General features: G+C 36.4%; 2 protein-coding genes across 5 annotated transcripts in view; both read right to left on the bottom strand.

Moving 5' to 3' along the window:
• Positions 1 to 1,538, bottom strand: part of arl4ca (ADP-ribosylation factor-like 4Ca) — a 2,155-nt gene extending 617 nt beyond the window's left edge. The window contains exon 1 of the mRNA XM_052590670.1: positions 1 to 1,538. This exon is cut by the window's left edge and continues 617 nt beyond it. Coding sequence (XP_052446630.1) covers positions 377 to 955 — 579 coding nt within the window. The 5' untranslated portion in view covers positions 956 to 1,538 and the 3' untranslated portion in view covers positions 1 to 376.
• Positions 1,539 to 15,831: 14,293 nt separating this feature from the next.
• LOC127988119 (SH3 domain-binding protein 4-A) lies at positions 15,832 to 48,869 on the bottom strand. Of its 4 annotated transcripts, none has more exons than XM_052590669.1 (6): positions 48,752 to 48,821; positions 36,748 to 36,820; positions 34,413 to 34,605; positions 31,951 to 34,313; positions 17,450 to 17,638; positions 15,832 to 17,244 (listed from the first exon to the last, which is right to left on the bottom strand). In XM_052590669.1, the coding sequence occupies exons 3-6, from the start codon at positions 34,531 to 34,533 to the stop codon at positions 17,020 to 17,022; spliced, it is 2,898 nt and encodes a 965-aa protein (XP_052446629.1). In that variant the 5' UTR covers positions 34,534 to 34,605; positions 36,748 to 36,820; positions 48,752 to 48,821; the 3' UTR covers positions 15,832 to 17,019. The 4 variants fall into 4 exon arrangements, with proteins under 4 accessions (XP_052446629.1, XP_052446626.1, XP_052446627.1 ...); XM_052590666.1 differs by having other exon boundaries at positions 34,413 to 34,608; positions 48,752 to 48,818; XM_052590667.1 differs by lacking the exon at positions 36,748 to 36,820 and having other exon boundaries at positions 48,752 to 48,869.
• Between the last annotated feature and the right edge of the window lie 23,220 nt (positions 48,870 to 72,089).

The raw sequence follows: 72,089 nt of genomic DNA, 5'->3' as shown, positions 1-72,089 counted from the left end.
TATCCTTGAAAGTTACTGTAAAGTGTTACCAAATCCTGCACACCCTAGGGCAAACCCCATCATGTCTTTAATGGCAACATTTAGTTTACCCAAAAATGGCAATTCTGTCATCATCCACTCAGCTTCATGTCATCCCAAACCTGTACACCTTTCTTTTTCTACAATACACAAAAAGAGGATTTTATTGTATTTTTTCCCCTGATTTCGTTCAGTGAAAGTCAGTGGTGTCCACACAGTTCTGGACCCCACTGACCTTCATTGTACGGACAAAAACAGAAGAAGGTGAGTCGCACAGGTTTGAGACAACATGAGGTGAGTAAACGATGACGGAGTTGGGTGAACCATCCCTTTAAAGTCTCTGCAAATCCGTAATTGTCTATCGCTTCTTCTTCTGTTTAAGAGATTTCCTTCGTTTGACGATCATCTCATATAGTTTGTCCATCCCTTCATGGAGACCCTCGCCGATGATGGCGCAGGCCGGCTGGACGTGGTACGTGGTGGAGGGACTCAGTTCATGGAGGGCCAGGTGTTTCTCGATCTCGGTGACCGTCAGGGATTTAGGGAGGTCCTGCTTGTTGGCGATCACCAGCAGAGGAGTTCCTTGATTCTCCGCGAATTTGGTGACTTTATGCAGCTCCGTCTTGGCTTCCTCGAGTCGGTCGACGTCTACGGAGTCCACCACGTAAATAATACCGTCCGTACAGCGGCTGTAGGATTTCCACAGGGGTCTCAGCTTCTCCTGGCCACCGACGTCCCAGAAGTGACAGCTGATGCCTTTGGCGGTGCCATTGCTGAGTCTGATCTTCTCGGTGTTGAAGCCGATGGTTGGGACGGTGTTGACGAATTCGTTGAACTTTAACCGATACAGTACAGTGGTTTTACCGGCCGAATCCAATCCCAGCATCACAATGTGCAGGGACTGGAACGCAGCAATGTTGGAGAAACCGTTCCCCATTTTATGACGAATGTATGACGATCAATAAATCACATAGCAACCTTGATTCTACAAGCATGTGAAGACCAGCTCGAGGCTTCCAGGCTCCCGATTCATTGGTTATTTAGCTTTCAAACTCGATGGCTTGGAGACTGAAGGAAAACCACCAGGTTATGATCCCGTAAAGCGATCCAAAAAACATGCACAGGAGAGGCACCTCAATGTGTCAATGGTCCATACTTATCCACGCGAAACCATACCAGCATTCTTTGATCTCCATTACACATCATCCCATGCATGGTCGGTCTGGGAAGGGCGTTGGGTTCTCCTCCGGTTTTCAGATGATATGTTGTGCTGCAGACTGCAGACCAGCGTTTGTCTCCTCTGTATGTTTTCCGAAGAGCCCGATCAGATTTCGTCCCCACGCAGCATAAATCAGAGACACTAAGGTCAAGGAGCGAGGCGTTTCCTCAGTGGTGATAAAAACAAGCCGTCAGTGAGAGTAGATGGAGGTTTCCCCGCTGTGCTCTGCCTCAAACTGAAGCGCTGCCGCTGCTTCTGCTGCTGTCTGTGCGTGTGCATGAGGAATACAAATCTGTGTGAACTCCTCCCACACAGGGAAGAAGAAGCATGGAGACACCAGTTCATAAACTCACTTCACAACACCTCATGCAAAGCCACCGCGAGCACATCATGAGACTAAAAAACAAACAAAAAAACTTAAATGCTTAAGCTTTTATATATTTAAACTAATATATATATATATATATATATATATATATATATATATATATATATATATATATATATATATATAAAATACTAGTTTGCATTTTAGAAAATTACTAATATTTAATTTTAAGTTTCAGATTCATATGTTTGTAATTATGATTTAAAAAATTGTGACGTATTATTTATTTATATTTATTTTACATTTACATTTAGTCATTTAGCAGACGCTTTTATCCAAAGTGACTTACAAATGAGGACAATAGAAGCAATCAAAAACAACAAGAGAGCAATGATATATAAGTGCTGTAACAAGTCTCAGTTAGGTTAACACAGTACACGTAACATGGGATTTTAAATAATATAATAAATAAAAAGATATATAAAAACAGATATAATATAAAAAAAAAGAATAGAGCAAGCTAGTGTTAGGTCTTTTTTATAATTGAATAATAAATGAAGAGAAAATAGAATACAAAAAGATTAGAAAGGTAGTTAGAATTTTTTTTTCTTAGAATATAATATAATAGTGTAAAATAGTGAGTGCTAACATTTTAAAGTAACATTTATTAAAATATTTGAATGAGTATTAGGTTGAAACATTTTAACCCATTAGACTCAAAACATTGTTTAAGAGTCTGCTGACACCTAGTGTAAAAATACATTTATAACAACCTCTTTCCAGTCCTGATGGTTAATGGTAAAACGCACTTGGCTTGCTGTCCTCATTGGAGGCTCGAACCAGAGGGTTTGCTTGAGCTCCAAGTTCAGCCTCCTCATTGTGGTACCACACTGAGGGAGAAAATAACAGAAATAGAGGATGAGATGAGGAAGTGCAGGAATGCTGGAATAATTTGTGTATGTAACTTAATTTAAAATAATCTTGTAAAAGTGTGTGTGTGTGTGTGTCCGTGTGTGTGTGTGTGTGTGTGTTACATGTAGCTACTGTTGTACAGTTGTCAGCATATTACTAAAAACCAGTCAGGATTCAGGAAGTTGTTAAAGAGATGTAGTTGTAAAAAAATAAAAAAAAATAAAAAAAACCTTGAAAATGACTTAACTGCATGCTATGTTATTTATTCCAAGTTGTTTATTGTTGTTGTTGTTGCTGTTGTTATTCTGTGTGGAAAAATGTATCATATCCACACGGATATATGTATAAAACTATGAATGATTACAATATTTTTAAGAATTGTATTTATCTTTGGGGAATTATTACATAATCTAAATGTTTACTTGGGATTGTTGACTGCCAAGACTGTAGTATTACTTTTCTGCCAGTAGATGTCAGGATTGCAGAAGTAAAAAAAAAAAAAAGAGGATCCTTCCCAGAACAAGTGAACATCAATTTACTTACTACATAATGTTTTGACCGAAAACCTTTTCATCCACATCAGTTTAAAATGTAAGACTATTGTATCTGTGTAATAACAACAACAACAGAAAAATTACTTGGTGCTCACGTTTAGATAAAAGGTCACTTTCACCATAATTACTAACGCCTGATGTTCATAACGTTAATTCGTTTAGTCATTTCTGACATTATTTTTAGATGCCGGTTTACAAAGTCTCACACAATGTACCCTACAGCCCACACGCAAAGGTTTTAAGCCGACTGAAGCCAGTCTGTCTGGATGTGTGCACACGTGTATGTGTGTGTGTAAGGATGTCAATACAAAAAGGATTTAGGGAAGAAAACAAAATAGTGAGTTCCTGCCATTCTGACAGTCCTCTAAAAGGAAGGAAAGGGCTCAGGAAGGACTATGTGGGTCTTACAGAGAGGCTGGAATGGTTTATTGTGGCTGAACAATTCAATCCAGATCAAAGCTGGCTTCACATTTATATGGTCCTCAAAGAAGAGCGAGACTTCAAAATAAAATGCTACATACAAGCAAATATGTTCCAAAATTAAACACGCTGCCTAACTAAACAGCATTTTGAGGAAATTAAGATATTTCTAAGTTAGGCCCTGTCCAAAATGGCACACTTGATTTGCATTTTCGGTCTTAAAAACAGTCCTTTAAGTCCAAAACACTGCAGGATGTCCCATTTGTCATTTTAGTGTTCGGAAGGGTGCCTGCGAGATACAAACTTCTGCTGAGCCCTTAAACCTGCGATTAATTTTAAAGAAAGACTTTGTGCAATATTGCTGTGTGCTATGTATTTTTATGTTAAGAGTACCACATTGTTAGCTAAGCTACATGCTAACATGTATTAGTAAGTGATTGTAATAGGCTTTATCAACCCGATCTCAAGGCAATTCGTACATTTTTCACAAGGTGGCTTATTCGAACGAATTCGTACGAACACACTCGTACGTATTTTACGAGTTGCACAATTCGTATGAATTTGTCAGAATGACCTACACCTAACCCGCCCCTAAACCTAACCATCACTGGGGTTTAGACAAATCGTATAAAATCGTTCGAGTGAGGTTGTACAAATTCGTAAAAATAAGCCACCTCGTAAAGTACGTACGAATTGGAAGTGAGATAGCGTTGGCTTTATATCTTTATATGATAGAGTCAGTATATGCTTTTTGTAAACTTTAAATAGACAGATTTTAGATGCAATTAGTCAAGACCACTTACAATACAAATGTTAACAATTAACCTACAGTACGTTTAGTTAAATGTCGGGTGACATTTTATTATTAGCTTAATAATATAATGATTCGAAGAGTCCTTCAATATTTTGATTATATGGTATCTGTCATAAAAGCTGTAAGGTACATAAGGTGTGCTAATACAGTGTGCACCACATATAATACAATATAGTATAGTCTTTAATTCCTTAAGTGTGGCATGTCACATTCCAGTAAGTGTTATTCATTCAGAAGTTATTGACTCGTACAGCAAGTGAAGTAAATTGAGGAAGTGTTTTAAGACAGAGGACACTGGGACTCTAACTGCCCGAGGTTGCACCTTGTTATAAATGAGCTCAAACAGGTCCATGCCCTTAAGTCCTTCCTGTCCACTTCAACAGCTGCTTCAACAGCCAGCAGCGGGGGAGAGAGACAAGGGGAATAGAACGCAGACACACACACACACACACACACCACTTTTTCTATCCCTCGCTCTGGCACATACATATACAAATGTACCAAGGCGAACTATCTTATCTGTCTCTGTCACAAATCTATCTATCTATCTATCTATCTATCTATCTATCTATCTATCTATCTATCTATCTATCTATCTACTATCTATCTATCTATCTTCACTTAACGTGAGTTGAGTGTTTGAAATACATTCTTCTATGAGATGATGTGGCTATTTACACAGAATAAGGCACGCAACATATTTCATAGTATGATAATGATAAAGTGTCGATTAGCATTGCATTATTATATACTTTATGTAATTAGACAAACTCAGATAAACCATATAATACCATAGTCGTGTGTTTATGAGTCGCGTTGAATTAATGAAAGCAGTTAAATATTCGGATTATTCAGCAACCACTATAGGCATTTCCTGGGTTTCTTCTGTGGGGTGAATTTGAGTTTTCAGCGTGAGAGCGCCCCCTGGCCTTCGGATGGAGATTTACTGCTGATCACAGAATCATGCTTCACTGAAAGGTATGCATGACAATTGCAGCTTATGTCTAATATATATATATATATATATATATATATATATATATATATATATATATATATATTTACATTAGAATATTGTATTTGAGGATTTCATTTGAAAGTGTTAAATATAAATAAGTTTTATGGTGCTAAACATGCAACTAAATCCCAAAACTTTAACTCTAACTTTGGCCCTGTTTTTCCACATTCTTCAATAAAGCGAATTTTTCCATGGTAGACTAAAACAGCGGAGGATTTTGGATCTTACAAACATTTCAAGCTGAATATTTCAGAGCTCTATAGATGCCAAGGGGACATAATCCTCGGGGGTTAATGTAACTCCTGCTGCTCCAGAACGTCTTGTGTTCTTTACTCGCTATGGAAACTAGGACCTCCTCAGGGAGTTCCTTTGAGGTTCCTCAAAAAACTGCAAGCGAACAAACCCTACCATTTCATATTTCTCTCCTTTTAAACATCCTCTCACCCTTTCAAATGTGAAGCGGCCTCTTACAGTAATGTGTTTTGACGTACAAATTTGCTGTCAGCAGATTCTTCTCATCTCCTTTCTGTTTTACCAACAAGAGCTCCTGCGTGAGTAACAGGTAGATGAGGAGCCGCATTAACATGCAGAGAGGGTGCGTAACTGAGCAACAGGCCTAAATGGGATGTGCTAATTGGTTTCTGCTCCTGTGAGGCTCATCGATTTCGTATTTGATGATGCTGTAAGATCAACCAAAACACGATAAGCGTTCTTACATTAGATCAGGGTGATCAACCCTCTGAAACCAACGCTGAATCAAATTAGATTTATATTGTATGATAGTAATGCTAATGAAGCTATTTTGAGGCTACTTAAATTTGAACCCTTTTAAAGTTGTAGTATATTTGATACATAGTTTTCTATCACTGCCATGATCAACCCCTAATCTTTATACGATCTTAATACAAAATCTCTTATTATTTGTTATTATATTCATATTATATTATTTTCAAAATGTCCACCTCCTTGTCTTCTCCTCATATTTGATTATTTTAATAAAGGCAAAAGGAATATTTTATATTAATTCTGATATGTCAAAAATAATAGTTTGTGAATCTTTCACCAACTTACGCTTACTGCAGGGTTGCCAGGTTTTCACAACAAAACCTTCCCAATTGCTACTCAAAACTAGCTCAAAACGAGCTCAATTGCATTTCGAAGGGGGGTCCCCTTTAAAAATCACATTACGGGGGTAAAATACGCTGTTTTGGGTGAGGTTCCCCAGAAATATCGCGTAAATATCGCGTTATCGGGGTTGCTTCAACCTACGGACATGAAAAACAAACCATGGGAACTGTAAACTAGCAATTTATATACATACTTAAACATGTTTTTGACTACTACAAAACAAAAATAATTTATTTTGTTTTGAAAAAAACATACTCTAATAACCTAACATGCGCTGTAGTGTAATTTTAAAGCTCTTATTTGTGTTTCCAGTTCAATGATTTTCAGGAGCAACATCTGAGACAAAACCCCTTACTGCTTGTCGTGTTTACAATCCTTTCCTTCATGTTTATCTCTTTCCCAGCATCTCCCACACCATGATAATCTCTATCATTCTGTCTTTCACTCAGGTGTAATACAGTCCACTTGTTATCCACAAGTTCGGCCAAGCAGGAAACTCATGTTTTTCACAACAGATGCAAGCGCACACTAGAGACGCTGTCTTCCCCTCACTGCTCCGAAACTCATTATTCTGCTTTTGAAACAGATGGAATCAAGTTTGTTTGTGACGTGCTGAAAGTTATTAAGTGCTTCATACTTGACTCAGTGCTTTTGTAACAAGGCCTTTGTAGTCGTCCATGTTGAGAATACAGATACGCGGCTTTGAAAGACATGATGTGGAAAAGGAAGTTAAAGAACCTACATAATGTATTTTAGCACACCAATCCTTGGTGTCTTGGGTCTTAGCTTGCTAATTTCCCCTCTGTTTCATGATTAACTTCATAATTAATTTTCTGCATGCACAGTGCTTATTGTCTTGGCACCCACCTCCAAGACAGAATAAGAGTTTGGTTGAAGTAACATGTTTAATTGCTGGTGCCAAATTGTAATGAATTAAGCCCAAAACTGGAATGAGACCCTCAGCAATAATTGCTACTTTTCTCTATGGTGCAGCACTAATCTGAGGCAGGTTGATTCTCAGGAAACAATGCCATGTTCCTCTGCCTTTGTAACATTTTAGTGTACTTGGAGTACTTAATATTGAAAGAATATACTTAACTGAATGTATTGTTTTCAGAAACTTAATTGCATATTAATGGAATAATTCAACCAAGAATTAAAATTTGCTGAAAATGTACTCACCCTCAGCACATCCAACTGAATAAGACAGTATAAGTAATAGTTTGTTTCTTTATCAGAACAGATTTGGAGACATTTTGTATTATATGACTTGCCACAATGGATCCTCTGCAGTGAATGGGTGCCGTCAGAATGAGAGTCCAAACAGCTGATAGAAAAATCATATACATCATATAAATATAACGCTTCCTCCAATAAAAAAAACGCCCAAGCCCTGTTGCCCCCTGACATATTTGTTTAGAACCATTTTGGACTGTTTTTGCTGGTAATCAGTGCTCGATCTGTGCATATTTATTTCTCTCCTAATTCAGACAATTACTTTCCAGACTTTACTGGAGAAAGCAATATTATGGATAAAGGACTCATATTTTAGCAGAAAGCGACAGTTTGAAGTGAAAAATATTTGTGGATTATAGTGATGTTTTTATCAGCTGTTTGGTTCTGATGGCACCCATTCATTGCAATGAATCCATAGGTGATTGATTGATTGATTGATTGATTGATTGATTATTACGGAAAAAAAATAAATAATTTTTATACTAATCTTTAAATCTATCAGGTTTATATCAGGTTATTGTAATGTATCAGGTTTGACATAAAAAAAAAAAAAAAACACTGTGAAAGGAAACATTATTTTCATTATAATGTTCATTATAATGTGTGAAGAGTATGAATTTTAAATTACTGCAACAAGGTTAAAATAATTTTGCTTTTCATATTTAGTAATGAATAATTTACTTTGCAAACTATGACTACATAATAGGTTTAGAGATGGGGTCCAAACTTCAATGTGACCTCATTTTCAAGTCGACTTTTGTTCAGAATCCATTTCCATGTGATCAAAGACAAATATCGGTTTGTTTATCTGTTTTTTTATCTGACACAGGCAGGCTTCAGACCTCAGTGAAACATCATTCCTACACTCAAAGTCACAACTACATATCCCCTGAAGGACAGGACACTCTACATGCCACATCTCCACAGTGTCTAACAAATCAAAGTATGTCACATCAGTTCAAAACCCATCGGGAGCCAAACTCAGCATGGAATACATATTTAATCAGCTGATATGTGAGTGGCCTAAAGGGATGTCCCAGTGACAGACTGTGGGCAGAAGAGAGCTCATTTCTCTCACACAGATTGAGGAAATTGAAAGAAATACTGGAGTCCATCACAGATCATTTTTTTTACACCAGTACGCCGGCCTTATGACCTGACCTTGTGGAGTATTTCTCAAATTAAAAGCAATTGAAATCAAAAAGAATGACAAGACTGAGTACTTTTACCCTACAACCTGATTGCATCATTCTTAAGGCGTGGAAAAATTATCTTTCTCCAACTCAAAAGGATGTTTTCCCATCCTGAAATGATGCAGTTTTCCAGATGCATTTCTTTTCACACTATTGTCACCGAGCGTTTGCATGTGCTGTGTAATTATGGAAATAAGCTCTGTTGAGCCATCACAGCGAGCACGATCTGGACACCTTGTGAAATTGGAAATGAGTTAGCGTCGCTTGCCTGCCACAGATTTAGAAGATAGGAGTTCAGATTCAAAAGGATGCCAGAAGAGTGAGGGGAGATGCTTGTTGGGTTTTACTGCACTGAAATACGTTTGTGATTATGAAAAGGTTAAAGCTGTTAAATGTGAACAGTTTCTCCTGAAGTGAAAGCTCTTAAAGACAACAACAAATCGAAATTAGCCCCATCTATTTGCTTAAACATCCCTGGTCTTATTGTGAATAATCACTCATTGGTGTTAAATTAGAGGAGGCATATTAATTGTTTTGGTCTGAGGATCCCTGCCAATTATTATTATTATTATTTGCTTAACCACTTTAAAATGGCTTTTTGGTGCTTTTAGTCAGAACACGCAAAGAAAACGACACATACAGCAAGATGATATAACGTGACTTACCTGTCTTATCACTTGAAACAAACATCCATCCCTTTTTAAAAGTCTGTTGTAAAAGACTTTTCAGGTGTCCCCAGAATTTGCCTGTGAAGCTTCAGCTCAAAATACCCCACAAAAAAATGTATTATATCATTTTGAAAATGCCTGTTTTGAGTAGAAACAAGAACATGCTATATAAAAGCATGTCTCTTTAAATGCAAATGAGCTGTTGCTCCCCGCCCTCTTTTCCTGGATAGGGAAGTGCCTTTACAGCACGTAACTGCTAGAAAAACATCTGTTTGGTTTTGATTATCATGTCTATCGCTCTTAGCTCATATTTCTTAGCTCAAACATGTGTAGCTAGTGTATAGGAAGTGGCTGTGTTCTGATGATTTGTGCTGCCCGTTCAGATTGTGCTACCTCCCATTAAAGGTACAGGTTGTTGGACCTGCCACTAGAGGGCTCACTACCTAAACAATAACAATCGCATGGTTTGATGACGCCAAGAAGGAGCGTGGAATGATGGGATTTGTTGTCTTCTACCCAACCGCTGACGGCCATCAATCAGACGGAAAGATAAATCATGGATTTAACGCGAGTTCAATGATTAGCGCGAGTAGATTACATACAAAGTCAATGCAAAGACGCGGTCAGAATATGGATCAGACGCGTCCTCGCGCAGGTCTAGAGACGCGATGCCTGCGTTTGGCTTATATGCCACATTATGCTAATCTTGTTGATCGTTATAATAGCATACGTTTTCTGTAAAGATACAAATCAAAACAACTCACCTGTCGAGTAAAACACAAGCGAGATCAGCATCTCTTTCTAGTTAAAGTTTGTCGTGAAGCTACTTCCGCATTAGTCCATGACACTGTTGTCATGTGGTTTCTACATCAGTGAAGGAGGTAACAAAGGGTGACTAACGTCATTGACATGCGACTGCACTGCCCCGTGTCACTGTTTACAATGGGAATTTTCTCATGATTTACAAGTAGTTGAAAACATTAGAGATATTGTTAGTAATCAGCTGGACAAAATATATAACACTAGCCTAGTGGTTTTTGGATATTTTACTGCAAATATCTTACAAATTGTACCTTTAAACAGATAGGGAGCAAAAATCAATAGCGATATCATAGCTACCCTTTACCTAAATTTAACCTTAAATTGATGCAAATATATTTTTGGTAGCAAAATCTGCTGGATAGCATTTTTTTGTCGGTACACCTGCGTATGAGTACGAAGTTCCCTTTCACACAGGAGTTTATGTTAAAACACGCATAAGTTACAAATACACATTCGGTTATGTTTGTGAAGTAAACATCTGGAAAAGTGTATTAGATCTGTGTATTAAGTGACATCAGCACAATATACTGTACCTAGACAGCAGTCTATGCTGTTAACATGACCCAAAGAATAAAATAAAAGCAGAGAATCGCTTTCTGCTCTGGACTGAATAATGTCTATGGCCTTAATAAGAAGACATTTCTTACTTGAATGCTGCTTTTAAATGCTCAAACTTAGCGTGCAGATAAACGTGGTGATAAGATTATGGCAGTGGGGCTGGTGAATTGTTATGTCACACAAAAGTGAAATACAATTTTACATAAATACATACTATATTATAGGTTGTGTAGCTACACACACTGCCAACTCCAAAGTGAATTTTGCATAATAGGTGCCCTTTAATTCAGCTGTATCGTTAATGTTTTCAGCTTTCACTGAGAGGATGGATTCATCCCCACAAAGAGGAGCAGAAGGAGCTATTGATTTATTCTTCTAACTGTTATCCGTCCACTGCACTCTGCGGGATGAGGAGATGTTAATTAAAGGGCTTTACTTCAACAGCAAGGGCAAGTCAAGCTCTCCCCTCTCTCTCTCTCTCTTTCATATTAACTTTCCATTCCGGGTCCGTTTCTTCCACCTGCACATCATTTACCTTCAGCTCTTCCTCACAGGACTTAACCGTCCAAACAGGAATATGAATAAGACAGACCCGGCTCACGTCAGCTGCTCCCTCAGGAGACGTTTATGCTGTTTTACTGCTAGATTGGGTACTTATATAGGCTGTTTACTCACCTTTTATTGCTGCTATGAGACAAACGGGTGTTAATGACTCACAGGATGCTGGGTATTCAACTCAGAGAAAGGAAATTTAAATTTGTCCCCTACCTCAGGCTGTGTGTAAATGTGTTCGCGCGCGCTTTTGTCCAATAAAAGGAAACGTTACTCCTCACTGACAAGCAGCTGTGTGTATGTGTATTATAGGGTTGTCATAGAGACAGCGCATTATTAAAGGTTTAGAAAGCGATTACCGGGTAAACATATGCTTCAGGTTTCTTACATGTGGAAATGATGAGCCAAACATGCATAAACACAGTTTAAAGTTTGAAAAGCTTGTTTTTAGTATATTAGCGTTAATGCTAATTTTAAGGTACACTCTGTAATTTTCTCCCCAATGAAACATTATAATACATTAAACATGTCACTTTTGTTTAGATTTTTTTAATCACATTTTAACATTTCATATAGCCTAAACTCACATGCACACACACACACACACACATATATATATATATATATAAAATTATATATATATATATATATATATATATATATATATATATATATATATATATATATATATATATATATATATATATATATATAATTATATATATAATTTTTTTTTTTAAGTACCATTTGTTTCTTGAGTAAAACGTGAAAAAATCGTAATGAAATTGTGTTAAACAAACAAAAAAAAAAATAGTCGTGGTTGTTTAACGCAATCTTATATTTACATTTACAGTAGGCTAATATTTTCCAAGAAAGCATTGAAAATCTACAGCAGCACACTGTATACAGTGTATACAGTAGGAAACTGCTGAGAATACATACTGTGAAACAACCACTAAATTCTCAGTAACATACTGTATGCAAATTGTACAGCAGGGAACTGTTGAGAATACAGAAATATACTGTAAAAACAACAATTATTTACGGTGTACACAGTGTACTCCAATCAATCACACGCCACATTCACCAAATTATGTTGCATTGATACAAAAAAAAAATGTTTTAAAGATTTGCGTAAATGTTTTTAAAATCATACTCCATGTGTAATTCCAAGATAGTAGGTATAATAGTATAGTATTACAGGATAATAAGTTATCTACTGTATAGAAGGCATAAAAATCACTTTACAATTCCATGAGGCCCAATGACCAATCAATTTCAGTGAAAAAAAAGTTTGACTAGCGGTTGCTACAAAACTGATCCCAGTAGGTATTGTATTGCACACCATTTAAACGACAAATCTAATCAAGTCCACATTATTTTGAGACCTTCACTGTGTCGTAGTTTTTTGTTCAGCTTCTTTAGAAAACCAAGTCCTCTTTAGCCAATCAGCCTCAAGCATTCATCGGTATCCTAGCAACTATTTGGAATGTTTCCCTGCATCCCACTGTGTGGCCTTGCCACATCGGTGTGAATATGCACAAGCTCTCAGTGTCAGCTGCCCGTTGTGATGTGTAATGCATTGCCGGAATGCTTAATTAACCTAATTTTGCAATGGATGCCTGTGACAGATGATTATTTCATCAGAATGATGTATGTGTTTGATCATTAGCAGGAATGCGAGCTTATAAAACGGATGGGAGCGCGTGACTGGAATATATTTCAGAAAGAGCAAATTAAACCCTCATGATGGGTTATTTTGGGTGAAAGAAAATAAGAATTTGCAGTGTTTATGTGGATGGTTGGTTGATCCATTTCCATTGAATCGGCAGTTTATCATTTCTACAACTTGTTTTGCATCTGCGCTTGAATTTCAGTCACAGTCTGAGGTCTGTGAGAAGCGAAGGGTATGAAATAAACAGAAAAGTAAAAGAAGAACTTTGGAGGCTCATCCTCCTTTGCATCTCGAGAAGTTTTACTCCTTAGAGAGTCCCCATGCTTTGAAGCCACCAACATGAAAAGACTCCATTAGATGATAAAGAAAACAGATCAAACGCCTTTTTTCTAAACTTAAAGCCTGATGTTTCAATAGAAGTCACCTTTAAAATCACTCCTCAGTTCATTTATTCATTAAAGGAGAGCCATTTCATTCTTTCTTATAGAAGTTAGGCTTTTGGTTAATCTCTCAAAAACATGTCCTCCTCACATTTTTATGCCAATTAAGGACAATTTGCCAGGTGTCCTGACATTTTCATTTTGAGGTTTGTTTATTTATTTATTTTGTATGAAAATACAATGGATTTATAATAAATAAAATACTAGCATCAATCAGTGTATAAATACATATTTACAAATAAAATGGATTTATAGGGAAAATGTGTGTAATTGTCACACATCTCAAGGAACTTGAGATGAAGATGAAAGAAAAATGTTAAAAGGACCCAAGAAAATATTTGTCAGTTTGCTCTGTTTCTAGTTATAACAAATCTAGTCACTGACACTTGACATAATAACTGTAGACATCGCAAACAATGAAATCAAACACTTCAGAGCCCTCAACACCTGTGCAAGACCTAAATATTTAATACAGGGACGCCAGTTGTTCTCTTAATTTTTTTTCATTTTAGTCATTTAAAACACTTGACTAGCGTTTACTTCATTCATCAGTATTCTGTTTGATTATTAAGTATGTCACTATTGCATGTGAGTGCTTATTTATTTGTATCATAACTAAAACTGTTCTAAAAAATGTATTAAGGGCACAAATGTACATAAATATATTAAGCAAATTAAGTGTCAGCTGCAAAATACTGTGTATATTTAAGCAATTTTTAGACCAAAAGTACAATAAATTACTTTTTTACCAAAAATAAAATACATTTCTGTATGACATCCCTGTTCTTCCACTAAGAACTTCAAACTTCAAAAGTACACAAAAGCACTTAAAAAGTATCATACAATAATGCCATGTGACCTGTATATTATTAATAAATATCTTCTGAAGCCATGTGATAGCTTTATGTGAGGAACAGACTGAAATTTTCCTCTTTGCACTTACAGACATTATTTTGAACAGGTGTTTTGCATCATAGCTGTAAATGTATTGTGCTATTTAGCACAGCTGGAACGCTCTATCGACCAATCAGCATCCAGGACTGGACCTACCATTTATTCATAAAGGATACAGCATTTGCTGCTGTGGTTTGATGCGTTTGCTCTGCATTTACAGTATGTCTTCATTGACTCTAGTCGTCATGCTTTTCTTCTTTAATTATGATTGTAATAAAACGGTCTTGATTTTATATTGCCCATTCGACTTTCTGCAAGCTTGTAATTAATTTAGCAATTTAAATATAGTGTAAATTGATTTTTCACAGTCAGCTTTATTGAAGTGCTTAGGGATGCAGAAAGCTGCTTGCAGACTGGGCGGAGGTCAGAAACAAAGACTGCAGCACTGTCAAAGGACAGAGTCTTTAAATGCACAGAACTCAAACAATCCAAGTTATACACTACAAGTTGGTCATAATATTGTAGGGGTGGGTGGTATAAGTAAAAATGTATATCGCAATTTATGAAAGCTTGACAGAGCAACATGTTATATTGGGATGTGACATTGGTGTAATATAATGTAATAGAATAGAATAAAGTCCCAATTGTCAGACAGTTATAAGAACACACTGATGTTGCAATTGTGAGATATGACACAATAAGTCACAGTTGTGAGATTTAAATTCACAATTATCAATCATATTTACAATAACAACAAATGAAGTCACAATTGTGAGAAATACTTGCATTTTTGAACAAAAGCTGCAGTAATGAGAAATAAAGTGAAAGTGAAAAAGTGACGTGTGGTATTCCATAATTAGAATTTGTGTTCGTGCATGTAGGCCTACTGATATTCATTAAAGTACATTGCTTGTGCAATGAATATAAAAACATAAAAACTCATACATGGGTATTTTTTTCTTTTTAATTTCTTGAATTATAAGGTTATTTTACCAAGTTCTGATTGGCCAATCGCCGTTATTCTTTAATTATGTTAAGTTGACAATTTTAACATTTGATTTGCATGATACATTTTTAATAATACACATTATTAATCCAAAGGGGATGGTAAAGGAGAATTGTGGTTTTACTGAGGTGATGCCTTTTGTAATTTTGCATCTTCCCTTAATTCGAGCCCTGGATGCAAATGCAATAACAATAAAATTATTTGCAATTGTGACATCAGAATCATGAGAAATCACAATTTTCGGATATAACGTTGCACTTTTGAGAAAGTTGCAATAATTAGAAATAGTTCCTAGTTGCAATAAGAATGGAGTGAAAATGGAGACAAATAGTCGAGAAACAGTCAAAATAAAAGACAGAACGGAAATCTAACAAGGAACTTTAAATTTACAGCTGCTTTATTGAATCCATGGGAACAACATGGGGACAGCATGTTTAATTTGTTTTCTTGCTAAACATTTGGCTGCAACTAAGACAATGTGTGAATTAGAACTTTTCAAACAGCTACTTCAAACATCTCAAAGAGCTAACACAAAAACATTTTATGAATGTGACAGAACTCTATATCACAGAATATATATTTTAAATACATTCACTTTTTCCCTACATGCTGTTCCAAAAAACAGCACAAAATCTCCTCGACAATTACGGGATGTAAAATAAATGATTATTATTATTAAAAAAAAAAGCTCTTTTAAAAGAACATAAGTCTAAAAGTGGAGAAACTGTAGGTACAAAAAATGCAAATGTAGAACAAAAAAAAATCATCATAGACATAAACAAAATCTATGCTATGATCTGTTCATTTATTAATCTGACTACATTTGTTTTTTACTTGACAAAAACACAATGAATGACTCACAATTGAAACAAATGCAACACTGCAATTTAATACCTAGTACATGGTGTGATATCTGGTCTCACAAATGCAAATTTTGCAAAAGCTTGAAGGGATAACACACATGGGCCACAGAACTTACCATCTCATTAACAAGCCATATGCTCCTTCCTCTCATGTAATCAGTTTGTAGTGTTTCACGTTTCTAGTAATCCATCTTCTTGTGCAAAGCAACTGAAGCAACAAATCAGTGGAATAAAATCACAAATGTGGAAGGCGTGAGTGTTTGGCAACGAAATATAGAACATCCAGAACAAGATAAACATGGGTAAATGTGACGTCACAAAATAGACCTTCGTTTTTAGTAACGAACAAAGATGTAATCTGCTTTTTTCTGAAAAAAAACTGTTCTTGAAAAATGCCAAAGTGATCATAAAAATTTCCTTTGTGCCATCCGGTATAAAAAAATATAGATATTGCAATGAAGAAAACTGATAAAAATGCCTTCGGAAATCTCGAAAAATAGCTACACTTAAAACACTCTGTGTTTTGGCTTTACTGGCTTTCCGTATGCCCTTATATGGACGTAGGCGGGTACAGGAAGTGCTCAGGGCTTTTGGATTGAGGTAAACTCACAGCTGATGGTGACGTAGAAAAGAGTAAATCCATTAAAAGTTTAGTACAGTTTTCTGTGGTGATGTTGAAACTGATTTGTGAGGAGGTGGAGCTAAATGGCGAAGTCATCGTGGGGGGTGGGGCTAAAGGCGGAGCTTCGAAGCAATTCAAGGCAATTGACAAGGATAAGCGTGCCGGTAAGGTGTTTCCAGCGTTTGGTGATTGGATTTTTCATCCGGTCCAGGCCCATGTGTAGTTCGTGGATGACGTCGCGGTAACTGTCGCCAATCTGAGCGGCCCACGTCAACAGGAAGTCATAGGCTGGTTTCCACATGGCCTAAAATAGAGATACAATAAATGGAGATTATATAATCTCATCGTATTCACAAATATGAACTGCAGGGTTGTGCATATATATGCATATATTACTACTAATTACAGAAGCACCTTTACTAACGAGATGCGCATGGAAATCACATTCAATTTTTTTTGCACAGCCATAAACTGTTCTCCTCTATACTGAAAGGAGGTTGTGTCCTCACCTCACTGTCCACCATCCCGGTTTTGTCTCTGTGTGGAGCCTCGTAGGCATCCATTTGTTGCTTGGAAACACGGGCGAGTTTTTCGGCGAGTTCCCTCCAACGAGGCGCCACTTCCACTGCCGTAGTCAGCAACACAAAGTCCATTATGAGTCGGGCCACTAATCCCTGACAATCGATCTTCAAAAGAGCCTGAGTAAGAGACGAAAGAGGGACATTTTTTAAGTATCTACAAACACACAAGAAAAACAAGAAAAGGCCAAACATGTACATTTGCTTGACTTAAATTGTATCTTTATCAGCCTCACACGAAGTAAAAAATGAAAATGCACTGCAATTTCACTAATATTTTAAGTCACACTTGACCTTAAACGTTTGTCTTTTAATTTATATTTCACAAGCAACACAATTAACATTACTGCTGCCCTCTGGCCCTGCATAAAGTGTTCATTATATCTCATAATGACACCATTAAAGAGATTCATTATAACGGTTATTAGGATGAAGATTGTTTCTATAGGGTGGTATATTGAGGTCTTCAAAACATGATTGGAGATCATTATAGCACCATGATAGACAATAGTGTATTGACACAAATAGGCCTTATGGGGTATTCACCATGATGTAACTGAATTTCTATATAACTTGAAGCAGTTTTTACATGTATGCCAGGCTTGCCATTCATTAATTGTATATTTTCATTCATGTCCTACAAATTCACTTTAGACAGTGAAATTGAGATTAAAAATTGTAATTAATTTTATATACATTTAATATTCCAAAATAGACAATGGAATAATAGATAATATAATGTGAAAATACTATTTTTTCCATATAAGACTTACAATAAACACATACAATATTTTTCTAAAGTTTAGGATCAGTAAGATTTAGTGAAGTGACATTCAGCCAAGTATGGTGACCCATACTCAGAATTTGTTCTGCTCTGCATTTAACCCATCCGAAGTGCACACACAGCAGTGAAAACACACACACTGTGAACACACACCCAGAGCAGTGGGCAGCCATTTATATGCTGCGGCTCCCGGGGAGCAGTTTGGGGTTCGGTGCCTTGCTCAAGGGCACCTAAGTCATGGAATTGCCAGCCCAAGTTTGTGCGAACCCACAACCCTGGGGTTAGGAGTCAAACTCTCTAACCACTAGTTTACGATCTTTCCCCATTTATCTTAGATTCACAAGGGCAGCATTTATTGGATCATCCTACTTTTCTGATTTGCTGCTCAAGAATTATGATCAACTTTGAAAACAGTTACGCTGATTAAAATATTTCTGTGGAAACTGCTTCTTTTTTTTTTGGATTTTGAGATAAGTCCAAAATAAATACTTTCTAACATTATTGATTTCTTTTGATCTGTCGCTTTTGATCAATTCACAACTTCTGTGTAAATTATTAATTTCATAAATATTTTATAATAGATTATAAATGTATATTGATTTTATTTTTCTAAGTAATATAAACTGTGAAACATTTTCTTCAGGATTCTTTGATGAATAGAAAGCTCAAAATAAACATTCTGTAACATTATAAATGTCTTTTGATCTGTCACTTTTGATCAATTTAATGTATCCTCTATACTTAAAAATAGTTAATACTGTTTAAAAGTTTGGGTCAGTAAATCTTTTTTTTTCTGTGTAAATAATAAATATATTAATTTTGTATAATGATGTATTAATAATGTATTATAATATTTTATACTTTAAATATTCCTAAACTTGCTCTATATAATAAAAACAATACACTAAGGACCATATATATTCGTGCAAAACAGCTTAAAATTAAACCAGATAAGTTAAAAACAGCCAGTAATAACACACACACACACACACACACATTCCTCCCAGCACACACACTATAGAAAGTGATCTAACCTCCCACAGGAGTGAAATCATATTGATGCCGAGATAAATGTGTTTTAAAATGAATGTAAAGGTGTAGCAGGAGAACAACAATCCATCCAGTCATGAAGAAAAGGATGGATAAGGTACAAAAAAAATGCAAGGTCAGGAATTTGTGGTCTTTGCTCTGTGGCCTCCACGGATGAGTGACTGAACCCTTCAAAGGACCTGACCGACCCGGTTTCCTGCCACACACACAAACACAGCCATGTTTGGAATGAGAAGGGACCCCTGGGGTCCTGCGGAATGGAGCGGTAATCCTCATTCTCCTTCATGCTTGATGCCGAACGAGGGAAGAGAGGAAAGAAAAGCACAACTAGAGCCACGGGATATCTTCAGTGAGATGATAAGATGCATACAATCATGAGAGCCGCCTCCCTGTTGGGTAAATAAAGTTGATGACTTCCTTTTCACTGCATTATGAGATACTGTACACGTATAAGTGAGAAGAGGGGGGTGGAAACTTCCGGAAGAATGGACTATGACTTCAAAAGCGCGATAAAGCTGTGAGGCCACTTCAGATTAATACCCCTGCAGCACTGAGCAATCTTTTGTTTGAGGAACGCATAAATATTCTTTACCGCAACTTCAGAAAGCTTCTGTAAATCTAAACCTTAATGACAGGTACTTTAGTCTGAGGGGGGAAAAGCCAAGAAAGTGCCCACTGAAGCTAAACGCAGGATTTTTGAATAGGCACCACATTACAGTTTATACATACAACTATATTTAACTTTATAAAAATATATAAATCTTAAAATATATAAAAATAAATATTAGAAATTAAATTAGAAAAATCTATGTTTGTTTATCTTTTTTTTTTCTAACTCTTTTCGCACTGAAGATAGTCCAGCCAGGACTTAAACGTTTCCTTTTTTTTTAACGTGTGCACAGTCACTTTTTTTGTTTATGCAGTTTTTGTTGTCACCTCTGTAAATCTTCAGGAATCAACTCTTGTTAAAAGGAATTTGAACCTTGCAATTAATTTGGTGTGTAGATGTTTTGCCTTAGCTTTTTGTATTTTTCTTCTGTTGATCGAATTTACGCACCCAGCACCCCCCTTAGCTAACGTTGCTCACTCGGACAAACAAATGGAATTGCTCACTGTCTCACAATGACAGCTGTCAATGGAAACCTTCTTCTGAGGAGTTTTTAATATATTTGGGACACAGATGGACCTTGAAGTGGGACTTAAATATGCCATGGAGGGATATATAAAAGATATTTAAGAAATATTTAAAAATACAGATCACAATTCAAACGGGAGAATTATGTTAAGGTCGTCACAATCGCAATGACAACATCCCGGATCAACACTGTTCATATACCACAGAGTAAGATTAATTTAATTGAAATTTAACCAGATTAATATGTAGATGAACTCTCATATAGACCTTCGTTTATGCGTTTTTGACTTTCACTGCACGATACATAACGCAAGAACAGTTCGCTATTTAGGTTTTTACGTTAGCATGGACTCACTAACGTTAATGCTAACCTTATCAAGTTTTAGCCCGAGATACCTTGCTGAAGCAAAAAATGACATTAATGTTCTGCTTGAGCAGATGAAAAGTGTAACTTTATGAGAGTGTGACAACCAAAAACATATAATTTTCGTCTTCATTGTGAATATTATCGGACATTTTTCTCTGTTTTGGTTGGATTTAGGAAATTGAATAAAATAAATGACATTGCCTATCCTCTCAGGTTGACTGAAATTAGAAAACAATTTTTTTTTTCATTTTTAGTAGCATGAACACCATTAAACCGATGCGAGCTTAGGATCTTCCAGTGTATCTCTATGGCAATGAAACCTAAAGATGTCCGAGTGCCATTGGCTCATCTGTGCTGAGGGGAGGGGCTTACCGACAGGTCAATTATAAAAAAAATGTTTTGCTTTACTTAATTGGTGCAGAATTTTTTTCATAATTTTTTTACTTACAGTAGGCTATTTGACAACACAGGATGCAAATGGTCTATGAATGCAATAATACTTTCCTGGAAAAGCTCTTTCCATCTATTGCTTATTTCTCTGAGCTTTTCCTCAATCTTTCTTGCTCTATCTCTCTTTCAGCATGCTTTAATTTGATTGTGGGCCAATCCACGCCTGATCTTCCAGGCAAATGCCCTCCCTGCGTTCTCAGCCAAGAGAAGACTCTTGTTGAAAGCACCCAAGAGGTCTGCTGAATCCTGACATTTGGGATGAGATGGCAAAATGTCACAGTCATTAGAGGGAAAAATACGCTCAGTCAAACAGCCCCGGGTAATTTTCTTTCTTGCCAAATGGCTTTGTAATTTATTGTTGGAAGCCTCACCTCGCATAAATGATTGCAAGAAATGTACAGCATTGCATTACTTCTCCTAACAACATCCCAGCTAACCTTTAATCAATGACAGATGAGTCGTTCAGATAATTACTTGCAAAGATTTCAAATATGCAATTGTATTTATGTAACCTCTACAACACATTGTAAACCTTTCTAAAAAGATTGCTTCGAATTTAAGGATTGTATGTTTTAGATTTTGCAAAAAAAAAAAAGAAAAAAAAAAAAATTATCAGTAGAGTCATTATCTGGGAGTATAGGCGAAACAGTACTTTGTTTTGATTCACTAAAAGTAACCAGCTCAGTAAATCATTCAGGAACCAGACTCGACCAATCACTTTGTATGTTTTGGAATTTATACAAAAAAAAGCCAGGTTCATAAGAGTAATTTGTTAAGGAATTTAACTACACCAATCAAAATTACATCTTTTATTCACTAAAATGAATCATATCCATTGATCCATTGCTTGGGGAATTCGACTACACCAGTTGCGCGTATAAGGAGAACATTGTTTGAGACATATTGTTTTCATTCAAGAAAAATCATTAGAAGAGTCATTCTTTAAGGAATTTATTTTCATTGGTCGCTTTATGGTCTTTGATTATCTAAAAAAAATCACCTCTTAAAAGTCATTCCTTCCGGAATCAGACTATATCAGTTGTGCTTTTTATTTTGAATCACTAAAATCAACTGGTTTAAGAGAGTCATTAGTTGGGGAAACAAACCACTGTGGTGAACTTTATGCTTAGTTTGAAAACAATTGGTTCATAAGAATCATTTGTTCAGAAATGAAACTACACTGGTTAGGGTGGTTATGATTTTGATTCACAAAACAAAAAGAAAAGAAAAAAAAGAAAAATGAGAGGCATCTGCTTGGAAATCTGACTACATTGCTTGTTACAGTCTTTAAAGGGGGGGTGAAATGCTCGTTTTCACTCAATATCCTGTTAATCTTGAGTACCTATAGAGTAGTACTGCATCCTTCATAACTCCAAAAAGTCTTTAGTTTTATTATATTCATAAGAGAAAGATAGTCTGTACCGATTTTTCCCGGAAACGTGTGGGCGTGTGGGCGGAGCTAAAGAATCACGAGCGCCAGTAGGATTTTGTGTTGAGCGCGTCTGGAAGCTGTGACACAGATCCAGAGGCTGAAATTTAACAAGAGCAGCATCAGCAAAGGCTTCTCTATGTGGTATGTACTGAAACTGTATATATTTGCTTAGCGGTTTTGGAAAATGACTAAGTTCCACTTTGTTTTTTTTTGTTTTTTTAAGCTGTACATGTGGAAAGTGCAGTTTGATAACAACATCGCATGTTGTTTACTTGATGTGCTTACGCGCCGATAGCTAAGTTAACAACACAGAGATATTTGAAGCAGTTTTACTCACCGCCTGCGGTTCCAACACACGATCGTGACCCTTTTTCGTTGGGATTGCATTATCCTTAAGAAATAAACGATGTGCAAATCCAGCGTCAACCTGGGCCTTGTACGGGAGCGCTCTTCCGGGCTCTTCCGGCAGACGCGCCCTTAGCACCCATATAAGGAAATTCCGCTCCATCTAACGTCACACAGAGCCATACTCGAAAAAAACTTTCCGAAACTTGTGACAAACCGGAAGGAGTATTTTTGGAACAGAAATACTCCTTCAAACGTACAACTTAATTTTTGAAACTTTGTCCATGTTTAGCATGGGAATCCAACTCTTTAACAGTGTAAAAAACTCAGTATGCATGAAATAGCATTTCACCCCCCCTTTAACTTACTTAAAAAGATCTAATTTAGGAGTCTCTAGGAGTCATTAGTTTGGGAATCAAACTACAGTGCTGGCATGGTATGTTTTCAATTAGATAAAGGAAGAAAATAATTTTTTCAAGAATGAGAACACAGTCTGTTCTGCTGAAAATAGCCTTAAAAAGAGTCAATCCTTCAGGAATCGTACAGCATTGGTCGCACTGCTTGTTTTAATTCACAAACTAGTTCATATTAATCATTTGTTCAGGAATACTACAACAACCAGTCTGGAACACAGGACCGGATTTGAACAGTAATGTGAAGAACTGTAAGTGCTATTTATTACTTTCTTCTTGTCAAAGAACAATTGATAGCAATTCCCTTTATAAATGAGTCCCCAATGGTATTTTACTCCAAGTCAGAAAGAATTGGCTTTAAAATGGATGGTTTATTTACTGTTTGAATGCGTCTAGTCAGCCCGGGGTCAAGAGTCTATTTCCAGAGATGGTTTGAATGAACTGCGCTCTCTGAATAGACTTATATTTATGCATTCACTTCCTGAGCTTTTTCATCTTTGTAAGCCTTTCCAAAAACTCTATAAACAATGGGAATGATGTTCTAGTCTACAATGTTTGTTTTACTAGCAAGACCATAAAGAGTATCCACTAATAGAGTAGTAAGAGTCAAAAGAAGTCACATGAAATAATAATTGATTGGATGTTTTGGTTTGAAGACTTGGGGAAAAATGAACATGAAAACTTAATTAGATGTCTGCTAAAGCATGAACGGCTTCCTATCCATCTTTTTGATTAAAATCTGACTTGAAAAATGCAGAACATCGCCTCACCAGAATATCTATCCAGATTCCAGACTCACAGGAATGTAAAGTCCCAACCAGAGCGCGACTGGAATGTAACAAGCATTTTGCCCGTATCCAATCGGACCAGAATACCTCCTGAATTACCCGGTTAATAAAGAAAATGATGAATCATGAAGGAACGGGACCTCAGGCATGATCAGAATTCTTGTGCCTATCCATCACAAAAGAAATGTTATGGAATTAGAACAGCGAACATTCCGGAGGACAGGGGGCCACCTGTTCAGAATTGCAACCGCTTTAATGAGGCTAGAATGAACGATACGGTTTGGAATACAGCATATCTCGAAGCTCTGTGTACACTTAACCATCCGCTACCAGGGTGTTATCAAAGGCAAACAGCTCTCATAACATCAGACTTCAGATGCCAAGCTCATCAAGATGCTTCAATATACAAAAGGGAAGATGATTGGATTTGGAATGGTTTAGTTATGTAGGTAAATATCTGAGGTGAAATTCAAAGGTTCATAAATATAAAAAAATGAAAGCAGGCCTAAAGAAAATCTGTATATGCTTACAAAATAAAATGATAACATTATATGTAACAAGTATATGTATAATTTACATACTTTAAAATCCATAGATAATAGTTTGGGTTTTGTATACATATAGAAATCTCATACTGTGCACAAAGGATGGGTGTTTTACTGCAACAAAATGCGACAGAGAAACATCAGATGCAAATTTTTCAAAGCAATGAAAAAAAAACTAAAATAAAAGATTTAAAAAAAAAGGTATTAAGTACCAACTATATGGGTTTCAAATACTGCTGCGGCTGTTGTTCTTTCAATAAGCAAATTTAAAAGGTGTACAATAAATGAAATGCCAAAGGAACATACAATAATAAACCTTTTTTTTTAATCATGACATCACATAAAATATAAAAAAAGTGTTATAATTTACCCAGTTAAATTAAATAAATAAATACTGATTAAATAAAGTAAACTGACTCCAATATCTTTTTCCACATCATGCTAAAGTTTTCAGACTATGAGCCATTCATACTTAAAGGACTGATTGTGGAAATGGAAAGGTTGTTTTGTATTGCAAACTTGACACTGAACTGCTGCTAATAATTATTCTTGTGTCTAAAATCTGAACATCGCTACCCGTCTCATACCTAGGTACACCATCATTGCATCTTTATTCTGTTTAGGGCATACACGTGAGCGTCACGACACATTTACATTAATCTACACCCTGCCTCCAGCAATGCGGGGGTATTAGAATGTTCAGAAACAGTTGCTCAGCCTTTTCAAACTTCATTTGCCCCCAAACGAAGAGCAAAAATGAATTTTGCTTGAAGTATATCGGGGCCTTTACTACTAATCACAGAACCGGCTTTAGTGACGAGATAAGTATGATCATCGCATTCGATTACTTGCACAGCCCTAGGCTTTTAAGTGGAAGCAAACAGCTGAGAAAAAAAGTTTAACAGTATGTCTGATCCGGGCAGCTCTTAAAGTGACAGCAGTCTAATATTCCTGCTGTCTGTCATTTATGTTACTCAAACGAGAAAAGAGAGAAAATCTCTCTCTTGACTAAATCACTTTTGTAACTTTTTATATATTTAATTTACACAGTGAAGAATATGCATAAGAACATGCATTTTATTATTTTATACTATGTAGCATTTCTTATTATTTGTTCTACTGTAGATCTTTCCTATTGCTTGTAATTACCGTATTTTTCAGACTATAAGACGCACCGGACTATAAGTCGCATTTATTTAGAACCAAGCACCAAGAGAAAACATTACAGTCTCCAGCCGCCAGAGGGTAGAAATGAACCAAAAGAAATGAACCAAACGAAAACATTACCGTCTCCAGCCGCGAGAGGGCGCTCTACGTCTTCAGTGGTAGACTATCCTGTAGTCTACCACTGTATCCTGTAGTCTACCACTGAAGACGTAGAGCGCCATCTCGTGGCTGAAGACGGTAATGTTTTCGTTTGGTTCATTTCTCTCGGTTCATGTCAAATTAATTTTGATAAATAAGTCGCACCTGACTCTAAGTCGCAGGACCAGCCGAACTATGAAAAAAAGTGCGACTTATAGTCCGGAAAATACGGTAAGTTTAAAAGTTGCTCCTTATTTAATTGCTGACTGATTACGCAGTGTTTTTTTAATTATTTTATAGTATTAGTTTTTTTTTGTGATATTTAAACTTGTGACAAGAATTTATAAATGTCTATGGTACCAACATTTTGTATTTCATAAAGACCTTAAAGCAAAAATAATTATATATTGTGATGCATATCTTTAACATAGAATACAAATACTTATATCATGACATAAGGTTTTGGTCATCTCACCCACCCCTACTATGAATTTACTAAACATACTTAAACAGAAAAGTACCCATAATGCACTGATATGCTAAAACCAATGTCTATCACTGGATATGGAATAGCAAACAACTATTATTTATTCTGTTTGCACTGATATTCTGCACACTGGAATGCACTGGAATGCTAAAATGCTCTACATCGCATGCAAATTATGCTAGCATGCTAATCCAAACATATTTAGCAATGTTTCCTAACTCTAACTCACTTTAAAAGCCTCAAGGACTTGGCTGGATTTCTCACTGACTTGTTCTGTCAGATTTAATCACAAACTACATCTGATAAGAATCTCCAGTTTAGTTTCATTCATGAAAACACCACGCCAATAACTGAAGTAGCCTTTAAGTTCTGAGCGAAACTTACTATAACAACAAGCTGGTCCTTAGGGTTTCAGGCCTGAAAGTGGCATTGAAACCAATTTCAGATTTTACAGGAAAGTTCCAATCACGAAGAAAAACCCATTAGAGTGTTGGAATAGCGGCTGAATGGTTGAGTATAAGAGACATGCTCTCAAATGGGATTGCCGCGCCACTCGCCCTCTGCACAATATTGTCCACTTTCCCCGGAGACAACCTGAAGGGAATGATGGACAGGTAAAATTGACCTGTGAGTTTAGGAATGTTGGCATCTTTTTTTATACAGTTTAGATGCCTGCTGTGGCTTCCTGCATTTTGGTAGTTTAGCGAGAGATGGGAAGCAAAAAAAGATAGAAAGAAAAGAAACAGTAGGGGGGGAAGGCAAGCTGATGAGTGGGAGGAAGACGAAAGATTTTCTTTCTTATTTGTAAAACTGCATAAAATGAACCCACCAAGGATTTTCTATCTCTCTAGTGACGAGAATAATGAGCCGAGTTTTTATTTTCTAGTTGAAAGGCTTTTTTCTTGTGCGGGAGAATGTATAATATCAGATTTGTTATGCATTCTGGCCAACGTATTAAAGGAACAGTTCATCCAAAAAAAAAAAAAAAAAGACAATTAATCACTTACTCACCCTTAATGTCTTTCTGTATGACTTTCTTTTGTGGAGCACAAAAGGAGATTTTTTTTTTTCTTTCTTTCATGATAAAAAGTAAATGGTGACCATAGCAGTTAAGCAAGATTTTTAAGCCAAGAACAGAAAATATAAAAGATCAGATTTTATATCTGATCCTAAATCTAATTTAAAGAAGAAAATAAAGTTTTTGTTAGAGAAAAGGTTAGATTACCATAATGTCAGAATCCCAAATGTTGCCATTAATATAACATGTAATGTATAGATCTGAATTATATTTGAAAAAAAAAAAAAAAGTTAAATATTCAACAATGATCCAAGACTTTTGGATTGTATTTGTTTACAGAAATGTAGTAACAGTTTACAATAAGGTACCATACATTAATAAGCATATATTATTCTCAGTTAATGTTGACTTTTGTTAAACAAGTTGTATCTGTTAAACATTTTTAATACTTTTTCAGGCCCTGGAAAAACTATTTAAAAGACCTTGATATTTTCATGATAACAAGAAAATATCTTTACTGCAACTCGGTCATTTTCAAAATATAATCTTCCCATATTTTGCAACTGACTCCCTCACATTAACTTTAATTTCAGGGAGTGATGGGATGATATATCAAGCGTTCAATTACTAAGTAATCCATCACAGAATCTATCATGCCCTGGAAAACGAATCATAGCTGCTGGATTTATACTGGCCTCCCTCGGCATCCTCCCATCACCTGGTTTCCCCCATCATCAGATAGATTATACCTGACAAGATCCACCGCTGGCACCACAAGACACCAGATCAGACAGCCCTGACTGAGAGCTGTGAGGTAAACGTGGCTTGTTGTCTTGAGGGTTAAGGAAATAAATTGGCTTCAAAAGTCTGCTGTCAGAACTCACTGTGCATATGGAAAAAGTGACTGTAGGAAATTAGGACCTTTGTCAACAAAACCGGCTTGATCTCAGCTGTGAGATGTTATTTATTACAGGTCTTGATAACATTCTGACGAATTTAAGCAATAATTCCAATTGATTTCGATTCATTCATGTTGTGGTTTGGTTAGCATAAGTCAAAGTCTTGAAATACGGTTCTGAAAAGGTAACTGGGATGAATGCTTATTGACCTTGTTAACACATTTGAACTATAAGACAAACTTATTTGACGTAAGAAACTTATGCTAGTATGCAATATTTTGACATACATTTAAATTTGCTAGATGCTAACACTCAGAAAAGATCTGAACATTAGTATCTAGCTAAAATAGCCAGTCGCCTTCATCATATAACTTATACAATTTCACATTTCCAGCATGCATTTGGCTAAAATCTAACAAAAATTTTAACATTTAAATGAATTCTTCAATTTTTTTATTATTTCTCTAAAGTTTCTTAAAAGAAATACATTTAATGGTAATAATATCCTGCTAGAGATGTGTATATACATGAAATCTAACAAAGCTTCAGTGTTAATATTTATCATTATGATCTAACTTTAATTTAATATGTATCTTTAATATTCTATATTTCTTAACTTTGAAGCACTTTCTTTTGTTGTGCAAGAAAAAAATCATCCAAAGCTGTATGAGCTCACATGAGCTCCTTGTTGATATAATTTTAGCATACTATCATTGAGAATCCACTAATTCTAAACCCGCATACTATTTATAGCAGATAGTATGCAAATTAGAATGCAAGTAGGAGAGTGAGAGAAAGTGAGAAGTCTCAGCTTTTCCCTCAATATTTCTAAACAATCCCACTGAATACAGTAACAGCCACATAAAGCGTCAATATACTACTTCCACTTATAATAATTACTGTAAAATGTATCTACAGTGTTGCGGTTAGGATCGAAGAGTCACAGAAAAATAATCTAATTTTAGTTATGCTACCAGAAGGCATGGAGAGGTGAAGGTCATGTTTCACATTGATTTCTAAAGAAGCATGTAAAATGTGTCCCACCACACCAAGGCTATTTGAGAAAAATGTCAGGGCTCAGACAGTCCTTAGGCAAAATCTGTTGGAAATCTTTTATAAATGCATTATTTAACCCTTAGGGGCAGAGACGGACAGTTTAAACCAGACAGTGAGACAAAACTGTCAGCTTTCTGTCAGCAAGTTGAGATAAAATACACCTATTCGATTTTACAAATATCTAGAGATTACAGAGCCCCTCAATCATTTTTGTACAAACAAATATAAGCTATCTTACAAAAAGAAATGCATTGGCTATGCGACTACAGTGACATTTACACAAAGGAAGTCGCAACAAACCCCAAAAAAGTGGCTAACTGTTAGCTGCCGATAACCCCAGTTCTGCCCACTGCAAATATTTAAACCAAGCACATTACATGGCTCAGTTTAGCTTGTTTTCTTTACTAGCCTGATGGCCTTGGAGTGCCCCACATGCTGTTTGGTTTATTTTAGAAGTGTTTAGATATGGCTGAGGCAGCTGCCAAGCTCTTTCATTCTTTGGAAGCTTCCAGAGTGCCTAGCCAACCACCTAGCTTTGAAAATGCTCCACTTGCTGAGTAAAGGTGGCAAGCTGCCAGTTATGACTTGATAAAACTTGGCTTAATAGGAAAAGCCATATATTTATGGATTTAGGCTAAGCACATTTGTGTGTGTGGAATGCTTACTGTAAATGAGGATACTAAGGCAGAATTGTTCAATCACAATACAGACGGGTATTAGCTTGAAAGGTCTATAAATTGCCATGCTAAGCTTAATAGCTGGCCTGTCAGTTAACGCTGAGCAAACCATCTCATTGTCTGCACAACTCAAAATGTCACCAGGCTCAGTAGCATTGGGCATAATTACAAAACTCAAAAAGACAAATCGCTAAATAATAGCAAGAGCAACGGCAAGGAAAGGCCGGGTGTCCATCATGGACTACAGGCTGCAATTTCAAAATCGATTCACTCCCACAAAAGACAAGTGGCTATCCTATGACGTCAGGCCTTGGGAATAATAGCCTCATCTCTACTTGATGAATGTGTCAGCACTTGAAGCACGGCGGGGAAACAATGATGAAGCTCCCTCTCAGCAAGAAGAAATATACAGAAACATTGTGAAAGAGATGGGAACGATTGCTAAGGTGTTACACCCTGTAACAGAAGCTTACCACCCACTCAAGTCTTGAATAATTTAAATTGAACACTGCCTGTTGTGAAACGAAAGATAAAACAACGATTACAGTCAGGGATATATCACTTTAACTCCGAGGTCAGGGCATAGTCAGAATACCCATTTGGACTTAATGTGGCAAAAATGTCATTTGTATTGTTTATCCCAGATAAGATGCTAAAGCTAACGTTTTTGCTAAAGATAAGAATGGAATTACTACACCTTTCCTCTCTCTCGCTATCCAGTCTCAACAAATGATAAGACATATCTTTCTACATGGACCGTCTCCTCGGATCTGCAAGTCCTGAGCAGACAGAAGTGGGGTGCTAACCTGTTTACTTATAAATGGGATATCGGTCAATGCAGGTAGATAGAGCATGTAAGGTAGAAATAGCTACACTCTCAAAATTCTCTGCTGTGCTTTCTTCTGTTCAGAGCTCTTTCCCAGTATTGTGTTTCTGTCAACAATAGTTTGGTTGAGTCAAAGGAGTAGTTCACCCAGAAATAATCCATTCATGTCATTCCAATCAACTTCTTTTCTTTCAATATAATAAATAAAATTACTTAATATAAAAGTGGAGGGGCTGAGGCCTTTCATATCATAAAATATTTCCATATTCAGTCTTCTAAAGCCATACAATGAGCAAAATTTAAGTTCAGATTTAAGAAAGCCATAAAGGTTTGGAACAACATGAGCTAAAGGGGGAGGGGGGGTAAAATATTTTCATTTTTAGATCAGCTAATCCTTAAGGACTCCAAAGAGTTTATGATGCTGGACATTGTCTAGATTAAACAGAGGCAGCTTGTACATTACCAGCCCTGGACATACTGTTCCCAGTGATAAAAAAAAAAAAAAAAAAAAAAACTAATACAAGAGCAATCTTTCTTCTTTCAGTCAGAATTTGAGTGTGCCAAGCATAGTTTTAGCTGCTGTACTTGCAGGTTTCCATAGCTGTACAGATAAGAAAGGCAACAGAGAGCAGCTAAGTGCACTCTCATCAGAATTAGCCCCAAGCATTAATAAGAGGAAATGTAGATAAGTAGGACTGCATAAAAACGGGTTTATATCAAATAGCTTGTGGACAAATTTCTAATAGTTATCCATTTAGGACAGGGGCATCTACTGCATTCAAAAAGCAAACACAATCACAATAGTTTTTAAACTATGCAGTTCAGACAAACCATCACACAAATGCATAAGCTTACCATCATAAGTTCCTTCTGAAAAGATTTTTTCTCCTTGGTCTCCATGTTGAGGCAATCTTCCTTTAGTTTCTCCAGCACTGAAGCAACCCTCTCTGTCTCACTATCCAGCTCTGCTCTGCAAAAATATGTCAAAGGAAGATTCACATAGCCCAGGGCATCAGCAAATGCTCGCCAGTTTCCCAGATTTTCCATAAGTATTGTCCTCACAGAGGCGTAAATGTAAGTGAGAAACTTGCAGGGCTTCAGAATTTGTTCCATCAGCATTGTGCTTGTAAGATCTGGCCCACAAAAGTAAATAGGCTTGACCTTTCCCAAGACAAGCACATTTTTTACATGTACAAGCCCGATCTTTCCCTGATAGTATCCAATGTACCACTCTTTGGTCCATAGTTGTCCTTTGAGTTTGATCTTCTCCTCACTGAGTAGGGCAATAATATCACCTTTTTTATATTCCAGCAAGTACTGATTCTTGGTCTGCCTGATAACTGTTTTGATCAGTTTACCAAATTTCAAGTTGGTAATGCAGCGCTCTTGAAACTGTGGGTATTTGGTGGTGATGGCCAGAGGAGACAAAATTATTTTATCAACTTCCTTTTTCTTTAGAAATCGTCTCTGGCCGTTGTTTCGTATCCCGGTTTTAGGTGGTGGCTGTGGTGTCTGAACACAAAATTGTGCAAGGATGCAATCCTGATCATCTTTTACCTGGACACGTAACGTGAAGTCAGAAATCTCATCTGCATTCCGAGATGTAATCATGTAGATGAGCCGACTCACCTTGCCTAATTTGATCTGAAACCCACGAACAACCCTAGCCTGATCATTTGCCTTGACCTCATAATTTGACATGTTGGAGTACATGCCTATTTGCAAGTCCTGTGGTCTGCCAAGGATAAATTGATGCTTCCCCCACAGTTGTAGGGCAACAGGAGGGGCAGACTTTGCTTGTTTCCCAACTTCACTAACAAGAAGAGTCTTGGGGGCACAGTCATGGCCAAAAATTGCCACCACAGTCTTAAAAGATGGATGAATGTGTTTGGGCCCATAAAGACCCAGTGTTAGTTTCTTCATCATATGGTCCCAAACAGTTGAATTGAAGGAAATTTGTTGGGTCTGGACAATAACTGCTACATACATGCAGGGCTCCAAGTTGTCCAGTTGAACCTGAATTGTATCACCATAAATGTAAGCTTGTGGAACAGGAGAGTAAGGACCCTCTTTACAATCACTTCTTACACACAAAACCTCCGCCATTTGACTTTCTGTCCTAGTTGCAACGGAAACCTTCATTTCCAAGGTAATGAATGACTTAATCTCCATGTTGCTGAGTTTGATCTCAACCACTGGACTGACAGTGGAGCATCTGTCATTGTTTAGCTCCAAGGGAGGATCTAGTAGAGCCTTCATAGAGATTTGTTGAGTTTCTCCCACTGCAACATGGCCTTCGGGAACATGAATACTGATGTTCGTATCTGGTAGCTGGACTGCCCCTCCACAGCTGTCCAATTTGCAAACAATGTTGGTCTCTACTGGTTGTGTTTGACCCCAGCCTGGGTTCTGCCCAAGGGACTCGAGGTCATGGCAAGACCGTGCCAACTTTCGGTGGTTTAGCCATGCTGTCCTGAAGTCCTCTCTATTCTGAAACTGCTCCGGGGAGGGAGCTTTGAGCCCTGTAAAAAACCCTGATGAAAGCAATGAAGGATTTGACTGTGATTGTAAGATAGATAACTCTGATAAACTGTAAGATCTCTTGCTTCGAAAAAAGGGATTGCCCTTGCGAATCATCTGCAAGGCTTCAAAATCAGCACTGGTGGATGTTCCATCAAAGACACTATTGCTGTACCCTTTTGTGTTGCTGGTGGTGGAGAAGGGGGCCGAAGGCAAGTCAAACAAAAGCAAATCCATGCTGTTGCACTGGTTCACCTTCTCACTGCTGTTCTGATCAAGAACATCATTCATGGACCCATTTAGGAATGGATTGGTTGAGGAGAGCATGGAAAAGGGGTTGTTGTTGTCATAAGGCAGGGAGGGCTTCAGCGACATTCCAGTCCACTCCCCCAGCAGGTCCAGCTCTTTTGCTCCCTCCTCCGAGCAGTCCCCAAGATTGTCAATCATCCCACTGTCACTTAAAGATGAGTTCCTGTAGTTGATCGGCTGGACATACGTCGAAGGGATGTATCCCATTTCTCGGTTGTTGTGGGCGTACCACCATTCCCCACCAGATGCGTCCAGCACATAGAGATGATCCCCTTTGGAGAACTTTAGAGTGGTAAAACTGGATGGACAGTAATCCTTTATGGCAACCACTTCCCGTGCAGTTCCAAATGATGTTGAGGGAGCCAAACGCAAGGCACTGGGAGAAGGCACTTTAGAGAGAAACATTAATAAGAATTACAAATTTTTAATGCAAATGGCACAACCAAATCAAATGCTCTCTCAGTTTATTTGCAGTACAATAAACTGACCTTTGACATCTGTAAGACTCGCCTCAGTCACTCCCTCATCAAGGTCAATAAGAGTGCCCTCTGATTTACATCTAGGGAGCACATTGTTGTTGGTGGTTACTCTGATCCTGTGGGCGGCCATCTTGCATTGTTTACGCTATTTCACCGTTGCTCCAAACCTGACAATCAAACACTGGCAGTTTTCCATTTTTTCCTGCTGGGAAAACAAAAAGGACAGGGACATTCTTGATTAGCTTTGTGTGACAGGACAAACGCTTGACTCACTGAGAATAATGAGACATGCTGAAATCAGATTATTGGATCATTAAGGCAAAACTCTTCAGAGAGATTGTAGCTAGAGATTAGTGTGATATAGCTAAAGGGACAAACTGGAACAAGATGTAAGTTATATGTAGTGCATGAGATTAAGAGATCTTTAAAAGTTGATTACTTTTAATCTGTCTTGGAAGAGGTTTACACATTGTTATGTATTTAGAAGTTAAGTCAGAAACTGTTGGCTTAAGAGTCAAGAACATCTATTTCCAGATGTCAGATACTAGTAAATTCTGAGAGTCAAGTATGAATAATGCTCTTTGTTCATTTCATAACATTCACTCTAGTCGCAACTAAGTTTAACTAAAGAAATACATGGCAATTAGGCAAAATCCATCAGAGGTTACTACAATCAATAAGGCATCTTCAGCCATATCAAAGTGTTTTCATCTTCTCAAATGACCATGTGTTCCATCTATGACCTTCACTTTAACTTTTACTTTACTTAATCTCTAAAAAGAAAAACTTATTAGAGACATCTCACTGCCAACAAAACAAAGCTAGCATGAAATGAAAATGTACCCATTTTTACTAAATGCACATTCCTGGTCTTCTTGTGTATTTTGCTCCAAACATTAAAACACCATCAAAGTCTTTTATCAAAATGTAATGCCTTTCTGCATTTTTGAGACAACAGGTCGATTTTTTTTTTTTTGCTACTGTCACTAATTCCTCTTTCCCATATTTGATTTCATCTTGAATATTCTTTCAGTAAAATATACTATAATTTACTTACAGCTTTAAACAGCATAAGTCTCTATGGATCAATGTTATTACACAGTGTGCACATTTACTTAAGACTGCAAGTCACACGATCACAAACAAGGTAATAAAATTGTCATAAAAAAATAAATAAAAAAAAAATAAAAAAAATTATATATATATATATATATATATATATATATATATATATATATATTAATCTAATGTATCTCTCTCTGCTAGAAACAACAACGGAATATGTGCTTGTAATTTATAGACCTGATATCTGGATGAAACGGTCTTTTATCATTTAGTGTTTGATTTGCCGGGTCCTAAAAGAAAGATATCAAAGCATATCAAAGGACACCTTGAAATAAAAATCACATGCATATGTTGCAGCAGGGGTTCCATCAATTAAACAAACTAAAACACCCGCTAGGTGATGAATATGAATAAATACCATCCAAAAATGAATATATTACTTTTAGTGTCAGCATGGTTCCATAAAAATAAAAAAAAACGCAAACTCCTGTAGCGGTTTATAAAATGATCAATTTTTTCACCTTGTTGTGGATTAGAGGTGCTATTTTTCTGCTATGATTTATGTTCTCTTAAGGTGAGCAACAGCTTGGCTTTGGCGGGGGGAGAAAACAGACTCAATTCCCATGCATGATTGCCTCAACTTCTGTCTGAGACGATGAGCACTATTAATCTGCGCTTGACGTGACAGACATGCAAAACAACACAGAGATGTAAAACAAGCTATAATTAGTCGGACTAAATAATCAAAGCAGCATGAATCGAATCTCAAACAAGACCAAAGGGCCAAGTAACTCAGAGTAGCTGAGTAACTTACTTTAACAAAGGATGCCATAAATGAAGTTTGAAATGACATGAGAGTGTCTCTGTATAGAAAAGCTGTACTTGGATGAATGCAAAGTTTTGCTGTGGAAAATTTTAATACCACTCTGTGGAAGTTGAAAGATGAAGGCCTTGGAAGGACCTTTCATGTCTGCTACTTAAAGGCTTGATGATGAACCCTTCAAAAGGAGGTAAGCATCTTTGGCATGTATGTTTTAAAAGCCTTTCACACAAAAGACTCATGGAAAGATTTATTTCCTTTTAAATGTCCATTTCTTTTATCTACATTTAATAGATGCTGAATTTGGTCGCCAATACCACTTGGCTCTGTTCCCTTTAGTCCAATCCTTAAGAAAAATCTTCCCTCATGCTTTTATTTTATTCATAATTCAGGCCATCAGAAGTTGGAGAAAGTGCATTCCTGGAAAAAAAAATGAAATTGTAAAATTACAGCACTGACCTCCCTCGGCTCTATCAGCTCTATCTCTGTGGAAGTGCTTCAAGGTCTATGGTTCTTCTAACACCAGGAGCACCTAAAAAATAAGGTCTCATTTTAAACTCGACAATATCATCACTGGCCCGGTTGGATGTGTCAATTGTGGTATTAGGAGGCAGAGGAAGAGCAATTGATGGATTAGAAACCTAGAGGTCTGACAAGGATGTAATCATAGTTTCTGATAACAGCACCTGGGGCACTTCAAAGACTGAAGACTAGTGTCTCCTTCCCATAATCCCTCTGTATCCCCCATCCTCTTTTCTTTAATGTCTATTTTCACAGACTCTAGTGATAAAGCTATTTAGTCATTGATCTGTCAACCTCAGTTTCAAATCGTAAGTGTGTGATATCATTAGACACGTTGAACGAATGCTTTTGCAATTTCTATTGGTGGTAACAGCCCTAATTAACAAGACTAGGGGTGCTCCGATCACGATCGGCCGATCGTTATGCGCATCTCGTCAGTAAAGCCGGTTCTCTAATCAGTGGTTATTCCATCAGGTGCGTGATTTCACATTGAGCCGCTGTTACTACACAGAGCCATTGTTAAAAGAGAAGATGCGCAAATCCACTTCATTTTCAGCGTTTTTTGGCGCATCTTCTCAGTTAACAACGGCTCTGTGTAGTAACAGCTGCTCTATGTGAAATCACGCACCTGATGGAATTAACCGCTGATTAGAGAACCGGCTTTACTGACGAGATGCGCATTAACGATTGGCCGATCGTGATCGGAGCACCCCTAAACAAGACGTAATATTGTTCGAGTAGCTAGGTATAAATATGCCCAGTTTATCTTAGCAAAATTATATTCAAATTGCTGAAGCCAAAAAAAAAACAGTCGTAGATGAGTGGTTTATTAAAATTGGTGGTAAAGTGCCCCTTGTGGCAATGCTGAGAATGCAATGCATTATTATTAGCAGTTGAAATGTGCAGTCACACTTATAGTTGTTTGGAAAAATTTTGTAGGACATAACCAGTCATTTAACTAAGGAATCCACTAAATCTGGAATGTCGTGTTTTTAAAAAAAATTATTTCACTAATGTTAGTCTTGCAAATTCGTCACATAGAACAATAGAAACTTTTTAGTTTTGATAGTGATTTAAACCACATTTACAACTTTTTTTTGCCAACAAAATTACACTGAAATGCTGCCAGTGTGAACTTGACATGGTAACAGAAAAATGTTTTTGTTTTGATAGAAACATTAGCAATTATGCTAATTTCCGGTGAGAAAAACGCTTTGTTTTACATTAAATACAATTATAAAGACAAACGTTTTCGCTTCTATTAACACACATTTTTTCCCCGCCAAATGGCGCAATGTAGTACTTTTAAGAAAGTACTCAGTGTTGATTTGCACCGCAAGAACTGTTAACAAAACTTAAATCAGAAACAGAACCTTAACACACAAACTTAAGCAATTACATACAACTTTTCGGTGACAAAAATGCAGTTTTAACATTACATTTTTTTTTTTATAATAATCATTTAATTTCCATTAACTTTTAAACCACACTTTCCCCCCACCAAAATGGTACAATGTTTGCACTTTTAAGAAAGTAGAGTGTTGTTTTGCACTGCAAGAACTATTAATATAATTAAAATCAGAAACAAACATAATTAGATGTTTTTGGTTCCCTTAGCAGTTCTAAAACCACCCAACATAGATGGAATGACATAATGCACTTTAAAAAACAAAAAACACACACACTCAATACTTTCCCAAAAGTAGTACAAGAACAGTTAATGGACCTGGAACGGGAAACTAAACCCTGCTATTCCCATATAGCAACATCCCTGTAATATTCAGCCAGAGCGACGTTTCAGACCATCCGTCGACAACATGAAACACTGGTAATCCACGACTCTCGGGTGTCCCATAAGACATGAGAACTCTTATCTCGGATGCGGCACGTAACTCAAAGAAGATGAGTGGAAAGCACTTCAAGCTGGAGGCCAGGGACTTTAGATGCTCTTAGATACATTGTTAGCTCTGCGGAAACCTCGCGAGTTTAAATTCAAGCACTCCTCCTTAATCATCGTCCTTCAGACAGCTTCATACAGATAAAGCTCAGTGTTTGGCTGAATTAATTAATTCAAACAGAGCGGCATTACCACATCCATATAAAACCGATCCTTCCGCCCTGCGTAAAAACACCTGTCATTTCAAATGAATTATTATAATTACATTTCCAAAACCTGGCATTGAGGCAATAACTGAGATAACATGCCACATTAAGGCCCTTTCAGTTATAAAATGTTATTATTAGTTCCAATGATGATATGAAAGAGTTTTATATTACTTTGACAAGCTAATTGGGTGAAGAAGCCGAGTGGGATTTCCGCCAACAGCTCATCACATGGTAAATATGACCACATCGTATAAAAATGACCCTTCTGCAGAGGACAAAGCAATTTCTTTCTCCACTGCCCTGCAGTCCATACTTCACCACTGACTCTAAAACAAAAGGTTTACTCAGGTAAAGTGCAAGAGGGTGTGGGTGGAGGATAATATTTCCAAGAGCCCATAAGAGGTTAATTTCAGGAGTCCATTAAATGACCGACTTCATTTATCGTCTCTGCGCGAATAGGTCATTCGACCTGACAAGGCTCAGCTACTGCAAATGAGTCTGACATTACAAGCCTCTTTATCAAACATATTCCTGAGAAAGAGAGAAAGAGAGGGGAAATCTTTTTGACCAAGGATAAGTCGAGTAAATGAACAAACAAACATCAACCAATAAATCAATTAATACAATTAGTAAGGCTGACGATTTTTTTGTAGATATGTATACACACACACACCTTTAAAATAAAAATGTGCTATATAAAATATGCTCTACATAATATATGTAGTATTTATATGTAAAATGTATCATTTTGATATATTAAACAACAGCGAATTGCGTTAGCAGCGCATGGTTGTGGGTTCGATTCCCAGGGAACACATGACGACACCAAAATGTGAGCCTAAGTCACTTTGAATAAAATCGTCTGATAAATGCATTAATTATATATATATATATATATACAGACACACACACACATTTATTATATATATATATCATAATATTCAGTGGGTAATTTTTCTCAGTAAATATATTTCTCAAGGTGTTGTTGACATGACATTATCACCGAATGTCAGTAACAACCCAATTAATCCAAACATACAAAGAAAACAGAACAAATATGTTCTGAAATTATATACATATGCAGTTATGCTAAATAAATACAGTTATATATGCAATTAGGAAAGGTTGGAAGCCAAATTCAACCCCGTGCCATGCGTACAAATACCTTACAGATTTCTCATTGTGCCGAAGCATGTGCACTAATTTTATTTCTGGTGCACAGCAAGTCAAAGGAGAATACATCATATTGTTGTTTCAATTACACTCAGAATTTCATTTGCATACATGAATACGCAAAAAGAAACAATTCATGGCCAGTGAGTTGTGTTCCCAAATGTGCCTCTCCAAAGGCTGGAGAAAATGATGCCAGAATTCATTTCTGTTGGGAGGTCTGGATTAGCCGAGGCTTAAACTAAGTCCTCTGTAAATGAACGGTGTTGTTTTGCGTCAGGTCGGGCCTTTCTTTCAAGAAACGACGCTCTACATAACAATGAAGTCTTGCTCGCCCCCTGACCATCTTCACAAACCAAACCAAACGCTCTGAAAGACATATAAAGCCCAGCACGTTCAACGTAAGCCAGTGAAGATTTACCTCAGGAGTCACGCCGACTGACGCGGGACTTTCAGGGGCGTTTAGGGGGATTACAAGGACTGAATTTGTGCTGAGTCCCCATTAATTATGAAACACAATGCAACACTATTGTACTTGTGGAAACTGATGACGATTGTGCTTTTTTTAGATGTGTTCCATTCCTCAGGGAGAAAGAACAGTCATAAGACCTGGACTGCAACTCTGCAGAAGTCATGCTTTCGGCTACTAAAATCTGGATCTGCTTATGATTATTGTTTCAGTGTCAGTAAATATGCCAACAGTCATTTGTTCCAATTTTTCTTTCAATGATAGGTCTAAAATATATGCAAACTTTTCTAGCTACACAAGCTCAGTTTCATGCTTCAGACTGTAATTTATAACAGGTAGGGCTGCGTGAAATCTAAATGTAACTATTATTATAATGAGGTGTTCAACACGCAGCATGTGATAAATCCTTACTATAATTGCAATGAGAAGTGGTTATCAAGAAAAAGAGAAATTTTAAGGTCTCACTGCAGTCTTCCAAAAAAGTTTGATGGTTAAATGTTGGAAAATAAAGTGAATAAGACAACCATAAATATTAATATTTAATTTTAGAGTTGTTTTATTGAGTAAAAGTAGTAAATCCTTACTGATTTATAAATTACAAAATGTTCGCAAAATTGTGCAACCGTTGCAAAGCAAACCAGTTTTTTTCTCCGCAAATCACGAATTATTAAAATAAATTAAATAAAGAGTTAAATTAATTGCAACTTCATTATGTATGTTTACTATAGTTCAAAAATAATTACTTTAACCATTTAGTAAGAAGTATAATATAATAACATTTTCATTTCTTTAGAATTATATAAAAACATAAATAAAACCGTTACTTAACGCACTTATTTAACATATAAAATAATTAATATATGGTTCTGATTTTTTTTTTTTTTTTTTTTTTCTACAGTCAGTTTATCTTTCAGGTCAACTATTATCAGGGCAGAGAAACAGTTGAGCACAATATTGTGAAGAAAATTAGCTAAAGCTATTATATACTAATTCAGCTCTACCTCAATCTAGTCAACAACAACAACAAAAACATCTAGCTGAATGTTGCTCAAGAGAAGAAACAATTTAGAAACAATTTTTACTCAGAAATTGCTAGTAAATATCGCAATTAGTTACGAAGAAACTGCAAGTAACACTGAATTAAAGTAGAAAAACTTAAATATGTTTGCTTATAAAACAATTTGAATAATCTTTGGTTTATTTACAATTTAGAAAAATAACTTTTTACACTTTAGTCAACCATCACAATCCATCCAGAACACACAGTATATATACACTCAACAAAACCAAACACTGGCAATGTTTACGTTTACGCACTTCGTAGAGTATACGTGCAGTTTCTGGCTATATTTATTCTGATAATTGGACATGAGACCCCCTACAGTATGCAATTTCAGCGCTTCAGCGAGTACATAATCATTTATTTTCTGAGTTTTCACTAGTGTGTGCATGTGTTTGGGAGAGAGAGTGAAGTCCTTGGTGGGAGGAGAAAGCCTTCAGAGACTAACCAGAGCAAAACCATGGAGTCAAACCTAATTATTACAGTACACACACACACACACTTCTCTGGAGACCAGTGCTCACAAAAAGCCAGCATCCCAACACATTCATCATTTAATATGTTCATGGAGCAATGGAATCATATTTTACATTACACACCAAATGTGGCCTGAAATTAAATAAAACCTGAAGTGCAGGATGTCGGTGTGTATTTTCTGGCGCGTGTCTGTTTGGTTACTGGGGTGGTGCCGTCTCGCATCACTCAACCATGCAGATATTTCTCACCATTTCATGATGCAACCTCTGTTTGTTATAGGAAAATATCAGGTGTCTAACGCTGTGATAAAAAAAAAAAAGATACAAAGTACTTTGTATTTTTTAAGGTATAGTTTTAGAGTGTCTTTTGGTATTCTATGAAATATTATTAGGTTAAGAACAATCTAAGAGTTATTTTTAATATAGAATTAATATATTATTGAAACATTTTATATTAATGGAAAATAATACTAAATGATTTATAACATTTTATTAAATAATTGCAAATAATGTAGTAATAATGAAATGAATGTTATTTTTACTTTTGTAGTATAGTATTTAATATTTTATAGAAACATGTTTATGAAATATACTAATACTTTAATAATAAAATTAGCACTTAAGTATTTCAATGCAATATATATATATATATATATATATATATATATATATATATATATATATGAAATAAAAATAATTTAGTATCAATTCAAATTATGTAGAATATTTTCATATTTATCATTGTATATTGATATTATATTTGAATAATAAAATGGATACTAAATTATTCCATTTACATAATATAACTATATTAATTAATTATTTACAATGTTTTAATATTCTATATTAATATATTATTTGAACTTAAATTATATAATGTAACAATACTTAATTTATGATTGATTGAATATTAAGTATTAATATGCTGTGTTAATATTAATACTACAAATTATTAAGTATATGCAATTATTATAAGCTTACAATATTTTTATATTCTATATTAATATTTTAGTAATTTTTATATTGACATTATATTTTAGAAAATATAATATAATATTACAGTAGTATATATTATATTTTAGTTTTGTCAGTAAATTATTTGCAATAAATTAAAATATTTATATTTTATATGTATTCATTTATTTTATATTAATATAGAATAATATAAATTTAATATATACAATTATTATAATTTATAATAACAATGTTTTACAAAATGTATAATATAATTTTTTACTAAAACAAAATAATAATAATTTAGTACAAATAAGTAACTTTTGTCGAAATTATTATTTATACATTAATTATGCAGTAGCAGATTATTTGTGACTGTGAGAGTAATCTTAACTAATAGCCACAATGACACACAAATAGGGATAAAATGATAAAAAGATTCATCAAAATCATGCAGCAACAGGAACAAGGAGTGAGAAAGGTAATGAGCAGGCCATCAGCACTTCTAGATATCAGCCGTTTAGAAATCCAGAACAATCAAGCACAAAATGTGGGCACTTAAACTCTGGAGGGTGTATCATGACGTCCCTGGTGAGAAATTCAAAAAGAAATTCAGTCTAGCATTAATGAAAGTCAAGTTGACACTTCAATCTCTCAGTCATAGAACCAAACACCTGATTGGCTAAATTCCAGAACAGCAACCGCCAATCAGATTCCTCACCTCGGATATCAGACAGCATGCATCTCAAATGCATGTACTGTTCAATGCCTCTGCATTCAGTCAAAGTCGTTCTCAGATGCCAATATATCCCTTCTGGCTAGAAAACAGATTGAAGCGCAAAGGACAATGACAGGATTTTTCGATTAAATGAAAATCATTCCGAAATCGACTAAGTTGAGCACTCGGAGGAATTCCTTCATCTCTGACTTTCAGGGTTGGTTTGCTGTGACTTTGTCTATGAAACACTTCATTAAATGAGGCTTAAAGACAAACTTGTTCTGGTCAGACATTGATTCAACAGCAAAAGCTTTCATCGACTAGAACTATTAGCAAAGCACAAAAATAACATTACATTCTTTCCACTTTTAAAAGTGTGAAAGAACTAATACATTTGATGTCTTCTAAATCAGGTTTAAGGACAAATCTCTCAAAACCTATACAGACATTTTTTTTATAATAAAAAAATACTTAATATAATTAAACTAAATTGAGTATTAACATATTACATAATTACAATAAATAAATATAAACATTTAAGTTATAAATATTTAGATTATGCCATTTATTTATATATTTTACATTAATATTTAATAGTACAAATATCACACAATTATTTTTAACAATAATATACTTTCATATTTAATGTAATGTTATTTTATTTATTAGATAATAATGTGGGTGGGTATTAATAACATGTAAAATAATTAATCATATTAATTATATAAATTATAATTATATTTGTCTATTTTTTATAAATTTTTAATAAAACAATACTAAATTACTTTATTTATAACTATTTACCAAATAAAATAATTTAACTATTTTTATAGTTAATAATTTCCAGATAATTTCACCTGACTGAACACAAAACTACAAGAAATCATATGTTGCATACAAAAAAATATCTATAATAATAATAATAATATTTGGTAGGGTCATGCATTCATTTGGACGACGGCTCTGTTTACAGCCACAGGAAGTGGCCAAACTATGACACGAAGTGCTCTGGAGAAACAGTGAGAGAGGAAAAGAGAAATAGAAAGAGGAAATGCTTTGCTGCTCGCTTCCGTCCCGTCCCGTCTCCTCCTCCTGCTGCTGTTACGGTGGATCTCAAGGCCTCCAGCTGGAAATCGGCTGCCACAGACTGGAATCTAATATCATTCCTCAGCTGATAGATCATAAACAGCACAGGAATCTCACTCATAACCCTGAGCTTCCTCTGGGCCAAATACGAGAAGCAGAAACATTAAAGAACGCAGACAAACTACATGTGGCAAGCACATGTCAGTCAGCTGAATCAGGGATTGAGGTGAAGATGCTCTTATTTTACATGTAACAAACACACACATATTATATATATATATATATATATATATATATATATACCTACGGCCGATGAATCATCAGGAAACAGAGCGTTAGACAACAGGCTTAAATTCGAGCCCCAGACTGTTGAGCGTCTCATGTTTGAGTCCTGAAAACGAACCGCCCAGGTCTTGGTCCTGATCCCAGCTAAAGACACCCACTGATACCATCAACAATACACTCCCTCATCCCGACGCACAGAAAAAGCAAAAGAGAGTATATAATTCTAGGTTCTCCAGAGTAATACTTACCCTTAGCTAAACTGAAACTAGCGGCTTTCTTTAAATATAGCATCATAACGCAACCCGTCTATAACAGTCATTCATGTTTGGAAGAGCTACAGGAGTGGAAAGGCCAGTTGGATGCGAGCTGAACTAGATCAGGCCTGCTTGCCTCAGGATAAACGCTGTAAAAGCCACAATTTACTTACAATGTAATCTCTCCTGATGGCCAACTCTGAAACATTAAATCCTCGTAAAACGATCTGCCATTTTATGCCCTGGCTTTTACATTTTTTACGGCTGCCATCTGACTGGAGGGGGATTTCAACACTGCTGCTCTAAGCTGGACTAACATGGCTTTATGTACAGAGGACAAGACACAAATAATAGAGAGAGTGATTTTTTGCAGATGGACACTTCTGTGAAGAACGTGTTTGGGCTTTGATACAAGTTCAGCTGTATGGACAGTATGCTGTAGTTTGTTCTATTCACTTCGGTAGTTTTACGATTTGGACAATTTTGGACAATGTGTCACAAGACAGCATTTGAGACATTTTGTCTTTTTAATTATTTTATTGTAGTTTTACAGTTTGTGTATATGCTTTTTTTCATTACTTTTAACATTTTCAGCGGCAATTCTTAAATTAGTATGCATTTAAGATTGTCAATTAATTTATCGCTTTTTCTTCGTCCATTTCAGATGGACGATTTTGGACAAAGCGCATTGTTTTTTCTCTTTCTGAAAAAACACGAGACAGAATCATTTATTTTAGTTACGTTATATATTGTTTGTTTTGGTATTAGCGTGCTGTGCTAATGGTTATCATACAATGCATTGCTACTGCCGCAAACACTTCAGACTACTGATTTTAGACAAAGTGTCTTGCATTCATTATTGTTTTTTGTTTTTGTTTTTTTGTGGTTTTAAAAGTTTTGATATACTTTTTACTTCCCATTTGATATTTTAAGTTTAATTTTAAGTTTAAAAGGTTTATTAAAGGTTGATGTTAAATGTATTGCTTTTAGAACACTGTACACTGTAGTTGTACACATTCAGTTGGACAATTTTGGACAATGCGTCTTGCGTTTTTGTTTTTTTTGTCCTTTTTTTTCTGAACAACACAAAACAGAATCAATGAAATGTCATTTATTTTAGTTATTTTATAATACATCTATGTTAACTGTAGCCATATACATTTCAGACGTACAACTTTTGGATTTTGGAGTTGCGTTTTTGTTTAATAATAAAATATAGCATTTAAAAAAATGTGTTTTAAACATTTTCTTTACATTTTTCAGTTCAATTATAAGGCTGCACTAACAAATTGAGCCAAGAATGCTTATTTACAAGTATCACTTTTAAAGAATGGACACTACAGCTTTACACATTTTAGACGGATCATTTTTGATGTTGCTTGACATGTCTTGTTTTTTATTATTTTTTTTTTGTTAATGATGTGTCAAGTTATAAACAGCACAACTCATTTTTGAAATCAAGAACTCTTCTCACGCAAACACTCTCTAAGTAATATGTCCAATCGGGATCACGTGACTCTGAACAATGTAAATATATCCAGCCACCTTAAAACCAATTAGTATTCATTGGTCAATTACAAGAGAAAATCACTTCGACTCGTAAAAGCACACATTACGTTTGAAGCATCCATATTTACATTACGTTCTAAACATAACTGGATAAACCTCTTGTTATGAGATACCAACATTATTTATGTGGTATAAACAATGAACAATGTTTTGTGAATAATTACATCACTTTCCATTCCGTTATCCTGTGTATCATGCAAAAGCTATCGGTTTTACTTGAGGACTTACTCGGTTATAAATTAGCACATACAAGGTTAGTAACTTATTACAATGCAGACTAGTCTCATGTTAACACGTATGACTGTTGAAGTCTCAAGGCTATTCTTGACGTATTGTAGCAAAGCATTAACTCTACTGTAATAATGTTACCATAAAAAAGTATCTTTTGTTTGTTTTCACAAACCGAATAGCAAGTCCAAATCAAACAAGACAATTTATTCTTTGATTATCGACAGCAGACCGTCAACATAGTTCACATGTATTGGATCTGGAACTGTCGTGACTTACCTTTTCAAGATTTTGAGATGTTTCCTGACCCAACAAATATAGTTTCACTACAAACAAGCTTATGAAAAAAAGATGCACACCAACGTGCGCAAATACAACCATACCAGTCTAAAGTAGCAGCAGCTATTTGTTCTGTGAGCCATGAATATTTAATAAATCACGTAACTTGAAAATAAATTGTTAATATAGGAGGGGGAGCTGAGGTCTTGTAGAAAAAAAGAGGCTGAGCTATGCCACAGGTCAGTCCTGTTCCATTCAAAGTCTGAAAGGAATGTGGGAAGGGGAGGGAGGAAAAGGAGAGGGGATAGACGGCTGGGAATGGGAGCCGAGGGTGTATAGGATGTCCTCACCATTAGAAATGTCCACCGGGGTGGTCGTGACTATCAAACACTGATAACCACAGCAACAAATAACCAACTGTCAATGGAGAACAAGTTGTTCCTAATGGAACTGTACCATGGTAACAATAGTTTCAATAGAACAGTAACTAAAATTAGCTTTTAGAACTAAATTTGCCACTTAAAAAATGAGTAGAAATAGCTTGCACTAAGAAAAAGCTAGCACATTTTTATCAAATGATTACAAAGCAACAGCAAGTAACACACTGAATTCAATGTAGCCTCCCGTTTTTAAATATGAATACTGAAATAGTATTTTCTTGTATAAATAAATGAAAAAAATAAATAAATAAATACTACTTCAATCGTTGTTCCTAATCACATCTTTGAGAAATATTGTTTACAGTGCAATTTGCACATTTTTCAGTAATAGCAACTGCAGTTATTATGGTATTTTGTCACAAACATGTATATTTATAATGATTATTGGCCACTTGAAATACACATGCTTGAAGAAATCAATGTACATTTTCCAAAAAAAAAAAAACACACAAACATATTTTACGTAGTGTTTATAAAGGAAATTCTGGGAGCATCCAATTTAGATTATGTATAATGAGTTCATTCATTCATTCAAGGTTTTTAGTTCTAAAAGAAACATTTGTACTATTGTTTATGTAGGCTATATATAATTCACGTCTCTTTAATATTCTGCCCATTAAAGTTTATGCATATAAAACTTGAATACACATGTTATAGCCTATGTTCAACTTCAGGTTTGTAAAAGAAACGTGAAATCTGAAATGTTCCAAGAAACGCGTTCAACAAAACACTGAGCGCTGAGACAGTAACACAAACATTTCGGAGGTTTCAAAATATAATCCGAATCAATTCAAAAGCAGCCAAGAGGCTTAACAGGAACAAAAGCGCAACGATGGCATGAACTCACCTCTGCATTCCTGTTATGTTTATCCAAAGCAGCGCGCAGTTGTAGTGTTGAGTTGGTCACTTCACTTTGTGCTCCTTTGTGGCTGTTGGGCAAACGCGTCTCGCATCGCATCTGGGCGGGGCCGGGGTGCCGGTGATGTCACGGAGAGGGGCGGAGATTCGGAGACGGCTGGGCGGAGGCTGGAATCTGTGGTTCGCCATCTGTCACCGAGGGCCCTCAAGGAAAATCACTTTTCCCCTGGCGTCTAGTTTTCCTGATCAATTATTAATTTCACTGAGTGATGATGCTGATGATATTCATTCTGTCCCCTACTTCAAGCTTTCCATCACTTTCATACTTCGACTATTACTTTTTTTTTTTTTTTAAGGGCATACTGAAAACATTATAGCTTACATCATTTTTAATATAATGTCATATTAAATAGAAAACATTAATGCCTCATTTTAGTGGTTTTGGAATTATTATTATTATTATTTTTAATTGATTTAAAAGTAAGAAATGGAATTAAGAAATCTAATCTGTTCAATGATTTGTTTAAATTTCAAAAAGTAAGAAATATAAGGATTTAAAACAAGAATTGACTAAATAAAGGCTGAAATCTTTGAAAATATTTTCAAAGTTTTCAAACAAAGAATCAGGTGAATCAAAGAGAAAGGCGAAGCAGGTAATCATTATAAATATTTCTCTTTTTTTTTTCCAAATTAAAGTAAGTGCCGTAAGTGGTCAAATGTTTGCCTGTTAGCATTGCGCACTTCTCATGTGCCAGCAAGCAAGTGCCAATAAAACAATTTAAATGCTAACAGATAGCTCTATTCAGGTGGTATAGACCATATCAAAAATGACATACTTCTCCTATGTAGTAGGCCAAAACAGTATGTGAACAGAGTAATATGTCAGAATTTACAACATTCCTAAAAATTATGCAAAATGTACTCAGATAACTGAAAAACTCTTAAGTACACATCTGATGGACAATTTACTATCCCATGAGGCTACACGAGAGTATTTGCAAAGCACTGAAGCGACACAAATGATACTGGTAGGTCACGTCATGACAACGTCAAATAGTAGTAGTTCATCATTACATTTATTCTACACACATTACAGAACGTACATTTTTAATGCTTGCTAAGTAATTGACTGTTCACAAAGAGCTTGATTGACAGGCAATCTGACCAATCATAACGCTAAATTCACCATCTTACCGACAAACAAATCAGAGAGAAGAATAGATAAACATTTTGGTGGACTCAAACTTATATTGATGTCTTTCCACGGTTCCACGAAAAAAAAATCAATCATGGTTATTTTGTGCTTTTAATTAATATGGTAAGATGTAAAATTTTCATGCTACTTGAACTGAGGCAATACAGTGATCTGACACGACACTTTAAAGAGCCACAAAACAGTATTTATTGTTTGAATTTCTTTAAAAAGAAATTTTCAGTGGTAGAGCATTGCGTTAGCAGCGCAACAGGTCGTGGGTTCAATTCCCAGGGAACATACATACTGATAAAAACAAAAAACAAAACATACAAAAAAACTTAGCCTGAATGCATTGTAAGTCACTTTAGATAAAAGCATCTGTTAAATGCATAAATGCAAATGTAAAAAAAAAAAAAAAAAAAGTAACCTGCTCTGTCTTGTCTGTCAGCATCTCATCAGTTTTCTCCACAATGTATTTCTCACTGCGAGAAAATTATGTGTCGCGTGAAAGTGGCATGGCTTGTCGGACACAGCAACAGTAACTTTTACGAGTTCACCCTTACATCTAATCTGAAGGCGAATAGTAGGCATATTTTGGCATGCTGTCCTGGGGGAGGGGTCCGTGCCTGGAGCATAGCCCAAACCCAAATAACTCCCCTATCCCTAATTTGGCATAAATAGATTAGAAGTGAGGAGTTGGGGTGGAGGAGGGATGCCGAAGAACTGTCGTGGGACAGGAGGTAGGAAGACTTGATATATATATATATATATATATACGCTTGTGTGCTAGTTAAGATGATAAGCTAAACGAGATGCACCTGTGCCAAATTGGATGATTATCTGATCGTGCTCCTCCCGAACTTTGTTAATAAAACCACATAAGGAGAGTGGGGTTTTGCGAAGAATCAATTACTTATTCAAAAGAAGTAACTACTCAAAGAATATGATATTTCAGATGCAGCCATAGAGTTTATTGGGTATAATCGATGTGAAGGTAGCCATTTTGTTGTCATGTGACTATGAAGAGTAAGTAATCTCACATCCTGCCTGCATCCTAATCTGCATAGTAGGTAATAAACAGTAGCTATGTAATGCTACATTCATGCCATATCATAATTACTATCTATCGAAATGACAACACGTGATGTTCTACTTGGAGCTGTTCACAACCTTAAGCCCCTTTCACACCATAAACGATAACTATAAAAATAACTATAAAGATAACAATATTAGCGTCCACACCAGCGAACAATATCGTCTGCTTATTCTAAGCGCACGTGCGTCTGCTTCTTTAAATTCTCGAGGTTGTTATAGCGCGATGGATTCTAATTTGGCTGTCAATGTTTGTATCGTTCAGCTGGAAAAAAAACTGTTCTGAAAATGATTCCAATGATACCGTTTCTCTATGCCTTTATCGTTATAGTAGTGTGGACTCTGCTTTTCTTTAATATTGAGAACGATTTTTAGAACTATATCTTTATCATTATCTTTATAGTTATCGTTCTTGGTGTGAACAGGCCTTTAGACTCTGAACTATTGCACTACCAATGCCTAAGGATAGTGTGAATGAATATATCTGAGGTGGACAGGCGGTAAAAGTCATAACTCTCAGAAAACTACCAGTTAACAAGTTGTAATTACGAGTTCTAAGAGGACGTGAACACTTTTTACAAGTTGGTAATTACGGTAATTACGATATGGCGTGAACGCATCTTAAGTTCAAAATTAAATAAATGGTAGGCAAAAAGTAGCACTTGAAAGTGCAAGGCTTTCAGTGTCAGTTTGATATGCTGATTTATATGGCAAACTGGTAGTTACTATCACATTGATTTTGTCAGTTATAAACACACCGGCTTGTAGCAGAAATAGTTTTACTGTTTACGTTTTTCTTTTTGGTTATTTATTTATAGCGGCTGATCTGAAGTCTCGCACATTCAAAGAAAATAACTTCCGCACTGAAAAACAAGGTGGATAGGCCAACAAAATCAAGGTTTTATACAGTTTAGTCACTACTGGTAGATGTTTATAAAATCTGACAGCAAATGCATATTTCTGAATTTAGTTATAAATCATGAACTACCTATTTACAGTTTCAGCACACCTATATTTATTTGTGTGTGCGAGTTTTAAAACCAACCAAGGAAAAAAAGAGCAACAGAGAGAGAGCTAGCTTGGAGTTTGAATTTCCAGAAAGCTACAAAACCTTTATACGTATCCACAAAAATGCGTGGGGGTCTGTGGGGTGACGCTCAAGGGGCTGGTGGAATAATTTGATAGCAGTCTCGGGGAAGGAGCGAGAGCCGCTGCTATCTTTGAGACTGCAACAAAGAGACTCCTCTTCACCGCGAGCATCATGCCCTGCGTTCTCCGGGGGTGGTGAGGGCTTGTTGTCTGTTTTGTGAGACAGGGAGAAAAAATGCATTGAAAGGCAAAACGGAGTGAAAAAAAAAAGATGAAAAACGTATGAAAAGCCACATGATATGTGCTTTCACAGTGCATGGACCAAAAAAACCCACCTCTGTCTGACATAGAGGCGGCAAATAAACGAAATAAAATCATTAGACATTGATGTTCTTTGTTCAGACGAGTTGAGTTGCGTGTTGATTTGACAGACACCCATCGTTACGCATGAGGAGATACTACACACTTCATTAGTCTCCTGACATCATGTCAAAGTTTGAGGAAAGGAGTTCGCTCTCAAAGGACTGTGTTTGAAAGGAAATAAAGCCAAAAACAGATGTGCCAAAATACACTATCATTCAAGTTTAAAGGCTGTGCGGAATTAGCATACAGCCATACAAACAGAAAGCTCATTATTTGGGAAGTTCTCCTGTGCATGTCCTTTGTTGACATTTTTACGGGCCCTGTACTTTTATCCCAAGGTGCACACGGATGAAATGAAAAGTATTGCATGCCAAATATGTTTGTATAATACCTTCCACAAAAGCTTTACGTCAACTTCATAGTGCAGAGGCAGAATAAATATAACTATAACAGTGTAAACGGTTGCGTCTTTTAGGGAAGTAACTCGCACGTAATGACCAAAACCTCAAGTTCATTAATGATTAAATAGAATGTCTTTTATAGGATTTTTACCATAGTATGCCTAAAACCACATGGTTAATTTCCAAAAATTTTTACACACGGTAAGCAATCTACCAAAGCAATGTAAGACTGTAAGATTTTGTCATGAAAGTTGATATGTGCTTATCTGTGGTACATCAATATCCAAACACTGTTCATAGCTGTAGTCAGCAGTTAGCAAATGAATAATCCAAACACTTGTAATGAAAAAACACCACAGCTCTCAAACAAAAGACTCTTCCTAAACAGGAACAGTCAAAAAAAAAAAACAGACTATGGTCCCACATCGAAAATAACTTTAAATCCAATTTCAAACTGGGCCTTGATGTGGTGATCTTACCAATAAAGATTGCTTCTAAAACACTTAGCATCAATCTAAACATAGGCCATACATACATTTAACATATCTGTTGAAATAAATAAATCAACTCACTCTAAACTGGGCATTTCCTAACCAGGACACAGTACAATGTGTTCAGCAGGTGAGCCATGCTGGCTAATGTTGCTTTCTAACTCCCTCCACCCACATGGCTTTACTTAAAGGGTTCATATGCCATTGCATATGACGTTGTGTATTTGGTGCAATGAAATGCTGTTTAAGGTAAAAAAAAAAAAAAAACACATTATTTTCCACATGCTGTACATTATTGTTTCTCCTTTCCGAAACGCATAGATTTTTACAAAGTTCATCTTTCTGAAAAGCGAAGGTGTACAATGATTGGCCAGTTATCCAGTACGTTGTGATTGGCCCAAATACCTCAAGTTTGTGACTGAAATTTCATGCCCCTTAACAAACTGTGATGCCGTATGTCTGTGCGCCGAGACAAAAACAATAAATTCATCACAAACGAGGCATTTGTTGCATATAGGGGGTCATGATTAGATTATAATGACTTAGGCCTCGATCACACCAATGGCATTTGTTTAGGTCTGAAAACGCGAGGCGCACGTTTGTTTTATGTTGCTAGGCAACCACCAAATTAGCTTTCCTGTCAGTCTACTCAACGAATTGTAGCGTGCGCATTCTAGAATCGTACGTTTTTTTGCTGTTAAGACTGTCATATTGTCACAACAGAATAAAAATATATATATATATACTGTAACCTGCGACAGTAATCAAAAGTTTCTCTTCTATCGTAGCAGTCTTTCTTTCTAAGCAATGGTTAACTTTCATCATCAAAATGGAAGGCCCGCCTCTCCGTTCATTCGTTTGGACAATGGAAAAATTTGAATCACATCGTGAGCTTTTTCTGCTCAGAGTTTCTTTTTTTTCCAACTTCAGGCACTTAGACCACTCTGGCAAAAATGCGAGGGGCAGTAGATGGTGAAAACTTGGGGTGCACAGGGCGCATTAACAGTGCACAGAATGCTTACTGCCAACTGAAAACAATTTAAAAATTGTGCCTCTCACTGCAAAAAATGCTTAGAACTAACGTTTGAATCATCAGTGGCAAATTCTTTAAATATGAAAACTTACTTACAGGCTGTGAGTCTACATTATTCGTCAAAATATCAGCATTGTAGGCTACTTTTCCAGAAAACAATCATTGTCCTCCATAAAATGTGTTGCACACATCTGACTAATTGGGTTGAACAGTTCTGGAATAGCGTTGTAAATACAACTTAACCATTGCTTTCTGTGTCCTCTTTTAGAAGGCCAAACAAAGAAGTTTCACTTTCACATTGAAACAGAGCTTCTTCACGACATACTACAACAATACTACAGCGTGAATAAGGGTTACTTTCTAAGCTTGCTTTCTTTCTTTGCAGGAACATTTGGACAGAGTTATGCAAATCTTCCCACACAGTGACATAGACGTGGGGATGTGTTTAAACAAGGCATTTTAGGCGGCGTGGACGAGTCTTAACTTTTATAAAGAATATGTCTTTGGGTTTGAGACTTTAGTCTTTGTAGTTTTAGGGATCTTATCTATAGACAAACAGCTTGTAACACTCCAAAGAGAAAGGGAAACTTGAAATCGACTCATATGACCCCTTTAAGGAAACCTAAAACACAATAGCACCCCTAGTGGTAAGGAAGAAAACTGCCCACAAAATTCATATTAACAGGCTCATATCTGTCACACCTCAAACATGACAGCCATTTTCCTGCAGAGTTCAGCTCCAACTTTGATCAAACTCACCCACCTGTGTTTTTCTAATGATCCTGAAGACATGCTCAGGTGTGTTTGATTGAGGTTAGAACTGAACTCAGGAAAGGAAAGTGTATCTTGTGAATCAGATCCCTGGCCTATATGAAACAACAGGTTCTGAAAAGGTCTCATTTGGTTTGAGCCACTCCAGTTCAATGAAGTGGTTAGTCAATTTTGTTGTATTCTCCTAATTACAGGGCTGCATACACAAAACCTGCATGGGCCCAAAGGATACAACCTTTTTAGGTTTGGTGTGAGCTGGCTCTAGCCCACTATGCATTATTTCAGGGGAGCTGTATTGTTAGTAGTGCACAATGCACAACTTTAATTTTACATGGGAGAACTAATATAGGCACTTCTGAATTCAGTTGTAACCAAATGAATGTAAACATAATGATTTGTTTTTCAAACTGAAGGTGAAGTTTAAATGGTTTTCTGTGGATACCGACAACATGTCACATCTTGTATTTAACACAGTACGTTCCCTTAAAAGTATATCTTAAACCAGCGAGAATGGTTCAAGCTGTTTTTGTTGATATTATCTGCATGTATCGTCACACAGAGGGCATTTGTGCTGACTGCAGTGGTTTTCAATGCCCGCTCTGCATTCTCAGGCATTGACTCAGAGGTTTTCTCAGTCTGGGAACTGAACTATGGGAAACACACAGGGGTTTTCAAGCGGCCACATCCTTATCTGGACTTCTGTTTGAGCTTCCAGGTCTCGTGGTGAAGCAATGTAGCATGTTGTCACACCTGGGTGAAAAATAAACACCAAAAATGTATAATTTTGACAGCAAGTGAAGGAATTTGAGAATACAATTATTATAATGGGACTCCCAGACCATTACATGATCATATATTCAGGCTAGTTAGACACTGTTTCTGCCTAAGTGTCGGGTTGGAAATTTTTCCACAGCCAATGTAATCTGTAAAACATGTCACAGTAGGCAGCTCTTGTCAGAGGTTTAGGCCATTTCTGGCCAAGTTCTGTTAACAGTAAAACCCTAGAGTGATGGCAAACGTATAAAATCTCTGATACACACACACACACACACACACACACACACACACAATGATATGAAGGCTTTGTAATTAACAATTTAAGAGCTGCTCAGCAAGGGTGTGTGCTCCAGAAAAGACTTGTGTGGCACGGCACATGTGGAGAACAGAGTGAAATGTCTGTCCCATATTAAAGAGAAGAAAGAGAAGGGAAGAAAGATGGCTTTAGTGTGTGTGTTAATATAAATTACTGGGAATGTAGTGTATTCATGTTCTAAATTGTCTTATAAACAATCATATCAGTTTTCATCTTTCAATTAAAAAAAAAATGTATATATATATATATATATATATATATATATATATATATAGGTGCTTCCCTACATTTTTTTTTCATCAAATATCCAACAATTAGAAATACATCACATTACAGAAGTAAATAAATTTAGAAACCATATGTAAGTCAAACCACTGCTTTCTATTGTGAAGGACTCATCCATTCAAGGGATGAAGGGTGTAGACCAAAAAAAATGTTCCTTTGAACACAGTTCTGCATCATCTTTGCTGTTGTTACACACATAACATCATGAGAATGAAGTGTACTGTACATCAGTTTTACCCTTTGAAATCCTTTGTTCCGAAGGTTTTGAGTACTTTGGTTTATATGAATCTTCAGTATGGCAGGCAGCCATGATTGTTCAAACTCCTGAGGTGCCTTTGGAGGCGGATTTGGAATGTAGTGAGAAGATAAATATTGCCAGAAGGCATTCTCATTTAAAATGTTGACTATTCATATTTAATTAAATCCTGAAAAGTACAGGAAACAAGTTCAGTCTAAGTCAACATGTTATGCATTTTATATCATTAAGCTGGTCTCATGAGGAAATTTTTGATCAGTTTGTACAATGTGGTTTGTATGAAAATATATGATTTTTAGCAAAACCATAACCATGAATGTTCACCTCTAACTGTCAAAGGGGAATAAGAAGACCTTATGAGAATGTATGAATGAGATTGTCTTTAGAACGAATTGTCATGAGAATGTATCATATCACTGTTTTAATTTAGCAAAATTTTAACTCCCCTACGATTTACTTACCCTCAAGCCATCCTAGGTGTACATGACTTCTTCTTTCAGATGAATGCAATCGTAGTATATATATATATATATATATATATATATATATATATATATATATATTCATATATAATGTCCTGGCTCTTCTAAGCTTTATAAAGGCAGTGAATGGCTGTTGAAATTTTGAAGTCCAGAAAAGTGCATCCATCCATCATAAAAAATTCTCTTCAAAATCTTTTCATAGTACCATAACTAATTGTTGGACTTCCCACTATTGGGTGTTTTCTCAATGCTGGAACTATGTGTGATTTTAGTGCTGGATCACTTAACGCTGTTGAATGCCGCGAACAAATGACATTGCTTTAAATGGTACTGGGAAATAGCTTGCGCAAAATCGTCCTAGTACTTTAGTATTGTATATTTAGTTCTGGAGCTAAAGCAGTGTGAAATGCCTTTTTGTGTATGAAAAATATCCAGATTTGAAACTTTATAGCTTCCTCCAACTGTCGTACACACGTTCACAAGGGAGAGGGTTTCCAGTGGATGATGTAGGATGCAGGCATAGTGTGGGCTACAAGTACAAATACGGAAGTGACAAATACAGAAATGTATGGGAATTTTATGGGAAAATTATGGGAATGCTACTTTTGAATGTTCTTTTTTTATGAACGTTCTACAATTCTAGTAAGGCAAGGCAAGGCAAGTGTATTTATATAGCACATTTCGTACACAATTGCAATTCAAAGTGCTTTACGTAAAAAAAGTAAAATAATCATGAAGAACAAAAATAAAACAAGCAAGTAGAGTATTAACCTTTAGCCACACCTCTTAGAAAGATATCTGTTAGCTGGTATTGTAAATTGAAGTATTGCATGTCAGAGTTCCAATTCTATCACTTACAGGTTTCCATTTCAGTTAAGATGTTAAAAGGCAGTGGCAGTAGCTAACTCACACACCGACTCTGATTTCTTAGAGTAAATAGTGCCTATTTAGTATAAAAATGCTGCAGGGTTGAAATGCATTGTGGGAGCTGCGGAATGAACATGCTGATTTATTCAATTGCCCTCAGTGCCATTTCATTTCCCTTTGTCAGAGAGGCACACACACTTCTGACAGATACGAGCCTCTGTTCCAGTGGCCGTGACTTCAGAAATGACGTTTGGAAAATGGCCCAATCCTGTCAAAGTCATCTTGCAATTTCATTGGTTCCAGCTGTCCTGGGATAGCATGAAAATCTCATTAGTAAGTAATAAATAATATAAATATAGGGCTGTCAGTAGATTATAATTTTCAGTCTAATTAATTTCAGGGTGCTGCTTTCAGTTAAGTAATCTAAGTAATCACAAACGATAATTGACAAAATTAAAAACAATAAAAAAATATTAAAACAATATGTTTAAAATATAGCACAATATTAACTTATTTACTGAACCGTTGCATGAAATCATATTTGCACTTGTGTTCTACTTAAAATAAAAATGTATTGCATTATTTTAAATAACTAATATATATATAGTGTTTTTTTCTCAGCCATTTTAATTCATTTGCTTCTTTAGAGCAACAAATGAACCAGAATGCAATCTCCATGAAAAGTGATGATAGAAAAAAATCAATCTCGGTTTATCAGATTTTGTACTTTAGATCCGTGGCCCTCAAGCTGGGAATCTGCGTGAAAATATTGATGGCTTTGTGCCGTCCTTTTGCATTTGTGATGCGCGCTGACATTTTGAAAGCTTCCTGGGAGCCGTGAACTCTCAGCGGAAGCAAGGTTTATAGTGAAGCGAAATGAATTGCCTTTCCGCATTGTTCGTTCTCCTTCAGGGCATACGCAAACACAGAAGAATAACTGTCAATGTTATTGCTGTAGAAAGATCATCTGGCCAGTATGTTGGAAATGTCCTTGGAGCAAAAACACAATGCACAATATCAAGAAAGTCAAATGTTTCTGAAGTACTTGATTTTGAGGTACTTTCATTACCTTAATCCAGTCAAATTCCAATCTTTGAGACCAACTAGCCTAGCCTACTTAAGAAGTGATTTACCTCAGCTAAGAAGTCAACACAACCACCCACGTTTTTTTTTTTTTTGCCATGTAAAAAGAGTGCTTCATCAACCTAAAACAGTGGCTATAAAGCTGCTCTAAACATGTGGAGCCTGAGCCTCTTTTTCAATCTGTCGGCTAATTAGCGCTCGAGTCGCTATTTGTCCAGGGACGTTCAAAAGACCATTGACTGCCATGGCAACACGAACATGTCACGATACAGAGCATTTGTCTCTTTACTAAAGCATCAGTGGGACTGTCTCAATCTTAATTAGACTCAGGGGCGACTCAGATTCAACTTCAGATTCAGAGTTAAATGGGAGTTTAAGCCCTGCACGCACATAAAACTTGCTAAAAATAGCTAAACATTTCACAGTTATTTCACAACACGCTCCAAGCTAATTTCCCACTCCCACCTTTTGATGAAATGTCAAACCACATTAAAAATAAGTAGACCGTGGAGCTGGTTTCAGATCAGCTGCTGTACCCCCTAGCCTGTTAGATTAGCATAACACTAGCTGATTAGCCTGCTGTTTTAGCTACAGCTGCATGCTACTCAAGAGTTTCTTTAGAAACGATCAATGTGAAGTGTTTTTGTACTTTCAGACTAATCTAGGGTCATTTCTTTTTATGAAGAAATTACTTGTTTCTCAGTCCCAGTGTTTTAACGAGACAGTAAAGCTGGTCTCAGATCAGTGACCGGAATGACTCTGTGACAGATTAGAGACTGAAGATGGCAACAATTACTGGATGACAACTGTTCTTCCATTCGGCGCATTGTGCGTGTGGCCCAGATGATTTCCACATGCCGAGTCAATCTGCTGGTCTTTAGATGGTGAAGTACTTACAGTTCACTACTGAAGAAAAATAAACAGAGTTAAATGTGTCAATGAAGTCAATGAAAGAAGTTCAAAATGTTATCAATAGGGGTTCAAATTTTGGGTGATTAGTTTCGGTGGTTGGTAGATGCCCTTATTACACTTTACTGAGGACAAAACATTAATGACCATTTGAAATTAACATTTGGCATTCAGATGTAATAAAAACTAACAAAACAACATAATGCATATATATATATATATATATATATATATATATATATATATATATATATATATATATATATATATACATACATACATACATACATACATACATACATACATATATATATATATATATATATATATATATATATATATATATATATATATATATATATTAGTTGACCAAAGGCTCTTAAGTATTTTAAATATGTTGTATTGCCTCTCTTGCTGCCACAAAGTATCATGGGAAATGTAGAAACTAAATGTGTTTTCTGCAAATACACACAGTACTGAAATGCAATTAAATGCATTTAATATAGAAAAAGTACAAGAAAATATATATATATAATAATATATAATAATAATATATATATAAATATATATATAATTTGGAATGTATTTTAATAAAAAATAATTCCTAGAAAAATAAACAATTAATAATTAATAATAAGTTATTATTAGAAAAAAAGAATCAATTAATAAATTATTTAAATATATATATATATATATATATATATATATATATATATATATATATATATATATATATAGCTACATGTTTAATTTTACAGTTGTTACAATGTTAAAGTGTTCAATATGCAAATACAATAATGAATATATTTTGTAAAAAAAAAAAAGACAAAAAAAGATATATGTACATATATGGCACATATAATATTATATTTCATATCAGTAAATTTTTGAATTATGCTAGCTGGTCGCAATGCAGTAGTGGTTGTAGGAACTGCGCACGACGAAGGAGTGGAAATAAAGGAGTCTTTAATAAACATAAACACACTACAACCAGTGAAAACAACATAAATCTAGGACAAAGAAACTCTGGAGAGCACGGGGCTTAAATGGATTGGAGAAAAAATGGATAATGAAACATAACAGGTGAACTGAATGAAAGATAATTAACTAAATGAGAACAGGAACTGAACCAAACAAGGGCAGACAGGAACTACACGAGAACACACACGTGACACCTACTAGATTCATGTCTATTTTAAGTAATTATTATTACATATTTTTTTATGGTTTTGTTTTTTTAGTTAACAATAATAACCCTGCCTGCTAGCTTAGCTAACACTGCTATAAAACGTTTTCGAACAGGCATCTTTTGGAATCCATCCAAGTCGCATACTTCCAGTTTGTGTGTTCCCATTTAGATGAATGGGAATGCTAACGTTTAGCTCTTCCAGACAAATATGAAATCATTAGCAGCGCCTATTAGGACTCTTCAAATCTCCTTCAATTGCCCCTGGTGGCCGTTTCTCTGTATTAGCAAATAGTGAGCTATTCAGCGTAGTTGACAAATCTTGTTTACAGAAGCATCATTAGACGTTTCTCACAACAGACCATTTACACTCAGACGGCACACCGGGAGGACAATAAAAATGATTGGCTTGCAAATCCTGCACAAAATAATCAAAAAAATCGCTCAAGCATTTGGTAGCATTTTTAATGTAGTTTTTGTTTTTATATTAAAGAACAACATTTATTCATGGTGAGATATATTCGCACTTACTGGAGTTTATCTGGTCAATTTCACAAGCCCCGGTATACACATCAGTCTTTCTCTCTCTCTCTTTTTCTCCAGACCGTTTTATCAGCTGTTTGATGGAGTGAAGCGGCCTGAAAGCACGGCTCCGAGCTTGAAGGACCCTTCAGAAATCACTGCTCGGTTCTCAGGAAAAGGAAAAGAGAGAAAGAGAGGAAGACAGAGAGACACTGAGACAAAGCTTCCCGTCCTGTCAGGTTGCCACAGTAACATCCATCCAATGTGACCTGATAAAACAGCCTTTCTGACAGGTCTGGCAGACACCCAGTGAGACGCTAGAGAGAGGAACTGCCTATTCTCTGCATGACAGTTGCAGTTTATTTATGGCTCTGTCTGCAACTGAGGATATATACATATACATTTTTATATATATGTATATAGTCAAAAATTATAGTAATAAGGTATAGATAAATGCAAATATATACACACAAAAGTAATTTACGAATTTACTTTACTATTGCATGTAAATCACATTTAAAAATACAGTGAATTGTGATATTATATAAAGTAATAATATGAAAATGTTTAATAAAATAAAAATAAATATCTAAAAAATATTACAATGTATTACATTATTTTAAATAATCATATTATTAATTAATGTGAGTTAATTTACGAATTTACTTTACTATTGCATGTAAATCACATTTAAAAATACAGTGAATTATGATATTATATAAAGTAATAATATGAAAATGTTTAATAAAATAAAAATAAAAATCCAAAAAATATTACAATGTATTACATTATTTTAAATAATCATATTATTAATTCATGTGAGTGTTTAAGCAGGTGAAGAACTGATAACCTTTCAGATAAAACTAATATTTCACATACAATATTTGGTTCCGTTTACAATATGTTTTGGTCAGCCGAAACTCATATTTTTGCTGTATGGGCAAAGTGAGCTTTCGAACAAAGAGAATCCAGCCATCTGGAGCTGTTACATAACACTCATTGTGATTAAAATAGAAAGGTGTGTGCGCGTGTGTCTTTGAGCAGGGCTGAATCAAAGATTAAAGGCTAATCATATGAAGTTATGGTGCTTTTTCCCGCCGTTTCGACACAGACGGGAAGTGACACGCTGACATGCCTCAAAAAGTGCCACAGTACATCTTCCTCTCAGACACAACAGCCTTCAGAACTTGTATAGTCATGCATCGCTCTGTTGTGTGGATGGATATATGGCCAATATTAAAACCCTGTACTGTAATTATGATGAAGTCAGCTGTGTGTCTTACATTTTGTCTAGCAAGGCAAATCTCTTCACTGGAGCTTTAGAAACTAATCAAGCATTTGGACAGATTCCACAAAGAAAGGAAAAAGGTGTACACCCGGCCATTTCTTTCGCTTTACGACGGACCATTAAACAGACATAATGGCCAAATTAAAATCCTGTCATCCCCTGCAGCACTTATGAAGTTAAGCTAAAAGAAGATGAAGCCAAATGAGAATGAGCAGGTTACAGGTGAAATCCTCGGCTTAAACCACGACACAATGCCCAAATTAATATATAATCTACTATCACTGCTAATATTATTTATATTATATTAATTTATAATAATGAATAATAATAATTATTGTATTAATGAATAATAAAATAATAAATAATATTATAAAATAAATATATATTATAACGTAAATAAATAATATACATTTATTTTATTATTTTATGTTGTTACAATTATTTTATAATATTTATAATGTATTATTTTTATAATTATTATTATAGTTGTAGTGGTAGCAGCAGCAATTACACATTTTATAGTAGCACATTGTATTTAGTATTATTTTATATTGATTAATTAATTGAATAATATTGATAATTTACTTATAATGTATACATTATGTAATATGTAATTAATATTATAATTATTTTAAATCAGAAATAAATAGTAATAAATATAATAATAAAAATACGTGTTACAACAAATATTAATTTATTATTATTATTAGTCTAGGGAAAAGGATGAATATTGACAGTAGTAGCAGAAGTAATAACAATAATATTCCATTTTACAATATGCTTTATTATTATTTTATATTAAAATTAGAATTAATTGTATAAGATTACAAATTTACTTATAGCTACGATCTTGTAATTAGTATTATCATTATTTTAAATTAGTATATTTTTACATAATAATAAATGTTAATTTATTATTAATGCCTATAATATAAATATATCAAAATGTATATTACTGTATTATTATAATTATTAAATGTATTATAAAATTATATATTATAATTATAATTTGTTACAACATTGTAATAATATAATTAACATTATAATTATATTATAATAATTAGTATACTTTTAACATAATAATAAATGTTCTATTGATTCATAATGTTAACTTTGAGTCATATTAAAAACATCTTATTATTACTTGTTATTTTTATTTAAATAGTAAAAAAATATATCAAGAAAAATATATGATATTCTAATAAATATTTATTATTTTTATATGGTTTATGGAAAGGATGAAAATTGCATACAATTTTAATTTCTCCGAAAATGAGAGCATTTTTTAAAAAATGCATAATTATGTAAATCTTCATTTACTTCTGTGTTTCTCTTTCTTTGTCTGAAACTGGTCATGCTAATTGAAAACCAATGAATAATAAACAAAACAAAACCAACAAAAAAAACCTCATATGTCCTCTGAACAATTCCTTAATGAGTCTTTTTCCCTTCAGAGCCAATTCCAAACAAATGAGTTGTTTTTTCTGTGATTCACAGCAGTTTTCCATCTTAATGCCTCTGAGGTAATGAAAGGCCTTTCTGCTAGCTAGGCTGTGCTTCTGTCTGAACACGCTCTGCAATTCAATAATAAAGTAGGGTTATGTTTTGATATAGTTTCCAAGAGGTTGAAATTAAGTATTGGCTCATTAAAACGTTACACATTCTTGAACCGTTTCCACATTTGCTATTAGAACAAGAACTTGAATTCATCCCGAGAGGAAACATGCCTCAACATGTCCAGTTTGCTGTGGAAACCGAGGACGCAGTACTAAAAAAAAATGAAAATGAATCATCATTTATTCACCCTCATGTCATTCCAACCCTGTATGTGTCTTTCTTTTTCTACAGACTACAAAAGATAGTTCAGTAAAAATGACTCAAAAACAATCACTAGGGGCCACTGTTTTGACTAGCCTTCATTCAGATTAGCATACTAGCATCTGTGATCTGTCTTTTATGTCTACATTTACCCAAATTCATATGGTATTTAGTATGTACGGTGTGTTAGTTTTTGTTTTAAGCATTAGCATTAAACTTTCTTACTGTAATACTGCAGAAATTACACAAAGATTTGAAACAATCTTCTCGAAAGTCCCCTTCATGTGTTTCGTGAAATGTTCGGGCTGTGTTTTCAGTGAGTGGGAGGTCAGTGTGTGCCGCAGTGAGGTGAACTTGGCTAAAGAGCTTATCTCCGCCCAGCAAACTGACCCCACATTACAAGCGGCCTGCTGACCTGGATTTACTATTCCTGTCTCTGCCAATTACTCAGAGGAAAGGCTGACATCTGCCCCGGCCCTGTGACCCAGACACCGGCTGTGCCGTGGCCATCATTTAACACACTGTGACACATCACAAAAACTCTTCATACTAATACTCATTTTATATTTATTGTATTAACTTTATTCATTTTGAATGATGTTATTATTGTTATATTTGTTATTATTATTTTATATTGATATTATGTTATGCTTTAAATAACATAATGTCATGCTTTTAATTAACAACAATTATTAGCATAATTATTGGTTGTGATTATTATTATTTAATTAATATTTTATTTTTCTATTTTATTATAATATAGTATATTTTGTAGCAATGTATTAAATTAAGGTTGTTTAATATTGTTGTTATTTTATTAATATTATTACTATGTTATTTTTGTTATTAATATGTTATATTAGTTTTATGGTTAATTATTTAATTCATTCATTAATTAACTGAAATTTTAATTACTTCATTCATATTATTATTTTGCTATTTTAGTAAAACAAAATTACTATAATTTAAAATAATATTAAATTATTAAAATTGTAAAATTATTATTATTAGTAGTAGTAGTATAAATGGTTTATTAATGAATAAAGTTAATATTGATAATATTAATAAACAGTATTATTTTATATTACCACTATTATTAGATATTTTAAAGAACAATAATTAAAATTAATAATCATAATAACACTTATTATATTAATATTTTATTATCTGTAATGTTGTAACCATATTTCACAATTAAAAATAATACATAATAATATAATTGCTTTATAAATACATTTTGATATTAATATAAATATTTAATAAAAATCACCATTAACAAATTACATTTATATAAATGTATTTTGTTAATAGTGAGTATTATTAAATATTTTATTTTAATATCAAAAATGATTAATAAAACAATTATTATTGTATTATAACTAATACATTTTATTTTATAAGGAATAATAATAAACTTTATATTGATTGTTTTTTTAAATAACAAACGTATTACCAGTTATGCATGTTATATATAATATAACAAATATATAATATTAATATTATTTTATATGACTTTATACTTTTTTATATAAAACAGTTATGAGGAAATGCTTACTTAAAAAAAAAAAAATGATGATCATCAACCTGAGAGGGTTATTAACACATTTTCTCTTAAAGTAAGTGTGTGTGTGTGTGTGTGTGTGTGTGTGTGTGTGTGTGTGTGTGTGCATCTTGGTGTGGAGTGACATGGTAAGGTGAGGAAAAGCCAAACGGTTTTCGAGTGCCAAACACCAACAGGCAGCCAATTCATCACAAGGGCCGCATAATCCACTTAATCCAATTTAATTACAGCGCCTGTGTTGTTTTTGCCAGTTTGCAAAGCTTGTTTGCTACGGGACGATAATGAGACGATGTCTAGGAGGGTAAATGTCCAAATATTACACAGCTTGATCTTCATTCTGGTTGGTCTCAGCAAAAAATGTCAGAAGGGGTAATGAAGTCTTGGTAAAACATTTGAATTTTTTTGTAGTTTTTGCAAAACTGTTACATGAGCGCAGCATTATTTCTAGTTGACCATGTGCACACTTCTATGTTTGTTGATCTTCACCTGTTGATCTCAGGGAAGTTGAGAGCTAAGTCTTACTTCCTTTTCTAATTACCGCAGCAGATGACGGACATAAATAAATGCCTTTTAGAAATATATAAGCCCTGATTCCTAGCCAAACCAATTCTATGCTATACATCAAGCCTCTCTTCACTTAGCGGCACAACAGGGCCAGATATCGATCCAGCCATTGTGCTGCCAATCGACCCGCCTGCCCGAACTGAGCATTACGCTGAACCTAGCAAGTGATTTCCCATTTCTCATCTCATTTTTATAACAGCACCTGTTAGTGAAATATAGCCTGTTAGACACCAGCATGGTCAACTAAATGACATTTAACCAAGTATTGCGAACTGGCTACAACTAATGCTGGGGAAGATACTTTGGAAGTCTAACTCATCAGGCTAAAAATTCATTAAGCTAACAACAAAAAGCTGTTAACTACAGATCGAACATAGCTAACGGGACACTTCTGCGGTTGATTTACTAACAGACGCAACATCTCATTTACATATCGACCAATGCAATATGCCAAACACAGCGCAAATTAGTGTAGTCGCAAATAAGAGGAGCCGATGCTCATCAGATGCAGGTGATGTCCTTAAGACACTTGCAAAATAGTTTGAGACATACTTTTATTGGCCGTTAAATAATGGCGCAAATACCAGTAATCTGATGAGCGCAAACATTAATAAATTACATTGCGTGATTCATTATAATCTCCTCCCATAGATTTTGTGTCTGAATGGGAAACTTTTAAAAATATACAGTACTGTATTTTTCGGACTATAAATCGCACATGAGTATAAGTCGCATCAGTCCAAAAATACGTCATGACAAAGAAAAAAAATGTATATAAGTCGCATTTATTTAGACCCAAGAACCAAGAGAAAACATTACCGTCTCCAGCAGCGAGAGGGCGCTATATGTTCTCAGTGTAGACTACAGGAGCAGTGAGCACCATAGAGCGCCCTCTCGCGGCTGTAGACGGTAATGTTTTCTGTTAGTTCATTTCTCTTGGTTCATGTCAAATTAATTTTGATAAATAAGTCGCACCTGACTATTGTCACAGTATGTCTGGTCTGTGTATCCCTGGGTGTCCACTAGAGGTCTCACTTCCCCTTATCGTCACTGTTCATTGTTTTCAGCTGTTTTCACTTTTATCGTTTGTACCTGTCTATAAATACCTGGTTTGTTTCTGTCTTTGTTACGGAGTCCTTGTTTGATGTCAGTGCGTTACATGTCCGTCACTCTTGCCTTGTCTTGCCTTGCTTTGCCTTGCCCTGTGTTCGTGTCCTGTTTATGTTCTGTTTTGGATTTACTGGTTTTGACCCTGCTTGGTATGATTACCCGATTGGATATGTTGTTTTCCCGTTCCCCAGCCAAGATGGCGGAGAGGGGAGCAAAATATCTTAGGTTAACCGCCCTCCGCCAAGAGGGCAATGAAGTGGGTGCCCTGGCTCAGGTGTTCTGGTCCCTGGCAGAGGGCATGGGCTACAATGAGACGGCCCTTAAGGATTATTTTAATGACTGTCTGGATGATCCGTTGCCTCAATGGGAGATGGAGGGGTTGGAGATCCTGGACTTTTGGGGGTTTACGGATTACCTGCACCATTGTGCTCAGTGGGATGCGACAACCCCATCTGAGTTTCCAGACAAGATGACCGCCAGCCCAACGCCACAGCACAAGATGGCTGCTGAGCCAGCGCCTTAGCAATAGATGGCCTCCGACCCAGCGCCACAGCTCAAGATGGCCGCCAACTTAGAGCCACAGCACAAGATGGCCGCCAGCCCAGCGCCACAGCACAAGATTGCCGCCAGCCCAGCGCCACAGCACACGATGGCCGCCAGCTTAGAGCCACAGACCAAGATGGTCGCCAGCTTAGAGCCACAGCACAAGATGGCCGACTCAACGTCTGAGTCGCCAGTCAAGGTGCCCGCGACTCGCCATCGTAGAGGGTGGAGGACCGAGGTGGTGCCCGATGCCGAGGCCGTGCCCAATGCTGTTCCGGAGGTCGAGGCGGTGCCCGATGCTGTTCTGGAGGTCGAGGTGGTGCCCGATGCCGAGGTGGTGCCCGACGTCGTTCCCGATATGGTGCCCGATGCTGTTCTGGAGGCCGAGGCGGTGACCGATGCTGTTCCGGAGGCCGAGGCGGTGCCCAATGTCGAGGCGGTACCCGAGGCCGTTCCCGATGCAGTGTCCGGGTCCGCTCCCGATGCCTTGACCGAGGCGGTGCCCGAGACCGTTCCAGAGACAGTGCCCGAAGCCAAGGCGCCTCAGGTCTTCACAGACAGTCCAGAGTCTAGTCCTGTTCTTGTGAACTCTCCAGAGTCGAGTCAGATTCCCGTGGACTCTACGGAGTCGGGTCAGATTCCCGTGGACTCTCTGGAGTGGAGTCAGGTTCCGGTAGACTCTCCGGAGTCGAGTCAAGTTCCGGTGGACTCTCAGGAGTCGAGTCAGGTTCCGGTGGACTCTCAGGAGTCGAGTCAGGCTCCGGTGGACTCTCAGGAGTCGAGTCAGGTTCCGGTGGACTCTCAGGAGTCGAGTCAGGTTCCGGGGGACTCTCAGGAGTCAAGTCAGGTTTTGGTGGACTCTCAGGAGTCGAGTCAGGTTCCGGTGGACTCTCAAGAGTCGAGTCAGGTTCCGGTGGACTCTCAGGAGTCGAGTCAGGATCGCGTGGACTCTCCGGAGTTGAGTCAGGTTCTGGTGTCCTGTTTCTGTTCTGTTTTGGATTTACTGGTTTTGACCCTGCTTGGCTTGATTACCCGATTGGATTACCCTTATTAAATATACTTCATACCTGCATTTGGTTCTCTCGCCTCGTTCCTGCAACGCCGAACGTGACAGAAGGACTCCATCAAACTTTTGGGGGTTTACGGATTACCTGCACCATCGTGCACAGTGGGATGCAACAACCTCATCTGAGTTTCCAGACAAGATGGCCGCCAGCCCAACGCCACAGCACAAGATGGCTGCTGAGTCAGCGCCTCAGCAAAAGATGGCCGCCGACCCAGCGCCACAGCTCAACATGGCTGCCAGCCCAGCGCCACAGCTCAAGATGGCTGCCAGCTTAGAGCCACAGCACAAGATGGCCGCCAGCCCAGCGCCACAGCACAAGATGGCTGCCAGCCCAGCGCCACAGCACACGATGGCCGCCAGCTTAGAGCCACAGACCAAGATGGTTGCCAGCTTAGAGCCACAGCACCTTGACTGGTGACTCAGACGTTGAGTCGGCAGTCAAGGTGCCCCCGACTCGCCATCGTAGAGAGCGGAGGAAGAGGGGACAGGCTTCTACCATTCCTCAAAGCCTGGAGAACGTTCCCGAGCAGGCTGCTGCTGTCCAGGAGGACGTTCCCGAGCTGGCTGCTGCTGTCCAGGAGGACGTTCTCGAGCGGGCCGCTGCCGTCCAGGGGGACGTTTCCGAGCAGGCCACTGCCGTCCAGGAGGACGTTCCCGAGCGGGCCGCTGCCGTCCAGGAGGACGTTTCCGAGCGGACCGCTGCCGTCCCCGAGGCGGTGCCCGAGGTGGTACCCGAGGCTGTTCCGGAGGCCGAGGTGGTGCCCGATTCCGAGGCGGTACCCAATGCTGTTCCAGAGGTCGAGGTGGTGCCCTATGCGGTGCCCGATGCTGTTCTGGAGGTCGAGGTGGTGCCCGTTGCCGAGGCGGTGCCTGATGCTGTTCCGGAGGTCGAGGCGAGGTCCGATGCTGTTCCGGAAGCCGAGGCGGTGCCCGATGCCGAGGCGGTCCCCAATGCTGTTCCGGAGGTCGAGGCGGTGCCCGATGCTGTTCTGGAGGTCGAGGTGGTACCCGTTGCCGAGGCGGTGCCCGATGCTGTTCCAGAGGTCGAGGCGAGGCCCGATGCTGTTCCAAAGGCCGAGGTGGTGCCCTATGCCGAGGCGGTCCCCAATGCTGTTCCGGAGGTCGAGGTGGTGCCCGATGCTGTTCTGGAGGTCGAGGTGGTGCCCGATGCCGAGGCGGTGCCCGAGGTCATTCCCGATATGGTGCCCGATGCTGTTCTGGAGGCCGAGGCGGTGACCGATGCTGTTTCGGAGGCCGAGGCGGTGCCCAATGTCGAGGCGGTGCCCGAGGCGGTTCCGGAGGCCGAGGCGGTGACCGAGGCCGTTCCCGATGCAGTGTCCGAAGCCGCTCCCGATGCCTTGACCGAGGCGGTGCCCGAGACCGTTCCAGAGACAGTGCCCGAAGCCAAGGTGCCTCAGGTCTTCATAGACAGTCCAGAGTCTAGTCCTGTTCCTGTGAACTCTCCAGAGTCGAGTCAGATTCCCGTGGACTCTCCGGAGTCGGGTCAGATTCCCGTGGACTCTCAAGAGTCAAGTCAGGTTCCGGTGGACTCTCCGGAGTCGAGTCAAGTTCCGGTGGACTCTCAGGAGTCGAGTCAGGATCCAATGGACTCTCCGGAGTCGAGTCAGGTTCCGGTGGACTCTCCGGAGTCGAGTCAGGAGTCGAGTCAGGGTAATGTCACAGTATGTCTGGTCTGTGTATCCCTGGGTGTCCACTAGAGGTCTCACTTCCCCTTATCGTCACTGTTCATTGTTTTCAGCTGTTTTCACTTTCATCGTTTGTACCTGTCTATAAATACCTGGTTTGTTTCTGTCTTTGTTACGGAGTCCTTGTTTGATGTCAGTGCGTTGCCTTGCCTTTATAGTCTGTGCTGATTTCTGAAGATGAAGATTCATTAACCATGAACAAGGTAAAAAATGTTACACAGCTGAGACTGTTACATTTTTACTGACATATATGATGTATAAACAAAATTATATATTTTATATAATAATTTTATTTCACCTTTTCTATAATAAATGTTATTAATTATTAATGTTCATGTTGATTAATATTAATACATTTTAATCGTTGAATTTTTTTAATAATAATTATATAGTAGTACAACACATATATAATATTGACATTTTTATAATTAATATATAATAGTATAACAAATATATAATACTGACATTATTATTTTATCGTATTTAATATGCTTTTTTATTTGTTTATGTGTGTAGCTACTGTCATATTGCTGAAAAATATAGTTGAGTTATT

This window comes from Carassius gibelio, chromosome B22 (assembly GCF_023724105.1).
Source record: "Carassius gibelio isolate Cgi1373 ecotype wild population from Czech Republic chromosome B22, carGib1.2-hapl.c, whole genome shotgun sequence".
In the NCBI taxonomy this organism is placed as follows: domain Eukaryota; kingdom Metazoa; phylum Chordata; class Actinopteri; order Cypriniformes; family Cyprinidae; genus Carassius; species Carassius gibelio.
This window is presented reverse-complemented; position numbering and strand designations above follow the sequence as displayed.

Bases quoted from the DNA above. Each gene is read 5' to 3' on its own strand.
- LOC127988119 (XM_052590667.1), bottom strand. From the start codon at position 34,533: ATGGCCGCCCACAGGATCAGAGTAACCACCAACAACAATGTGCTCCCT. The intron at 34,314-34,412 runs GTCAGTTTATTG...TTCTCTCTAAAG, and splicing joins GAGTCTTACAGATGTCAAAG to TGCCTTCTCCCAGTGCCTTG. The intron at 17,245-17,449 runs GTGAGGACACAA...TCTCTATTTTAG, and splicing joins CCGGGATGGTGGACAGTGAG to GCCATGTGGAAACCAGCCTA.